The sequence below is a fragment of the Phascolarctos cinereus genome, unplaced genomic scaffold (genome assembly GCF_003287225.1).
Source record: "Phascolarctos cinereus isolate Bilbo 61053 unplaced genomic scaffold, phaCin_HiC Scaffold_2;HRSCAF=192, whole genome shotgun sequence".
Taxonomy (NCBI): domain Eukaryota; kingdom Metazoa; phylum Chordata; class Mammalia; order Diprotodontia; family Phascolarctidae; genus Phascolarctos; species Phascolarctos cinereus.
This window is the reverse complement of record NW_027555625.1, coordinates 315,690,623-315,762,711: the sequence shown is the minus strand read 5'-3', so window position 1 is coordinate 315,762,711 and position 72,089 is coordinate 315,690,623. Positions and strand designations below refer to the sequence as shown.

Genomic DNA, 72,089 nt, shown 5'->3' with positions numbered 1-72,089 from the left:
TGTAATAGCTCTTTTGAATAGCTGTACTTATTAAGTTTTGCCTTGCACAAATCCTGTATTTGACTCTCTACAACTTCAATACTTAACATCTAGTTGTGCCTTGAGGGGCCAAGCAGAATGGATGTAACCCTTCTTTCCTGTAACAACCCATAAAATCCTTGAAAATAAACATAATATTTGCCATTTAAAGTTCTTCATAACCTGTCTCCTTTTCTATCCTTCCATTCTTCTTACACGTTATTCTCCTCCATCCATTTTACAATATATTTACCCTGGCTTCCTTGCAGTTCCTGAAACATGACTCTCCATCTTTCAACTCCATGCCTTTGCACTTGTTGTCCCACAAGTTTGTAATACTCCATCTCCCTTACCTCTGTCTCTTACTTTCCTTAGCTTTCTTTAAGACTCAGTTTAAAACCCCCCTGCTGCCAGAGACCTCTCTGTCACCCCATCTGCTAATGCCTTCCCCTTTCACATTATCTTTCATTTTCTGTATATGTCTTACATGTACCCAATTATTTACATGTTGTTTACCCCATTAGAATGTGAGCTCCTTGACTGTTTGTGGCCTTTCTTTGTATCCCAGCACTTAGTTCAGATCCTGCCATATAGTGAGTATGCAATAAATGCTTGTTGACTTATTATGTTCTAGCCAGTCAAGATTTTTTGGATTCTGGTCCTATCATCCAGTAGGTTATTTATGCCTTTTAACTTTGTGTTATCTGAAAATCTAATAAATATCTTATCTGTGACTTTATCCAAGCCATTGATATGAATGTTCAACAGCAGGTGGCCAAACACAGAACCCTGGGTTATTCCGTTCAAATTCTTCTAATTTTACGTCAAACCATTAATGATCGTGCTTTGGGCTCAGTCATTCAACCAATTCTGAATCCACTTTACTAGCATCTAGCCCACACATCTCCATATTATCCATACTAATAAAATGAAAGGCTACCAAATGCTTTGCAAAAATATGGGCAAACTATAGTGGCAGCATTACCTTGATTTACTAGCCTAGAAACCATGACAATAAAGGAAATAAAATTAGCTTATAATGACCTTCTTGATAAAGCCATGCTGACTGTTTGCAATCACTACCTCCTTTTCTAGATATTCACTAACTATTCCTTCAATATACATGGTCTAGAATTTTGCTGAGAATTAAAGTCAAGGTTACTAGCCAATAGTTTATAGATTTCATTCTCTCTCCCCCCCCTCCCCCGTTATTGAATGAGAGGATGAAATTTCCTTCCTAAAACCCTTTGGATACCAATATATCCAAAGATTCCAGTCTTTAAACTATCATAGGCAATTTCTCAGCAACCAGACCTACTAAATCTTTCAGTCTTCTGCAGCGGAGGTAATTGGGGCAGGAGACGTCACGGGCAAAGAGGTGCTCTCTGTCACCTTATTTATCTTGAGTGACAAGCCTTTTGTCCTGTACTTTTCTGTTCAAGGACTATCCTTCTTGATAAAGAAAGCAAAATGCAAGAAAAGCTGCACAGTTCTTCCTTTCCTATTTTGTCCATTATCATCACTGCATTGACTCTAAACAGCGTTCTTATTCTTTATTTGCTCACGTTATTTTTTCCACTATAGCTTTAAAAAGTAACCCCTTTGTTGCTTTATTCCAACTCAGATCTTTAGTACTTTCAATTTTATGTATATATGTGTGTGGGTGTGTGTATATATATATATATATATATATATATATATATATATATATACACACACATATATGTGTATGTATATATACATATATATGTATTATATATATATGTGTATATGTATATATACATGTGTGTGTATACGTATGACTATGACATCCTTTTAAAATTATCTTCCACTATGATCCATCTCATGTATGTATCTTACTGCCATCTTACATATATGTCTTTTTTAAAACTTGAGTTTGCTTGATGGGATCCTTGTGCATCCATGTTATTCTCTTTAACCCACTCCACCTTTTCTCTTCATCACAATTATTTATCTACCTTTAAAATTTTGCATAGTAGGCACTTAGTAAGTATTTTTTGATGAGGCAATTGGGGTTAAGTGACTTGCTCAGGATCACACAGCTAGTAAGTGTCAAGTGTCTGAGGTGGGATTTGAACCGGTCTTCCTCACTCCAAGGCCAGAGCTCTATATTCACTGTGCCACCTAGCTGCCCCAAAAAGTATTTTAATTGAATTGGACTGCAATAGATAATAACAAGTGGCAAAAAAAAATAAGCTGGAAAGAAAGGGTCATAAAGGCATTATGGTGGTGTAAAGAGTCTGCATTTGAAGTTAGAGGACCTATCTTTGAGTCCTGATCCTGCCACTGGCACACTGCATGACTTTGATCAAGTTGTTGCTGCTGTTGTTGTTGCTGCTGCTGCTGCTGTAGCTGCTGCTCTCTGGACCATAGTTTCCTAAGTAATAAAATGTAGGTGGACTAAAATGTCTCTGATGGTTTCTTACACCTCTAAATCATATTATATCTCTTACCTCAACCTAGCCATGACCTGCACTGACACTTGTGATGTGATCTTTGGCCAGTTGCCAAACTCACCATTGCTGGTAAGGCTCTCTGCAGTGATTCATTCAGTATGGCACTCATCAGATTGTAGAGAAGACTGGGGAGAAGAGAAGTGAAACAGGGAAGGAACATCACCTAATTTTTGAAACCTAAGTAAAGTTATTTAGGGTTATAAGGATCATCACAGATCATTTAGTCTAACTATCTCACTTTATAAGACTCTCAGGCCACAAAATTTCAAACGCCTCGCCCATGGTCATCTAAGTGATATATGCCAATATTTAAGCCATATGTGGTGGCTCCAAATATAGTATTCCCCACCCCTACCAGCTCCAAAACAACCCAAGGGAAAACTTAGTGTGGGAAGAAAAAAAGAGCACACTGAATTCAGAGTCAGAGGATAGGTTCAAATCCTGGGGGCAGCTAGATGGCGCAGTGGATAGAGCACCAGCCCTGAGTTCAAATCCGGTCTCAGACCAGACACTTGACACTTACTAGCTATGTGACTCTGGGCAAGTCATTTCACCCCAATTGCCAAAAAAAAAAAAAATCCTAGCTGTTCTACCTCTCTGGGCATAATCTTTTTTCAATAATAAAATAAAGGGTTTGACTAAATGACCTCTACTGTGCCTGTCAGCTCTAGACCCTGTGATCTTATGAAATGGACTAAGAAACACTAAGTCTGTCAGTAGCCAAAAGTTGGTTGCTGTCCAAGGTTCTAAAGAAGAGAGTCAGGTGGTCACTGGCCATGGTCTGACTCCCCTAACTGGCTTCAAGAGGAAACTTCCTTGAAAGCAAAGCAAAACTACCTAAAAGGCCCTCTTGAAGTTGAAAATGTGGCTCTACCTATTCATCAAATATCAAAAGTATAAAAGTCTCACTATTTGTAGGTTAATTTACTCAGGCCTACTCTCAATATGATTTTTTTTTCATTCATTCAGCAAATAGGTATTAAGAAACTAATGTGTACAAGACCCTGTGCTACACCATAGAATTGTCAAGAGAAATTTCACATGGACTCTAGTATCAATAAGCTTAAATTCTAATAGAGGAGGAGGGATTGCAAGGACACGAATAACTATGATATATAGAAAAGCATGATAGGTGCAAATGACAGATCCAGGCAAAATGCTATGGGAAATTTGAGAAGTCATGGATTACTTTCACCTAAATGCTAGAATGAGAGAGGTCAGGTGATAGATGATGCCTGATCTGGCTCTTGGAGGAAAGGACTTCAGTGGGCAGAGAGGGGATGCGGTTAGACTAGCAAATGGAGCTCAAATCCCCTATACCCTTACTACTTACCCTCCCTTGATCTGGAATCTGAAGCCATTGAAGAGTGTATTGCAATTGTCGATTACCAGGGTGGACTCTCCCATTGAGTTATACCCCAGCTCAAATGGAGCCACAATGTTCACATCAATAGTGGAGCCACTAAGGAACTGAAATGCCCTGGCATGGGGAAAAAAAAATATGTGAAGGACCTTACACAGCACCGAGAGCTTCCTTTAAAGAGTGGAAGCTTTGAATACCAGGCAGAGAAGAATTTTTCAGCTGAGCCCTATTCTCATCAGCGCCCATAATATCATAGAATGTCAGAACTGAAATTATCTAGTGCTACCCCTCTTTTATTATATATCAGGAAAATGGGAGAGGCTAAATGTCTCATCTAAAGACATATAGCTCACAAGTAGCAGGGCCAATATTCAAAGCTGAGGACTGTGATTTTAAATCCATTTTTTTACTACACTGTATTGCCCAGACACTGATCTTTGTGAGTCTTATAGTGTGGCTATATAGAAGGTAGTGACCAGGAAGAAGAGCACTCTGTTGCTACTTTCCCCACTCATGTCATCCTAGTTTCTACCACTTTTTGGAAGTGGACCTGAGCTGACTACTACACTTGCCTTTCTCTAACTGCTTCCTTAGGAAAGTACTTAACACCAAAGATTTACTGCTATCAAAGAAATCAGGAACCTAGAATAGGCAGCTATAAAGAAAGGACAGTAAAGACCAAATATGCAAACAAATAAGGCCAATGGCACATTCAGGCACAGTAGGTGATTTCATGGGAAACTGAAGTCACTTGTCCTTCCCCAAAATCTATCCCATTCATAAAATGATAAGATATAGGTAAGAGAATTCAGAAACCATCTAATTCAATTCCAAGTCACTCACAACCAGAATTTAAACTTGTGTCTTATGCCTGCAAATTTGAAGTGTTTTTTTCCTATTTGACTGACAATGATTCACTGGCTAATGTCTGAAATTCATCATCAGAAAATTCATTCCTTTGGCTTAAAGCTTTGTTCCCAGTTGAAATGTTCCTTAATATGTCATAAGTCACTTATACTTTAGTATAAATTAGTTTGATTATTTTTGAGACAAGGTTTGTATGGCAGCAGGAAGGACCTTTACTCCATGTTATATAAAGACTGATGGGGGCAGCTAGGTGGCACAGTGGATAAAGTACCGGCCCTGAAGTCAGGAGGATCTGAGTTCAAATCTGGCCTCAGACCAAACACTTGACACTTACTAACTGTGACCCTGGGCAAGTCACTTAACCCCAGTTGCCTAATTTTAAAAAAAAATTAAAATAAAGACTGATGAAAGAACTTGGGGTGTTTAAGTTGAAGAAGTTAAGACTCAGAGGAACATGACAGTATAAGTGGCATTAAACTTATTCTATTTGTCTCCATGGAGCAGAACCCTGAGTAATGCGTGAAAGTTGCAGAGGCAAATTGGGGCTTAATATCAAAAGCTTCCTAACAATTAGAAGTCCAAAAGCAGAACAAATAAACTGTCTCAGGAGTTGGTGAAATTCTCATCCTTTAAGGTCTTAATGACTGGATGCAGGATGACTACTTTTTAGGTATATTATAATAGAAACTGCTTTCACTTATGAATAGGATTTGTTAGCTGTCAGCATCCCTCTCAACTAAAATTCTGTGATTCTGTAACAAGGCATAAGACACAAGTTTAAATTCTGGTTGTGAGTGACTTGGAATTGAATTAGATGGTTTCTGAATTCTCTTACCTATATCTTATCATTTATGAATGGGATAGATTTTTGGGGAAGGACAAGGACAAACTCTTATTTTCATCAGAGCTCTAATGGGAGCTCCTCAAAGGGAGGATGGAAAAAATGTGGGTAAGGAAGTAATACATTTCCTCCATCATGTTATGGAATCCCATTCTCTTTTGCTTCACCAGGACTAGTGTAGTGGCCTTCACAAAAGTAAGCTGTCCAAGAAGGCTTAAAGGAGACATTATTTGGTTAGCCAGTAATACAGGCAACACAGTGTAATGGAAAGAATTCTGGATTAGGAGTCAAAATATTTGTAATCTAGTTCAGACTTTTCCATGAATTGCCAGTGTAACCTTGGACAAGTCCCTTTCCATCTCTGAGCATCAGTTTCCTCATCCTGGCTGTAACAAGGAGTCTGTACACCCTCTCTCTATGTGTACACTCTGTGCACCCTACACATTGTAGAAACTTATAGAACCAGAGTCATGGTCACAACACATAGCATATGAGGTCTGGGAAGGGCCTTAGAACATAAAAATCGAAATTGGGAAGAGGCTTAGTCTAGAAAATTTCAGAGCTGGGTTTAAAACAGAATGCCAGAAGAGGAAGGATTCTTAGAACACAATAATAGTTCATATTTACATGGTTCCTTAAGGCTTGCAAAACATTTCATATACATTATCTCATTTAAATATAAAATTTCAGAGATATAATTCAACATATAGAATGTTAGACCTGGATACTATTTTATAGGTGAGGAGAAATCAAGATGTAGAAAATGAAAGTTACTTGCTCAAGGTCATACAGCAAGTTAGTACCCTAGTAAAGACTGGAAACCAAGTCTCCTGAGTCTCAATCCAAGGCTCGTTCCTCCCAATCAGATTAAATATTTGTAGATTTTGGTAATGCTTGAGTGATTTCTTTTTACCATATATCTAGACCAGTCAGATAGAGTGATTTGGGAGCAGTGCAGAACTTATAAATTCATTCTTTAAAGCCCTTAGCTTTGCCCAGAGAAAATTCCTGTTCCAAAACATCTCCAGCACTCTTCTATCCCACCAGAGCTTTTTTCAGTGTGTGCCATTTACCACAAGGAGAAATGAGAGCAAAAATAGATCAAAGCCTCCCATCCTTATAATAGATCAGAGAACATTAAAATATACATCTCCTGCCAATCATTAGATGGTTGGAATATCAGTGACATCTTTGAAATTTTGACATGTGTGTGTGTGTGTGTGTGTGGTGTATAGGCACACACATTATTCACTTGAAGGTTAGTGTGTATACCAGCTTCAAGAATTCCCTCTTCACCACTCTGTCATGGTGATCCACTCACCCTGCGAAAGTGACAGTGAGTCTAGTCTGAAAGTTCATTAGAAACTTGGAGAATCTGTTGATTTTCCAAGATATCCGTATTATCTCAAAATCCACAATTTTGAGCCTATAAAATTAGAATAAGAGTAGATTATTACAGGCTTCAACTATACCAAGCATTGTATTGGCCCTTCAAAAAACAAACACTGATATTTATGATAGAATCAAATTGATCCTGAGCAAACTTGTGTGGTTGAAGGAGTTTATCTTTGGTCCCTTTCACCTCCCCCTTTTCATTGCTTCCTTCCTCCAACTATTTGGTGCCCAAATCCTAACCCCTACTCAATATTTCTTTCTATATACCCATTATGGCCAATATTTGGTATGTTGTTAGGCTAGTAACTCATGTTATCTAACAATTAAGGTGTTTACTGTTAACTAAGGTATTAGTTATGAACCAAGATGTTAGCTGAAGATAGTATGGGAGAAGGAATAGAAAAGGAACTTGAGAAAGGGGTGGAGGAGGAGGAGGAAAGATGGATTGAAAAGGATAAGGATCCAAGTTGAATGACCTGAAAAAGAAGATCAGAAAAAGGACCAGAGGAGGCAGAGGAGAACTGGAGAAGAGGGGAAATTAGCACTTGAAAAGTAGAAGCAAGCTACTAAAACAAGTAAGAGGTTAGTAAGACAAAAGAAAGGAAGTTGGATGGGATATGAAGGCACCAAAAGGAAGCAAAGATACTAATGAGGTGAGGAAAGTGCTAACCCTGAAGCTAAAGATGCTGTTTGCCACAGAAGTTCTTCAAGGAATATATCAACAATTAATATTAAGGACTGACGTTCTCATTTCAAGCAAGCATGGAAGACAGAGAGAATTTTGAAGTGTATTGCACAGAAAACATGCAGTTTATAATTCTGCCATTGATGAGTGACTGTTATGGACATTCAAAATGCAGACTAATATTCATGGAAGAGAAAATAAAGGGCTTTGAGAAAAACCTGTTCAATTTGCTAATATAAAACAGCAAATGTATGTACTCCTAATAAAAATGTAAGAAAGGCTTCCACGTGAAAAAAATAAAGAAAAAAGAGCTAAAGAGACATAACAAATCTTTACCTATGTCATATTGAGGGTGAAAGAATTGAACATAGAAGAGAAAGATAATAAAAAAAAAAACCTTAAAAACTAAGAGCTAAGAGAAAGCTATGAACCTCTTTCTAAAAAGAAGAGACACTTGAGACATAAACAGCTTCTTTAGAAGATGGTGTCCAATAACAAGATCCTGATCTTTCTTCTTTATCCCGAACATTTTACATTAAAATATGAATATGGCAGTCTCCTGATCAGGGATGGAGTGCATCTAACAAAAACTAATAAGAATATATTTCCCTAGTATCTTGCACATCTAATCAAAAAGGCCTTGAACTGAATAGGAATGCATAGGAAGAGAACTACCTATGTATTTCTACCAATTTGAATATCATATATTGTACTCACAATGATGTGAAGAAAAAGTGTTGTAGAGATGTTCAGAAATCCATAGGAAACAAAATCCAAGAAGGAGCCAACAATAAAATCCATGAATTTGTGCATCTCTTCACAAATACACAAAGAATGAACTGGTCACTTAACTTTCTAATTTCCTCAACTGTAAATTAGATTATTGGGCTAAATTATCTCTAAGGTTCCTTCCAAATGTCAGTATGTGATCCTATAGATAAAAATCAAGGTAAATTAGACATTCTAGTGAAAGGAGATAAATTTGGCCTTATAGATATCACTAAGACTTGGTGTGAGACGCGTGACTGGACAATTGCTATGGAAGGGAAGAGTATGCTTTGTTTAAAGGAAATGAGAAAGAGAGACAGAGAGACAGAGAGAAAGAAATATCATATCATACTATGTTTAGAATATATCTTTGTAGGAAGAAAAAACAGAACCAGAAAGCATGGTAGAGTGCTTTGGGTAAATAAAAACAGTCAGAAATAGGAGCAATTAGAAAATACTACAGATCACTTGGACAAAAATAAGGAAAAATATGAGAAGTTGAAACATAATACAGAGTAGAGCAACTAATAATTTCCTGGAATGCTTTATGACAGTTTTGTTCCTCAAAAGGTTGAGAAACCAATAAAAGGAATTTTTATTCTGGTTCATATTTTCATCAATAAGAAGGAATTGGATCTTGGGGTAGAACAATGGAAAATGGAGGGGGAGGAGAGCAGAGTGTAAGGAAGAGAGAAAGGAGTGACCTCTCTGTCTTATAATTTGTGATAGAGTAGGCAAAAATGAGTGGGATGGTCTGACATGCACGCTAGAGTTTTAGATAGCAAATTTCAAATAACTTAAGGCAAGGATAGGAAGGATCTCATGAGCTGAGGGTCTACAGGGGAAGCCACTCAGGAGAAGCTCTCAGGAATGAAATTCTGAAGCCACAAAGAGAAATCATTTCAATAAAGAAAAAAAGAGGGAAATTGTCAAAGAGATTAATGTGGATGCACAGAGAGCTCATTAACCAATTTAAACTTTAAAATAGACTTAGGAGCAAGGGCAGACAATGCAAGGTGAATGCAAAAGTATGTATGACTCTTTAAAAAATAGTACTAGGCATACTAAAGCTCAAAATTAACTCAGACTATTAAGGAAAGCTAAAGATAAAAAAAATGGTTTTTAAGATATGGGGGAAAGGTGTGGGGAAGATTGAATCAAAGAAAGGATATGTCTACTTCGTGAGGTGGATAGGAGAATGATAGTAGAAAATACAGAGAAGACAGTGCTTTCCAACTCTCATTTTGCTTCTATTTTCTCTTGCAAAGAGAATAACCATTGGACAAAAAGAGACAGAGAAAAACTGAGTAATTCAGAATTTAGTCCTAGTGTAAGTAAAGAGCTCAAAAATGATCTCCTAAGCAGCCTGAATGAGTTCAGGTTCCCTAGTCTAGATGAAGTAAATCTTAAGCTCCTGAAATAACTGGCAAATTATCAGTGAACTTTGAAAGATCATGCATAACAGGCAAGGTACCATAAAATTGTAAAAGGGTAAATGTCCCAATTTTCCAGAAAGGGAAGAGAGTGGAACCTGGGACCACATCAGTTAGTTTAACTTCCATTTCTGACAAAATTCTAGTGTAATCTAAAGGAATAACTAGGTAAAATCTAGAATTTATTAACAAAGAACCAGGATGACTTTATCCAGAACAATATGTAGCTGACAATCCCTTGTTCCCTTTGGTGTCAAGGTTACTAAACTGAAAGGTCGGGGCAATGATATAGATATGGTTTGACTAATTTTTAGCAGAGCATTTAACAAAACCTTTCATGTTATTCTTAAGGGTAATATGGAGAAATGAGGAGTAGATGATAGTAGAGTAAATTCAGAATTAGCTGAATGCCTAAAGCAGTCATCAATGGTTTGATATCTACTTGGAAAGAGGTATCTACAATTTATAATCCCATATATCTTGAATATATCACTTTTTCTTCAGTAACACAACCACTACATTAGTTCAGGCCCTTGTTACCTCTTGCCTGGACTATTTCAGCAACTTCCTAATTGGTCTCCTTGTCTCCAATCTATTACCCCACCCCAATCTGCCAAAGTGATTTCCCTAAATCACATATTTGGCTATGATGCTTCTTCTACTCAGTTTCCTTATCAGTAAAATCAGAGGGTCAGACTAGATAGTGTCTAAGATCTCTTCAGGCTCTGATATTCTATGTCCTATGCTTTAAGGTTGATTCTAATTAAATGCTGTGATTCAAGGAATTAAGAAACCTTGACTAATGATCATGGCCCTGAATTCCCAGGGTATACCAGTGCCATACTTTTGCCATACATTCAAACTTACCAGCTCTTTTGTTTTCCATAGGGGACACTGTATAGTGTATCATCGATTGTTGCTAGGCTTCCATCACCTTCAAGACCTGCAAGAGGCCTTTTTCCTGGGAGACCTTTAAGAGCAAGAGGACCTGCCTCATTGAGAAGGAAGTCTTCCTCACGCTCTGCACTGTCCATAAGATAATATAGCAGCAACTTCCTCATCCGGGAATAGTGTTGATCATTGAGAAGGAGATCTCCAAGAAGTGCTTTCTGGTCTAGTAAGTCTTTATTGAGGAGGTCTTGGCCATGGGAAATGCCTTCTGCCTCAGTCCTTCTCGAATTAACAAGCTGAGTTGGGGTCTCTGGGATACTTCCATTGTCCACATCACTAGCTGCCTTGGGGTCACCTGACCCTGTAACACTGGATTTGCTGGGTGAGCTGGGAGTTCCAGAACTAGCCACTGTGCCAGCTCCAGGTTTACTATCATTTCTTGGGACATCCGTGGTTGAGCTGGCTCTTTTACCACCATCTGGGCTATCTGTACCAACTCTCAGGTGGGCTACATCTGGCCTGGGACGCTCAGCAATGCTGGTATCTCCCACATTGTGTTTGGCATCCTTTCCAGCTGGAGGTAGGTTCGTCTCCTCAGCTGTGCCAGCAAGGGCAGTGTCAGAGCCCATAACCAGAGTTACAGCAGAGCCAATGTCCCAGCATGGCTAAAACCAGACACAGTGCCAATACCACTATCAGAACTCCTTGCCCCAGACTGACTCTTATAGATAGAAGCCCAAGAATGGGCAGTAAGCTCCCCAGTGTCACCAGAATCTCCTCTACCATCCCTACCATCACTAGCAGAAAAAGATTTACTGGGATCAAGGGTCTGGTCCCCCAGCCTGGCCCCAGAAACCTTGGTATTATCATAACCACCTTCACTGGCTTGACCATGGCTACCAGATGTGCCTATATCCTTGATAAGAGGTTCTACTTCATCCTGACTGTTAGAATAATGTGTCTCCACATCAAAAATATCATTAGCACTAGTTTCAACAGAATAAGATGTCTCAGAACTTGCTGTGTGGGCTAGTGCCAAAGATGCCACAGTGTTCCTTTCAATCATCTCTGAATCTACGTTGTGATTTGGCCCAGAAGACCCAGACCCAGAAACATGGGTTTTGTTACCTGTTCCACCTTCTGCAGGTTGAGTCTCACCAGACATGTTGGTATTACTTAGAGGTAGAACATTACTGCCAGAGAGAATTACTTTGGCCATACCTCCTTGGCCAGACATATCTATCCCAGCCAAAGAACCAGGGCCAGAAAAACCTGATCTAGCTAATGTTTCTTTGCTAAAGGATCCTGACACAGAGAGTGTCCCTAGCATAGAAGGGTCTGACTCAGTGAAAGGCCCTCATCCAGAGAGACTTGATCCAGCTGATGTACCTTGGCTAGAAGGGCCTGACTTAGTCAGTGTCCCTTGTGTGGAAGGGACTGACCCAGCTAATGTCTCTAGTGTGGAAGGGTTTGACCTAGTCAATGTCCCTGCTATGGAAGAGCCTGACTTAACTAATGTTCCTTGTCTGGAGGGGCCTGACCCAGCCAAAGTTCCTTGTCCAGAAAGGCCTGATCCAGCTGATGTCTCTTGGCTAGAAGATCCTGACCCATCTAATGTTCCTTGCCTGGAGAGGCCTGACCCAGATAATGTACCATGCCTAGTGGGGTCTGACCTAAATAATGTTTTGTGGCTAGTGGGGTCTGATCTAGCTAATGACTGTTGTATAAAGGTGCCTAACCCACTTAATGGCCCTTGGCTGAAAGGACCTGACCCAGCTAATGTACCTTGGCTAGAGGGACCTGACCTAGGTAATGTGCCTTGTATGGAAGGGCCTGACCCAGTTTGGTTGTAAGTAATGGACCCAGCTAATGTCATTTGTCTGGAGTGACTTGACTCAGCCCAAGACCCAGAGGTATCCCCACCAATGACATTGCTTTTTATAGGTAGGGTTACATTGTGAGTACTCATTTTTACTTGTTGTGTTCTGGCCACATTGGTCTTCATGGACTGGGTGGTACTGGTCATCTTCCAAGGTCGAGCTGTGTTTATAGCAGTTTTTCCATGCTGGGCCATATTAGACACTTCAACGCTGGTATCATGGTGAATAAACTCCTCCGTTTCAGAGTCATCCAAAACAATATGCTCAAAATTTTCATTGCTGAGATGATGATTGTGTTGCCTGGTCATCCCTGGATTGCTTTGAGCTTGGTTATTGGTCTGCTGACCATCATGACTTAAAAGTCCTGTGCCCAGCAAACCCCCACTGCCAATCAGTTTGCCTTTCTTTTTGCCTGGTTGGAAAGAAATACAGCAAAAGTTTCAGACACCAAACCCACAGAACCTCAGAAAACTCCCAATGGCAGTATTGACTTTGGGCAAGATAACCCTGGTCACAGCATAGAGGTTTATGCGGCTCAGCCTCAGGAAGGAGGCTCTGAAAACTGTCGGGTATCCAAATTGGATTCACAAGACCGCTGATTTCCATTGATCCCACCCACAGTGCCCAAGATAGCCGCTACCCTCCACCCACCTCCCACTTCCTTTATGCATTTTCTCCTTCTGTTCACCTAACAATTTGGTCTGGGTCTGTAATTTCATCACTGTGGAGAGTTCCTTTTGTAGAAATTACCTTCACCAAAGCAGCTAGACGACTCAACTATAATAACTTAGAGAGTTGGCTGAGACAGAGAGGTTAAGTGATTTGCCCATGTTTCCACAACTAGTGTAATGTTAGGGGCCTTGACCCTTGATCTTTGGGATTCCAAGTCTAGGGGATCTCCTATGCACTATGCCAGACTACCTATCAGACTATCAGAGTGGTAGCAGCTTAACCTTTCTGTGTCTCATTACATCATTGTAGAATGAAGATAGTACTTACACCTACCTCGCAGGGTTGTTGTGAGGATAAAATGAATTAGCACATGTAAAGCATTTTGCAAACCATAAAGACCCATACAAACACTGGGTGGTAGTAGGAGAGTAGGAGTGGTAGGAGGAGAAGGAGGAGGAGGAGGAGGAGGAGGAAGAGAAGTGAGAGCTAAAAGGGACTTTAGAACATAGAGCGTCAAGACTAAATGGGAATTTGGGATGTCAGAGGTAAAATAAGATCCTAGAATACAAAACATTAGAACTGGAAAGAACCTGAGGACTCAGCACAATTTAACTTTGGTGAAAGTGGTCTGGGTCTTCTAAAAAGTCAGGTGGGTTTCTTGTGCTTCCTCCTATTGGTTCTAATTCTTCTTTACAACATGACTAATGTGAAAATATGTTTAATAGGCATGTATATGTACAGCCTATATCAGATTGCATGCTGTTGTGGGGAGGGAAGTAGGGAGGGAGGGGGAGAAAATTTAAAACTCGAAAGCTTATAGAAGTGAATGTTGAAAAATAAATTAATAAAAAAAATAAACAAGTGGCATTATAGCCTGCCATGCAAGTAAGACTTTAAAAAAAAAGTCAGGTGGGAAGATGGAACTCCTTTACCTAGAAAGAAAAGAACTGAAAGAAATTAGGAGCAATTGGAGGCAGACACAGTGAAGCCATGTGCTTCCAAAATAGCAATAATAGCTAACAGTTATGCAGCACTTTAAGGTTTGCAAAGTACTTTACCTCTGTTCTATCATTAGGGAGTAAAAAGAAGCTCAGAATGAGAGGAATAAGGAAGGAAAGGCAAAAGCCATGGGAGGAAAACAAGGTGTTACCCATCTGCTGGCACTTCTGGGAGAGGAGAAAAAAACCAGGCGAGGAAAGGCTGAAAAGTTGTTGAGATATTACTGCTTCAAAGACAACTTGGTTTCCTTTATAGCTTGTAGTCAAAAACTGACTGAGATTTTTCCAATCTAAAATTTTTCTACTGAACAACAAGGAAGAAGCTGAGAGTCTAGAAGTGATGACTAATGCAAGTAAACAAGTCAACCTTGCTGAATGACAGGATTGACCTCTTCTGGCACCTGTGAAGTCGAGCTTTCAGGAGACATGAGTCACTTACTTGATCCTGAACTGGAACTCACCAAAACAGCATGACACACACTGAGCAGAGAGCAGGTAACAATGAGGGACCACCATATCTTGACCATCTTCATTCTGCCTTGAGAGAGCATCCATCCTATCAGCAGATGACCCAACACCATACCAATCTACCTATGCCCAACACTGAAAGGTCAAAAGGAGTTTTGCCACCCATTATTTCGCTTGACCCTATGGATTCAAAGAACCTCAGTCCAAATTGCTCCGCCATTTACTACCAGAGTGATTTTGGACAAGCCATTTAACTTCCCTGGGCCTCAATTCCTTCATCTGTAAAAAGGGGAAGATTAAATGGCTATTGAGGTCCTTTTCAGCTCCAGCTCTAGATCTATGATCCCGTGCTCTCTCATAATCATCCTGTGAGGGAGCCAGGGAAGAATTGTTATCCCCATTTTACAGATGATAAAACTGAGGACCAATTAGAATTGCTCTATAATTCATAAAAACCCTAGAACTAAATATGATATAACATGCTTCTAGCTTTGCCAGGAACAATGTTAAAGCACATATAGCCTTCCCTACCCTTTGGTTCTCATCTATCAAATGGGGTTAATAATATCATTGACTCAATCCATTAATCAAAAGCATTTCTTCACCGCTTACACTGTGCCAGGCACTGTACCAAGCACTGAGAATGAAATTGTCCTTGCCTCCAAGGATATTCTGTCAGGGAGACCAATAGGACACTGCTGTTGTAAAGGCAGGAAACCAGGAAAGGCTTCATGAACAGTAAACATGATGCTCTAGACTTGGAGGGTCAGTGTGTAATACAATATGTAAGGTACTTGGAGAAGGCTCTTGGCCATATTCCATTCTAACCCCTTTATTTTATAGATGAGGATGCTGAGGCTCAAATAAGGGGAAAGGACTCAAAGAAGGTCCCGATCTCCCCAACCCATAGTGTGTGCCCCCTTTTCTCCCTTCAAACAGCCCCAACTCTAGTCCAGGTCTTTCTCACTTCTCTGGACTATTTCAATGGCCTCCTTATTGGTCTTTCAACTTCGTCTCTTTCCTCTCCATTCCATCCTTCATGAAACTCCTAAGTGATTTTCCTAAAGCAGTTTTGATCATGTTACTTCCCTGCTCAATAAAGTCCATTGGCTTCTCATGACCTCTAGAATCAAAAATAAACTCCTCTGTTTGTCATTTAAAGCCCTTCACAACCTGTCTTTCTGGCCTAATTATATATTTCTATCCTCTGTGGTCTCTATGTCAAAATGGCCTTCTTACTGTTCCTTAGACAAGACATTCAATCTCCTCCCTCCATGCTTTTGAACAGGTTGATTCCCCCTGCCTGGAGTGTGCTGCTTCCTCTCCTGAATCTCTTAGAATTCCTAATTTTCTTCAAAATTTGACTTACACACCACCTTCTATGTGAAGTTTTTCCTTATCTCACAGCTTCTTGCATTCTCCTTCCCCCATCCCACACATACATTATGTTGAATTTATTTAGAGGCAGCTAGGGGGTACGATGGATGGAGCACTGAAGCTGTAATCACGAAGACCTGAGTTCAAATCTGGCCTCATATACCTACCAGCTATGTGATCACGGGCAAATCAGTTAAGCCCTGTCTGCCTCAGTTTTCTTATTTGTTAAAAGGGAATTATAATAGCATCTGCCTCCCAGAGTTGTTGTGAAGATGAAATGAAATATTTCTAAGGTGCTTTGCCAACCTTAAGGTACAATATAAAAGCTAGTCATTATTATTATGTAGATATTTATGTATGTGCATATTGTTACTCCTGATAAGATGAAATCTCCTTCAGGGCAGAGACTTTAAATTTTTTTGTTTTTGTTTTTGTAACCCCAGGACGTCATACAGTGCCCGACACATAGTAGGCACCTAAGCTCTTTGAGAACAGGGATCATGTTTTTTCTTTCTTTCTTTGTATACCCAGTGATTAGCGCAGTGCCTAGAACACAGTAAGTGTTTAATAAATGCTTGCTGATTGACTGACTAATGATAGTAGAACCTAGGTCTCTTGATTTCTAGTCAGTGCTCTCTCCACTAAACCATAATGCCTCACACCTTTAAAAATTAAATCTATTTTAAATAACATTTTATTTATTTCAATTATATTTATTTATATTTTAATTTTAAATGTATTTTATAATTTATAAATTTATTTTATTATCTATTATATATAAATTATATATGTTATGTATAAATTTGTTATAAATAAATTTATAAAATTTAAATATATTTATTTCATATAAAAAGGTTTTAATATTCATTTTTTTAAAGTTTTGAACTCCAAATTTTATTTCTCCCTCCCTCCACTCCCCCCTTTCTGAGTAAGCAATCTGATATGTTATATATGTGCAGTCATATAAAACATTTCCAAGTGAAAGAAAGAAAGATAGAAAGAAGGAAGGAAGGAAGGAAGGAAGGAAGGAAGGAAGGAAGGAAGGAAGGAAGGAAGGAGGAAGGAAGGAAGGAAAGAAATGAGGAAGGGAAAAGGAGGGAGTAAGGGGAAAATGGAGAGAGGGGAGGGGAGGTAGAGAGACAGAGAGACAGAGAGAGACAGAGAGAGAGAGAGAGAGAGAGAGAGAGAGAGAGAGAGAGAGAGAGAGAGAGAGAGAGAATCCTATTACAAACAGGAAAAGTCAAGCAAAACAAATTCCTGCACTGGATATATCCAAAGTACATACATACTTACACATGCATGTATACATATATACTTGTACATACATTCATACACACATGCACACATAAGCACACACGAAGTGTTCTAAAAAGTTTTAATGCAATTTTAACCTAGTTTGAAATCACAAAGACTTTTGGACATACTCTTGGTATGTCCTAATCTTTGCTCTTATTTCATCAGCTCTTTCTAGAAGGGGAGCATGTTTCATCATGAGTAGTGACATGAAGTCAAAGCCAATCTGACCCAATGACAAGTCTGGATCAGAGACTCTGGGAGCACTCCTCAATCTAAGAATGCCTGGTTTGCAAGCATCCCAGACAGATGGTCCATATATAACCCCCCAGTGGCATTCCATTCTGCCGTCAGTTCCCCATCACTAGAGATGGTCCAATAGAGACTGGATGACCACTCACCAGGGTTAGGGCTGAGGGGCTTCCTCATCAGTTATGGATTAAAACAGGTGCCTCTAAGACCCCTTCCAGAGCTGAGAGCCCATCTACTTCTTCCATGATTCATGACTCTGAGGTCCCAAAGCCACTTCTTATCCAAGTGGGTAATCACCCCTATGGTTGTGGTTAGAGGAGAGAAGAGGAAGATGGAAGAAACATGCTCCATTCTAGAGAGTTGGAGAAGGTTCCAAGGGCCAGCCTATGAGGGAATAAATGGGAATCTGTACCATCCATCACACCCCAATCTGCACCAGTGCACCTGGCCCTGAGCTCAGCCCCTTCACACCTTCTTCTCGCCTGCTAATCAATGTAACCCTTCTAATCAGCACAGGGACTTCTGATTGCCACCCCCAGTACCTTTGCTACCTTAACACCTCAGTTTCTTCAGCCCATTCAGTCTTTTTGACTGCCTCCGAATTGTGGAATGGTGGGGAAAGCATTAGCAGTGGAGTCTGAGGACCCAGATTCAAATCCCACCTCTGAGACTTATTACCTATATGACCTTGGACAGGTCACTTACCCTCCTTGGGCCTCAGTTTCTTCATCTATAAAATGAGATCAGATTAGGTGATCTCTCCAGTCCCTTCTATCTCCAGATCTATAATCCTATGATCAGTCTCATTATTCCCCTCAGTTCCTTACCCTTTTTAATCTGCTCCCCTCCCACACCTGTTGAGGTAATATAGTGTAGAAAGACTATAAATTGAAGTGGTTGAAGTAGGTGGTCTTTAAGGTTCCCTCCAGCTCTTGATCTAAGACCCCATGAGAAAGCTAGATAGAGCAATAGATGAAGCAGGTTGGAGTCAGGATAGACCTGAGTTCAAATTCAGCCTCAGATACGCATTTGCTATGTGACCCTGGGTAAGTCATTTAACTTCTGTTTACTTCAGTATTCTAAACTGTAAATGGAGACAATGACAGCACCTACCTTGCAAGTGTGTTGAAATGATCAAATGAGGTACTATTTGTAAAGCACTTAGCAGTACCCAGTACATAGTAAGTGCTACATAAATGCTTATTCCCTTTCCTGCCCCCATGATCTCTTTGCCCCCTAAATACCTTTATTGTCTTATTCCCTTAGTCCTTTCAGCCTTCTGACCCTCTCAGTCTATTATTTCTCCTTCTTCAGTCCCCAAACCCCCTAAGTCTTTCATCTCCCTTGAAGACTATCATTCTCTTTATCTTTTCAGTCCCTTCATCCCCAAGAGTTCCTCTGTCTCAACTACTGTCCCAATTCTCTTGGTGACTGAGGCAATGACTGGGGGAGGGGGTGAGAATGAAGAGGGTCCATGCCAAGCACCATAGGAAAAAAATTGCCATGGAAATAATGTCAGCCATGGTAATTAAATTTCCAGACAGAATATAGTTGGACCCATGATGTTGAAGGCACACTTGATGTTTCAATAGGATTGTCTCCTATGAGTGTCCTTGACAAATGCACAGCATTTCAGGTAAAATATGGAGTTGGTGAGTTGACCAGGAAGCCTGAGGACTTTAATATTTGATCTCTTCTTTCTTAATCCTGTGGCTTAATTTATTATTATTATTAATTATTAATCAATTAATTAATGGGGAAGAATTCCTCATTCTCAGTAGGTGGATACTACCTACCTCCCAAGTCAACAAGAAGTTTGCATTATTACAAATAACTTAGAACTGAAAGGAACACTGAAGGCCATGTAGTTCAACACCTTCATTTTGTAAAAGAGGAAACAATTGCAGGGAGCCTAAATTACTCCTCCAAGGCCACTTGGTAGTGGTGGAGCAAGGATTCAAATTCAGGTCATAAGATTACAAGAAAATAGATTTAGAGAATTCAGAAAGTGGAAGATATCTCAGAGATCAAGGAGTCCAACTCCACCATTTTACAGATGAGGGACTGAGGCCCAAAGGAGTAAAGTGACTTACCCAAGGTTATTCAGGTGGAAAATGATTAGGGCTTGAACTCAGACTTTCCATCTTCAGATTCAGTGCTTTTCTGGTTATAACATGCTGAAGGCTGATCCAGAACACACTATGATTCTATGACTTTTTTCTTCACCTACTATCTTCTAAAGCAATTTGTGAAAAAACTTGAAGGCCCTTGGGATAAAGGCCACCTTGGGGGCCTTACCCTGGATGGGGCTCAAGGTTCATCAGCACACACAGTTTGCATATAATTATGGGGTTGGCAGCCAGGAAGAGGCTCTTATATAAGTCTGTACTCAGTGAGCTACAGGAATGAGGAACAGTGATTGGAGGGAGGTTGTCAGTGACCCTTTAGGCTGATAAATCCAGGTGAGGCACTTCCTGGTGAATGTGGTAGGGCATAAGGGATGGAGCAAAGAAAAGAGCTTGATCTCTCTTCATTTTGGTACACAGGGAGTCAGGAGAGTTAGGGAACATTCACTATAATATTCCTGTTGAAATTCTCACCATTTCAAAGAGTTTCTGAATATTCCTGTAGGACATTTCCTGACAGAATCCGTGCAATGGGAGGTAAATATGGAGACACCTTGAACTTCTGAACTGAGGCATTGCCCATGGAGTTGAGTCTGCATTCTAGTACCTTCCAAAAGTGACCTGGGTATGGGGCCCACCAAAAGGGGACAGGCTCAGCAGCATGGGAAATGCCCCAGTCCAGCAGATTCAGGGGATTCCTCTGATTACCCCCTCCTAATTACATCTGAATATTTCTGAAAAAAAAGTTACAACATTCATGAAGAAATTCTCATTTAATTGAATTTATCATTTAAGTCATGGCTACATGCCATATACTGTGCTAATATAAATATAAATACAAATACTGGGGACACAAATACAAAAATGGATTAGTTCCTGCCCTCAGGGAGCTTAAATTCTTATTGGGAAATACTCATGTGCACAAACGACTATGTATATACACACACACGTATGTATACATATATATGTATATGTATGTGTATATATATATATATTGTGTGTGTGTGTATACACACACACACACAAAGTAATAAGAAGTAATTTCAAGAGATTCCAGAGGAGCTCAGGAAGGCCTTTGTGTAAGAATTGGAAGCTGAGCTGTGTTTGGAAAGAAGATGGGGATTCTAGGAGACAGAGGTGAAAAAGATTTCATTCAGACCCAGAGATAACTGCTTGCCTATTCAAAGGCATGGTCAGGAGGCAGAAAGTTATGTACCAGAAAGAGAATTACAAGCTTCCAAGTATTCTCAGTACTCATGATGGGACTCTAAATGTGACAGGGAAGTTTTTACATTTTTAATGGTGGTGTTCGATATTCCTGAAAGGGAATCTCAGTATCCTCAATAGTGGGAGGCTAAGGAGTCAGATATTGTGAGTGGCGTGGGGATATTCAGAGAAAAGGTTATGGAAAGAACCAGGAGGTGTTGAGGGTATGTATAAGAGAGTGGAGGGAAAGTGAGGGCCTTGTAGATTTTCTGTGGGGATAGAAACATTGACTCTGAGAGGCAAAGACAAAGGTGGTAAAGAGAGTAAAGGTTAGGTCTGGCCTGGTAATAGCTATAACTCACATTTCTTTAGCTCTTTAAAGTTTGCAGAACTTTTTCCTCACAACAACAGCCTTGTAAGGTAAATATGATCAGGGTTATTATCCCCATTTTACAAATGAGGAAATTGAGGACCTGAGAAGTTAAATGACTTACCCATAATCACAAAGCTAACAAGTTTCTGGGGCAGGATTTGAACCCAGGTCTCCAGACCGCAAGTTCAGAGCACTATTGCTTATCCCACTTTGTCTGAGGAGGGCTTGTAAACCTACTCATCACTGCAGGGGTTATGTAGAAAGGATCCTGGCACTGAACAGGGTGGCCTCTGGGGTCTCTTCTGTCTCTGAAATTCTGTAATTCTAGAATGCTGTAATAGTTGACATAGAACCGAGAAAGGTCTTAGAACATCAGTCAGATCTATAAGGAATCTTAGAACATATTACCTATAACGTCAAAGCCAGGAAAGATCTTGGATCATAGGATATTAGGTTTGGAAGTAGCCTTAGCACATGGAATGTTAAAACTTAGAAGGACTTTATAACACAGAACGCCGAGGCTGGGAGGGACCTTAGAATGTAGAATGTTAGAACTAGAAGTATTTGAATATAAGAATACAGAATATCAGAACTGAGTGGGATCTTAGAATACAGAATGTCAGAGTGGAAAGGACCTTACAACCCACCATGCCAGAGGTAGGAGAGACCACTGAATATAACATGTAGAGCTAGAAGGGACCTTTGGCATGATGTGTTCAAACCCTCCCATTTGTACAGAGAAGAGACTGAGGTTCAGGGGGAATAACAGTCCAAGTCCCTTAGTCTCCTTGGAACTCACTTTTCCTGTTAGATAAACATTAATCCCATGTCTATAAAGATGTGAAAGCTCAGGAACAAAATACAAAATATGTTGGGGAAGAAAAGAAATTTCCCAAGGACTTTGGGAAATTCGGTTTTTTTGTCCCCCAAAAAAAAATCTAGAAGAAGAAAAAACCACGAACACATACACACAATACATCACCAATTTTGCCCCATTTTCCTCTGACCATTCCTAGCTCTAGCTATGTCAAGCAGGATCAATTCAGGAGTAGCCCTGGTTAGACATGACACCTTTATGTCTTAGCTAACAGAGACATTTTGTATATAGTCCAGGTGCTCAAAAGAAAAGTGATTGTTACAGACATTTTGATTTTTCCTAAAATAAACCTGATTTTTGAAAGGCTTTAAAATGTCCAGAAGATTTCTGTCTCTGATTTCATACTTCTCAGAGACATGGGATTAATGAGCCATTTGCCTTTCTGTGCTTTATCCCTTGACAATTATGTCACCATGGGCAAGTCACTTCCCTTCAGGGAACTTCCATTTAGGCCCTTCAATAACTATCTGATCAGGCTATTGTGGGAAAGCCTTTTGTAAGCCTTAGGTGCGGAAATGTGAGTTATCATCATCATTTTTAGATCCAGGGAGACAGAGTTCACAGGTGTCAGTTTATCTTCTGCCGCAGGGGCTATTTTTGGATTCCTTCCCAAGAAGAGTTGTTTCAGGTGAGTTTGGAGTCTTCGAGAGGGAGGCTGAGCCTTTTTCACAGTTCAATCAATAGGAGGAGGAAAACAAAGAACCCTCTGGACTAAGTCGGGTTTCATATCAATGAGACCACATGTCCTGATGTGATAATTTGGCATCGAAGAAGGAGGAAATAGAAGGAGCAGATTCAGGTCCTTCTCCATTCCTATAAAGAAAGCTGGAGGTGGGTCCATAAACTGCAGATCATAAGGGTACCATTTTCCTGGAATATTCTCAGAGAACTGCTACAGGATGAGTCAACCTCCATCCCAGAGCAGGTTGGAAAATCCCTAAGAGGCTATACTCTTTTAGCTGAAATTCTTGGCCTCATAAATCTAGCTCATCTTCTCTACCCTTCTCCTCTCCAACCATAGCGACCCTCCATCTCCCCTCACCCCCCACCCTATGTATTACAACCTTTTCCTTTATTTCCAGAATGAAGCTTCCATGCTGGCACAATAGGTGTCCCTACAGTCCCACACACCGCCTCCCCCAAACCCTCTAACATTTTCAGCCATTAGACTGGGCATTATGACACCTTGGTTCTCATTTACTATGTGACCTTTAGCACATAGACTTATGGATCATTTACCTGCAGCTGAAATGAATAAAGCTGAGATATCATTGAGTCCAATCTCCTCATTTTACAGAAGAAGAAATTGGGCCCAGAGACAGAAACTAACTTTCTCAAGGCCACTCAAATAGAAGTGGCAAAACAAGGACTTGAACCTGGGTCCTTTCACTCTCTCTGTAATATACTACAGACGTCTCTTTGGGCCTCAGTTTCCCCATCTGTAAAATGAGGAGTTATATGATGTCTAAAGACCTTTTAGCTTTGAAGTTCTGTGTTTTGTATTATATATCCCTCTCCTTGAGTTGGCATAATACACTACCTCTTTCCCAGTCCAGATCTCTCCCCAAGTAAATACTGACCAAGATGCCCCTTTAGCGGTTCAAAAGGTTATAAGAAGTGGGAAGTCCTTGACCTAAGAATCGGATTGGTACAATAAAAACAGTTCTAGCTCAGAAGTCCAAAGACCTGGCCTCTTGTCATGACTAGGCCATGAATCACTATATGTCCTTGAACAAATTCTCTCTAGGCCTCAATCTTCTCCTCTCTAAAATGAAGGTATTGAACTCAGTGCTCTTTGAGATTAGGTTCCATTGGTCTACTAGAAGGGAGATTTGACATTAACATTATAGAGGCTGGCCAACCTTCCTCCAATGCATAAACTTTCTTTCAAACTTCTGACACCTAAATATTTCTCCTTATGGCAGGTTGGTTAGAGAACCCCCATGTGTTACAAGTCTCTCAAAGGATATAATAGTATTTTTCCTCCTAATATCAATATAAATAATAATGACAAAATTTTTCACTCCTCTTTCTTCAAGGTCTACTCATGGAGTGGAGGGGGCAAGTGTGCCATTAGAGAAAGCACTGAATAGAATATCAAAAGCCTTGCATCTAAGTCCAGGCTGCGCTAGTTACAAGCTATGTGACCTTGGGGAAGTCATTTTAATTTTCATTGTCTCAGTTTCCCAATCTCTTAAATGAGGGGGTGGGTCAGGTGGTTTCTAAGGTTCATTCCCCTCCTGACATTCAGTGATTCCAAGAGTTCTAAAGAACCACATGCATCCCCAGTGCATGCTTTGGCCATGTCTGTTGGGATGACTAACTATCAAGATGGTGACTATGAGAAGGCAAAAAAATAATTAATCATCCCTTTTTTTTTTCAAATCCCTTTGAGTATCTGGTGGGGTGAAAACAATTGTCTGCTGCTTGTATTTTCTGTTCCTGTTTGAAGCAACACGTCAGTGATGAAGAAAAGAAAACAAATATTCAAAACTTTTATGTAAAGGAAGGGTTTTGTTCATCTGTTTTCAGTTGTGTCTGAGTCTTCATGATCCCATTTGGGGTTTTCTTGGCAAAGATACTGGAGTGGTTTGCCATTGCCTTCTCTAGCTCATTTTACAGATGAGGAACTGAGGCCAACAGGGTTAAGTGACTTGCCCATAGTCACATGGCTAGTAAGTGTCTGAGACCAGATTTGAACTTCATGATTTCAGGTCCAGCGCTCTATTCTCTGTGCCACTTAGCAGTCCAAGAAGTGGACAGAGCTATAAAATTCACCACTTAGCATAGTGAAAAGTGTTTTGAACTCAGAGTCAGGAGAATTATGTTCAAATCCTGGCTTTGATACAAGTCATTTTACCTTGTGGCCCCCAGCTTCCTCATCTATAAAATGAGGATAATAATTCTCTGTCTCAAAGAGTTGTGGAAAGGAAAGGTGTTTTGTAAATCTTGAAGCAGTATATAAATTTTACTTTATTGATTTATCTTTTTAAATTTTTTTATTTTATTCTGCACTTAAGAAATAAAACAAACATTTCCATAACATAGTAGAATAGGAAGAAAAGAATGATTACACATGAAACTGCACATCTGTTATGCACAGCTTGGTATTCCTTTTAAAGATATAATAAAGTTATCATGGAACTTTTTTTCTTTATTTCTTCCCTCCCACTTCCTACCCTAGAGATGGTTACCACTAGACACAAATATGTATGTATGTAAAACCACTCAATACATACTTCTATTTATCAGTTCTTTCTTCAGATGCATCTTTCTTCATATCCTTTATAGTTAATTTGGGTATTTATAATAGCCAAAATAACTTATTTGCTTAAAGTCATTCTTAAAGCAATATTGTTGTTACTGTCTACAATGTTCACTTGGTTCTGCTCATTTTATTTTTCATTATTTTGTGCAAGTCTATGCACGTTTTTCTAAGATCATCAAGTTCATCATATCTTATAGCACAGCAGTGTTTCCATCACAATCATATACCATTTGTTCAAGCCATTTTCCCAATTGATGGCCATCTTCACAATTTCTACTTCTTTGCCACCACAAAGAGAGCTGCTATAAATATTTTAGAACATATGAGTTCTTTTCCTTTTTCCCTAATCATCTTGGAAAACAGACTTAGTAGTGGTATAGCCGGGTCAAAGGGTATAGGCAGTTTAATAACTCTTTGGGCATAATTCCAGATTGCTCTCCAAAATGGTTGGATGAGTTCATAGTTCCACCACTAACAGTCTCCAACATTTGTCACTTTTCCCTTCAATCATTTTAGCCAATCCAATATATATAAAACATCTCAAAATCATTTAGTTTAATTTTAATTTCTCTAATCAATAATGATTTAGAGAATTTTATATGACTATAAATTGTTTTGATTTCTTCATTGGAAAACTGCCTGTTCATATCCTTTGACCATTTATCAGTTGGAGAATTTCTTGTAATGATTTGTGTAAGAATATAGATTTGACAAAATTCTTTATATATCTGAGATGAGAATTTTTATCTCAGAATCTGTTTATAAATTTTTCCCCATTTTTATGCTTTCCTTCTGATCTTGGCTACATTTATTTTATTTGTACAAAAACTTTTTAATTTAATGTAATCAAAGTTATCCATTTTACACTTCACACTGCTTTCTATCCCTTATTTATTCATAAGTTGTTCACCTGTTCATAAATCTGATAAGTAATATGTTCCATGTTCTCCAGATTTTCTTTTAATAGCTTTCTTTTTATCTAGGTCATGTATACATTTTGAATTTATCTTGGTAAATGGTGAAAGATACTGGTCTATGCCTAATTTCTGCCAGACTGCTTTCTAGTTTTCCCAACCATTGTTGTCAAATAATAAATTCTTATCCCCAAAACTTAAGTCTTTACACTTGTCAAATACAAGATTACTATATTCATTTGCTACTGTAAATTGCATGTCTGCTCTGTTCCACTGAACTACCTCTCTATTTCTTAGCCAGTATCAGATAATATGATAATCAAAGCCTTATAATATAGTTTAAGATCTGGTATTGCTAAACCTCCTTCCTTTACATTTTTAATTAGTTCCTTTGATATTCTTTGCTTTTTATTCTTCCAAATGAATTTTGTTATTATTTTTGTCTTATTCAATAAAATTATTTCTTGGTAATTTAATTGGGATGGCATTGGATATATAAATTAGTTTAGGTAAAATTGCCATTTTCAATATATTGGCCCTGCCTACTTATCAACAATTAACTTCTCCAATTATTTAAATATGATTTTACGTGTATAAAAAGGTTTGGTTTTTTTTAACAATTTTGTTCATATGGTTTCTGGGTTTGTTTTAGCAGTTGTACTCCCAGGTATTTTACACTGTCTAGAGATATTTTAAATGGAGTATCTCTTACTATCACTTCTTGTAGGGTTTTGCTTGTGATGTATAGGAATGCTGATGATTTATGTGGATTTACTCTACATCCTGATATGTTGCTAAAATTATTAATTGTTTTGGCTAACTTTTTAGTTGAGTCCTTGGGATTTTCCAAGTATATCATCATACTGTCTACAAAAAGGGAGAGTTTTGTTACCTCATTCCCTATTCTGATTCTTTCTATTTCTTTTTCCTTCTCTTTTCGCTATAGCTAGGATTTCCAATGGAATACTGAATAATATTGGTGACAGTGGGCATCCTTGTTTCCCACCTGATCTTACTGAGAAGGCTTCTAGCTTATCCCCATTACACATAATGTTTGCTGATGGTTTTAAGCAGATACTTTTTATCAATTTAAGGAAAAATCCATTTATACCTATGCTTTTAAGTGTTTTTAATAGAAATGAGTATTGCGCTTTATCAAAAGCTTTTTCTGCACCTACTGACATAATCACATGATTTTTCTTTTATTATTGATATAATCAATTATGTTAATAGTTTTCCCTATGTTAAAACATTCCTGCATTCTTCATATAAATCCCACTTAGTCATAATGTATAAGCTTTGTAATATATTATTGTAATCTTTTACCTAGTATTTTATTTATGATTTTTGAATCCATATTCATTAATGAAACTGATCTATAATTTTCTTTCCCTCTTTTCACTCCTCCTAATTTAGGTATAAGTATCATATTTGTTTCACAAAAGGAGTTTGGTAGGATCCCTTCTTTGCCTATTATTCCAAATAATTTATTTGATATTGGAATTAGTTGATATTTAAATATTTGATAAAATTCACTTGTAAATCTATCTGGTCCTGATGCTTTTTTCTTAGGATGGCCAGTTCAATTTCTTTTTCTAAAACAGGTTTGTTTAGATATTCTATTTCCTTTTCTGCTAATCTAAGCAGTTTATATTTTTGTAAATATTCTTCCATTTCATTCAAATTGTTAAATTTATTGACATATAATTGAGCAAAATAACTCTTTATAATTGCTTTAATTTCAACTTTGTTAGTGGTATATTCACCCTTTTAATTACTAGCGATTTGGTTTTCTTCTCTTTTTCTAAATCAAATTAACCAATGATTTATCTATTTTATTGGGGGGGGTTCAAAAAAACAACTCAATTTTATTTATTGATTTAATTTTTTTTTACACACAATGTTATTAATCTCACCTTTAATGTTTAGGATTTACAACTCAGTGTTTAATTGGGGATTTTTAGTTTGTTCTTTTTCTAGTTTTTTTTTAAATTGCATACCCAATTCATTACTCTGTTCTTTCCCTATTTTATTGATATAAGCATTTAGAGCTATAAATTTTCCTCTGATTATTGCTTTTGCTAAATCCCATCGGTTTTGATATGTTGTCTTATTATTGCCATTCTCTTTAATGAAATTATTGATTATTTCTATGATCTATTCTTTAACCCATTCATCAAGATTAGGTTGTTAAGTATTGTTCAATCTATGATTCTGTGGTCTCTTTTTTATTGCATTATGATTTTTTTGCATTATACAAAAATATATTTTATGCACTTTTGTTGCATTATAATCTGAAATGGATACTTTTAACACTTTTGCTTTTTTGCTTTTAGCTCTAAAATTTTTATGTCCTAATATATGTTTAATCTTTGTCTGTTTTATATTATTATTACTGGTGATTCAAGGGGTAGCCCCCACATCCTGACACGGATCCAAAGTACAGGTCAACTGTAAAGGCCACGGGACAAACACCCAACTGCCAATTGTAGATATGGGCCCCATGGACACACCAGGTGACCCTCTTCCCCTGCCCCAGAGGAAAAGATCATTGGCAGAAATGGTTAATGAAGCATGGTGCCTTGGAGTGCCAAGCCACAGCAAAGAACGACAGGCTCTCAGATTTCAGCTGCACCAACTGCCCTCGGGCCACCCAGGTGCCTTGCTCAACCTCACACTGTAGCTTTTGTATTAACCTAATCCCTGTGGTGGGGTGCGTGTGTGTATGTGAGGACACTAGTGATGAATACCAGTGCACACTGGCAATGGGACCAGGTCCCACAACTGGGTAATATAGGATACTATCAGAGTCCTAGAGACCTGTTACCTTTTCACAGGGGAAAGACAAGATTGTTGTAAGACCTAAAAAGGACCAGAGAGACCATCTAGTCAAATTCCTTCATTTTACTAAAGCCCAGAGAGGGAAGAGACTGTCCCAAGATCACTCAGCAGGTATTTGTCAAAGCAGGGACTCACATGTAAGTTTCCTGACTCCTCAATTTAGTATATTTTTTTTGCTATAACTGGCACCACATTCTAGGCTTTGAACCTAGGGTTTGGGGTATTTCATAGGCTTATAAGGCATAGAGTTGGAAGGGAACTTAGGAATTCTAGGATCATAAATGTAGCACTGGAATAACCCTAGAGGGCATCTCATCTATCCCATTGGAGTCCCAGAAAGGGAAAGGGACTGACCAAAGGTCATACAAGTAGTAAGAAGCCTGGAGGGAATATTCACAGCAGTAAGATCAAAGATCCACTGGGGTTGTAATCTTGGAGGACTTATATATAGAAAGGATTTAAGAGATTGTCTAGTGCAACTGCCTTCTTTTACAAAGGAGAAAACTGAGTTCAGAGAGGTGAAATCACATTGTAAGTATCAGAGCCAGGATTTGAAACCCAGGTCTTCTATTGCCTAATCCATCACTCTTTCGACTACATCACACTGCCTCTTGTCCTAAGAGGCCCAGGAAATTTTGGAATAGAAGCAACTTGGACTGCTAGATTGTCAATGTTTCCAGCATGGAAATTTGAGGCATCTATGGACTAGCTCTGAGGCCCCCCTCTCCTAAAGTAATACCCAGGACCACTAGAAACTGGGAATCCCAGCTCTCCAAGAAACTGGCATCATACCATGAGGCAACATAGGGTTGTGGAAAGAGCACTGGTGGTGCCATTATGGAAACATCCCCATCTGAAATGCAGAGAAAGGGGAATCTTTTATTGAAAGAACAACACGAACAACAAACAATGTTCAAAACATCCTCCTCTCCACAGCCCCTGAACATGTCCCTCTGACTGGTCTTGATCTCAGTTCAGCAAACTTGGAAATTCAATTGCTTTGGAGCAAACCATGGGTGCAGAGCCCCTTAAGTCTATTTCAGTCGTCAGCTTTTGTTAACAGGTGTATTGAGGGAGGAGGTTCGGCTCAGGCACTATCTTCCTGAGATAACGGTGAAGAAGAATATGGTGCTGCCTTCTTCAAGGCTGTGATTATGGTATTATGGAGTACCAACTTGTAGATGGAGAGAGGGGGCTTAGAGCTCCATGCCTTGGTCTTCTTAAACTCACGCACTCAATACGAGGAGGTCCTAAAGGAACAAATCACAGAAGTTCAGGTCACATTTGTCCATTGAAGGGCAGAGCTTTGTAGCCAGTGAGAATTTGGTGGGGAAAATTACAAAAGGAGAGATTCTACAGGGTGTCCCCTGTAGTACTATCCTCAGGGTATATGCATTGGCCAGCCTTGGAGGAAAGATTACCTTTAAATGAAACCCTACTGAAGTAACCAAAGGCAGAGGCTTCAGTACTCACACCCTTTGGATGGGGTCCGAGGTAGAGAAGCCTCATATCAAGTTCCTCAGATTCAAGCAGACCTGTGCTCCCTGACCAGAACACATTCCCTTCTTGTTCCCACCTATTGAAGGCTCAGATTAGCTTCTGCCTTCTCAGAGTTTTCCCTGTAGCTCTCTACCCCACATCTGAAAGTATTCTCCAACTCTCCAAATTTTCCTAAAACAATTTGGATCTCCCCTCCAGCCCTATTACATTCTATTTTTATTAAGCCTATCCACGTGCATGCTGTATACCCCTTAAACCCTTTGATGGCAGAATCTGTGTTGTTTTTCGTCTTTATATTTCCAGCACTGAACATTGTGCTAAATAAGAATTGATTCGATTTGGAATTCTGTTCCAGAAGAAACAGTGCCACAGAACAGATTTCTGGTGTGGGTTTCAAAAGTCATCAAGTCAACACTGATTCCATTTAGTTCCCTGTCCCCAGTCATGTTCCCTAAAGCCCCCTTCTGGTTCATCCCCAGACCCTGCTCCAGTGCCCCAAGCCTCTTGGCTGCAAATATACTTGCATCTTCCATCACTGAACATGTGGAAAGGCTTGCTGGACCAGATTCCCAGACAAGCCAGAAAAACAGCTCAGGTATAATAGAAATCATATTGGACTTAGAAAGTCTAGGTTCTTATCCTCCCCCCGCCCTGCCACATGAAGGATGTAACCCTGGAAAAATCACCTGTCCTCCCTTTGCTTCAACTTCCTCATATGTAAGATGAAGATAACAGGGCTATGGTGGTGATCAGATGAAATGTAGACAATAGTACTTTGTAACCAGGAAAGGCTATGGAAATGAACTATTATGATGATAGAAATCAAACCCACAAAGGACTCCTATGGCTGATTGCTTTGGGGCCCTGGATCTTATCTCTTGGTAAATGGGCTAAATGGAAAAAAGGATAGAGGGGAAACCAACAGGAAAACAAAGACACTGCACAGGAGAAAGTGCACCCATCATGCCAAACACCCTCACCTCCAAGACATCAATATCGGCATTGCTGAAGTCAATGTTCAATATTTTGGGGAGCGGAACTCCAGAGCCTAGCACAGCTGTGAAGAGAAGCAGGCAGGTATGATCAGTGTAGCTCAAGGGAGGGCAGCTACCTCATGTGGAAGCCTTCTATTTACTCCATATGAAAGTAATCCAGGTTTCAAACATGAAGCATTTCATAGAAAATTTTCCTAATTGGTGAAACAATGATGGCTCAGTGCTTCATGCACTGAGGACAAGATACAAGAGATTTGAAAAGGAGAAACCCATTTGATTTATTCTTCAAGAGACACACTTTGTTCTGGACTTGATTCAGGGAAAGACCAATACAGTAAAGGAACCTCAACATGTCCCTGATTTCTAGCTTGCCTGCCTAGAGACATCAGGGAATTTATCCTTGGGTGAGATCAGGGCCATCTCAGAGATTTCAGCTCACTCTCATCTAAAGAATTCATTTACTCATTTATATTTTGGTATCGGAGGCAATCAGAGGAATTCTCCAATTTTTGTTTTCTATTTGCTGGGATAAATGGCTTACTCACTCTTCACTATTTGTGGTTGTCTTCTGTATAATTAGCTTTTGGTGAGGAGTCAAGCCTGCAGATGTAAACTTGGTGTACACTCCCCATTTAAAGGAAATCGACCAGAGAATCTACTGGCTTTGTTGCTTTGGAACCTAGAAAAACAGTGCCCCTAGATCAGTGATGTTTGGGGGGGGGGCAGAGAGATACAATCCTAGTCTGGGACCTCTCTCAGAGAAGAACAGAATGGCCAGCCTCATGGCCCCTTCTCCTACTCCAATCCAGAGAGGCATCAAAGTCTCCCTTTGAGAAGGATGGGCAATATCTAGAGATTTTTACCCATACTTCCTCATAATCTTAGAGTACTTAGACAACCCATATGGGCATACACAATTTACATGGGCAACACAAACCCTACATGTAGGGGCTCCATACATATCTTGAAGGTACTTAGTTATTCTCATATATTCTTCACTGGAATCTAAATTCCTTGAGAGCAGGGACTCTTTGTTTTTCTTTGTATCCCTAGTACATATGCCTAACACATAGTATGTAATTAATGAATACTTGTTGACCAGCTAACTTAACGCAGGCAGAATTGGCCCATGTTGTAGCAGGTGCAATAAAAATTCTTCTCATTACATTGTCTGAGAAGTTGACTGTGATAGAGAGTACTGAAGTTCATTCTGAGGTATATAGAGAGTATAGGATAGAGGGAATACAGAGCTTTCAATGGAAGGTAAAGAGAGACAGAAATTGGCACTAGAAGGGCACTTGGATTTTGGCCCCACCTCTGCTACCAGTTTCATATGTGACCTTAGCCAACTCACTTCCCCTTCTCTGGGACTCAGTTTCCTCCTCTGAAAAAATAAAGTGGTTGAGGTAGAGAGGCTCTAAGGTCCATCCCAGCTCTAATATTCTGGGGTCCAGGTCTAGCTCTGATGTTCTGTATTCAATGTTTTAAAATCCTTTGATTTAAAAAAAAAATCAGAGCCACCCCAGAAGTAAACAACTTTAGGTTTCTACACACCAACAAGTCCAGAGAGTATCATGGTCCATTTAAGCAGCAAACTCAGAATAATGGCCCTGAGTCTTTGAAGGTTTCCATTTTGTTTTGTGGACTCTCCTTAAAAAGGAAGAAGTATGTCATATGTTTTAAGAAGATTTGCATCTAAAATTGTTAAAGTAAAAAAAATGCATCTTAAAAGGCAAAGGGTGATCTTCAATTATTTGGAAAATCCAATTACATGGATCAGAGGGCCTTGACAATGCCAGAAAAATGATGTATTATGCTATTATAGGAATGACATTATAGCATATTCAATAACTACCTCAAATTCGAACTCAATTGATTTGAAATTAGCTACTGTGCTCGTAAGTGTGAAATTAGAGTGCATGAAACACATGACAATCTCTCTCCAAGGAATTGGTAGCTGTCATTACCATTCATCGCCGGCAAGAAAGCAAGGTCAAAAATCTTGCCAACCAGCACTTCCATCAAGCCGACCTATCAGGGAGAAGAAAATGATTTTAAGAAGCTTAAAAATGGGAACAATTTCTTAGCTGTAACCCAGAGATCTTCCCCACTTCCTTTTTCTGGGCCTCAGTTTCCCTGTCTATTAAATGAGGGACCAGAACTAGATGATCTCTAAGACCTCTCCATGCTGTGACCCTTTATGTTCTATGCTCTAAAATCCCTTCTAGCTCTGACGTCCCGTGATGTTGTTGCAATAGTTTCCCTTTTCCTCCTCCCAGAATTTGGCACTTACATCAAAATTGCCCACATTTGAAGTTCTCAAGTTAAGTGTTGTCCTAAGAAAAAGAAAGCATACAGTTAAGGTAATGAATGTTTATCACTGGTGATGGGTTGGGTATAGAATATGATCAGATGAGTTAGTGTCTGAACTAGAACCTCTCATCCCAGATGTGAGCCTTACCCATTATGGGGCAAAGAAAGCAGATAGACTCAATGAGTTGCTTACTTGTCCAGCTTGGCATCAATCATAAGCTTGTCATCTTCCACAGAAAATAAGGCCAAGAGTTCAGTATCCTGAAAACAGAAAGTGTTTGGGAGGTGTGTGAGGGACAGAAGCAGCACACAACCTCATGTCAACAGAAGAAATATAACTTCTAAGAAGTACCTTGACATAATAGGAAAAGGGCATAGCTGCAAGCTCAAGGAATAAGACTTGGTTCTATTACTAATTAACTGTGTGCCATTGCACAAATCATTTCATTTCTCCAGATCTCCATTTTATCCTACACCAATGCTGACAGTAATCCCTGGATTAGTGTACTCAGAAGACTGTTGTGAGGATTCATTGAGATTAGGTCCGTAAAGCCCTTTGAAAATGGGAAAGCATTATGAAATGTCAAAGGCTGTTGTTGTCATTGTAATTATGAATTATCACGTTGCTAATGAGAACAAGGTCATGAACATTATCTCTCCATGAATGGCTTATTTCCTGACAACACTGTCACTCTTTGTGTCTCTCTGAGGAGGGACATGTGAGTGGTTTGTCACTTCTTACAACAGGTATCTAGCTATAGATAAAGGAACTTCCATCAATTCCAGTGTTACTTTCATTCACTTCTCATAAGAGGTTGCTCTTCCCATCTTGTTCCTAACTCCAGCCACCCACTAGTCACAAGGAGGACAGAATGGAGCTTGGATGACTCAGGGAAAACTCATCTCCACTACTGGAGAAAGAGACTAATATCTGATTGATAGACGATGAGTCTCATCAGTTCAGAGTTGGAAAAGACCTCAGCCATTTCTACCTGAAGTGGGAATCCCATCCACAACATGACAGAGAAGTGGGCATCCAAGCTCTGCTTGAAAAACCTCCAGTGACAGAAAGCTCACTACTTCTGGACCACTGTGAGTATCAGAAACATCTTCCTTATATTGAATCAAAATCTGCCTCCTCCTAACTTTCAACTGTTGTTCCTAATTCTCTCCTCTGGGGCCAGGCAGAAAGGTAAACACTCTTCCCTATGACAACACTTTGAGATATTTGAAAATAGGTAAAGAGGATTCATTTATCAGAGAAGGATAGATTAAACGACCCCGAAGATACCTTCCAATGCTGAGATTGAATGATTCTGTGAACATATGTGTTCCCTAAGTGTTTCCTTCTCCAAACTAAACATCCTTCATTTCCTTTGAATAATTCTGTCTATGAATCACTAGCCCATATTAGGGGAAACAATGTTCCCTGCCCATGATTGGAAGGCTGTGCCCAGCTGAGATAGGCAAAAAATAACTTTTCATCATGGTCACTGATTGAGAGCCTATAATGAGGACATTAGAAATCGCTGTTCTATACCATCAAAGATGGAAGCCACTCATCCTTAGTACACATAGAATGGCTTTCTAATCCCCCAGAGAAACTTTAGAGATATTCTATCCATGCATTTATTCATTAAGGAATTTTTCACTCAGGCACAGCAACACTCTTTTTCTAAGAACTTACCACATCGAGAAGACAGATAGTAGTTTCCACATCATTTGGCTGGGACACCATGATTTCTGCAGTGGCAAAGACCTTCACCACAGCTTCATCTTTTCGTAAAGAGACATCAGGAGGATTGGGGACCTGAATTCTTATGGTCAATGGTCGTGACTCAGGATACTGCTGGAAAACCTGGAGAATCACAGGCAATGAAAAAACAAGACCATTTGACTCTGAAGCCTTCACCAGGAAATCATGCAGGAAAATGGAGGGCAGTTAGCTGTCCTGGAATTGGCAAGGGTTTTCCTACAGTTTTTCTGGGGGTCCTGATGTTTGGACACAGAATTCTTCTACAAATTTATAAAGTGAGGGGGTTGATCTAGATCATCTTTCAAATCTCTTCTAGATCTTTGATCAAAGGCCCCTTCTAACTCTAATATTCTAAAGTCCCTTCTGGCTCTGACATTCTATGCCCTTTGTTTTAAGGACCCTTCCAACTCTGAGATGGGTAAAAATAAGTCTGACTTCTGAGGTATCTTCCATCTCCAACAGTCAATGAGTTGGTGATTCCATGCCTACAACGTAAAGTAAGATAAACCTGCAGCTTACTAGCTCGGGTCCCGCTGATTTAGAAAGAATCTCTAATTGTTATATTTCCTTTGAGAAGATAGATTCCTAATTATTTAGCCAAATCCCCCTTTGATCATCTACAGTCAGAGTCAGAAGTCCTGTGATGAAGTCTTAGCCTCACCATTCACTAGCCACACTACCTTAGGTAGGTCACTTCTTATTGCCCCAGTTTTCTCCTCTTTAAAATGGAGGTAATAATATTTAGGCTGCCTCCTTCATTAAGTTGTTATGAGACCCAAATGAGGTCATGTATATAAAGGACTATGTAGCTTAAAATGCTTTATGATAGTGACCTATTGTCTCTGCTGTTATCATGCCATGGAACTCAATCCCTATCTCATTCTTTCTTCTCTCCCTTAGGACTTAGTCTCAGAAACCCTACCTAATACCCCATGAAAAGCCTCAGCACAACCAAAGGAGAACACTGCAGATTGCCAGGCATCTTTTCTTCCAATCTAATCCCACCTTTACTAGCTATGTTATCTTGAACAAGTCACTAACCTCCTTCAGCCTCAGTTTCTTACTCTTTAAATTGAAAGTAGTAACACTTGAACTGCCTTCTTCCTAGAGCTGTTCCTAGACCTTCTTAAAATCGATGAGGACCCCACAGGGATTCAGGATAAAGCAGAACCCTAGGGACCAACCGCCAGATCACACCAACCTCACTCACCTTAGGGATCAGTGCCCCCAGAGTGGACGTGGTTAGAGGAGGGAGCTCAGGAAACTGTAAGGAGGAATAAAGAAGATTTCGGTGAACCTCCCTACAACAGAAGTTAGAAATGAATCCCTAGGGATTCAAATATTCTGTATCAAGGCAAAAAAAAATAATAATAATTCAGTCCCATGAAAAAAGTCAAACTACTTTTCACTTAGAGGATTTACAAAGCCAACCCTAGAAAGGCTAGTTCAGGCTTTTGCCACACTGTACTTGCAATTCCATTTAGGTGGTGCCTATTTTATATGGACTGGAGGCAGTGGATAAAGTGCCAGTCCTGGAGTCAGGAAGACCTGATTTCAAATCTAGCCTCAGACACTTACTAGCTTTGTGACCCTGGGCAAGTCACTTAACTCTATTTGCCACAGATTCCTTATCTATATAATGAGCTAGAGAAGAAAATGGCAAACCACTCCAGTATCTCTGCCAAGAAAACCCCAAACAGGGTCATGAAGATCAGATATCACTGAAATGACTGAACAGCTTCATCACAAGAATGGATAACAGGAGCAGCACACAGAGAAAATAACAATGGCGCTTTTCCCATTGTGTATACAGATATATGTACATATAACATGCATGTATACACACCTGTGTTATTATACACATGTGTATACATACGTGTGTGCACGCACGCATGTGTCTCTGTATAGTGTGCACACATGTGTATATAATATATACATATATGCTTGTGTGCATATGTTTGTGTATGTTGAATACATATATATATATATATATATATATATTTCAGTAGTTCAAAACATCTATTATTTCATCTATGTGCAGACTTCCTCCACCAATGAAGATCATGGTCTGTTAGTAGTCATCATGAATTGTGGCATTAATGCTAACAATAGTAACAATAATCCCCTTCTGGTTAACTTTATGGAGATGCACTAAATTGGTTCTCACATAGCAGGTATATAACCAGTCTCAAGGCCCATATTCAGGCCCATCCATCTTACCTTGACAGAGCTTTCCATCCATTGGCACAGTCTAAAAGAATATAAGATCACCCCCTCACTACAATAAGGTATCAGTAGAACTTCAGTAATGGTTAAAAATAATACTCTATTAAAATAGCAGAAATATTGACTAATAGGCATTTGCCTAATTTACACAAGCTATAGGGGCCAAATAGTCCAAAAAATGGTAGGTTGGCTAAGTTTTTCACACATCACATGATATAGCAGTGTAATAGAAAACCAACTTTTGCATAGAAGAATGGAAGTTTGATGTATGCAGTGGGAAGAACATTGGAATTGGAATTAAGAAACCTGAAATTGAATCCTGGCTTTGATTCTTGCTAACTGTATGACCCAGGGTAATTTACTTCCCCTCTCTGGACCTATGTCCATAAAATAGGCATCATATATGCCCAACCATAAAATAAAGAGCTTGGACTAGATCAGAGCTTCCTAACCTTCTCTGTGTCCCAGAACTCTTGGGCAAACTATTGAACCTATACCTCCCTCTCAAAATAATTATTTTAAATGCTTTAAATAAAATACATAGAATTACAAAGGAAAACAATTATACTGAAATACAGTTATCATAATATTTTTAAAAATATCTACGGACCACGTTAAGAACTCCTGGGAGAGGATCCCTGCAGTACCATGCCCTTCCAAATTCTGTGATCTATGTAGATATTTGCCTCCCTGCCTGGACTGCCCCAAGCTCAGCTAGAAAAGGTTCCAGACTAAATGAGTCAAAGTGAGATTACTTACCATGCCATCAGTGATGTCTATATCCAGTGCCCCTTGCTTCTGAAGGAGAGCCAACACCGAGCCCAGGAAGTTGGCAGAAATTGCAAGCTGGGAATTGGTTGAGTCACCCATGGGTGGCAAGTCTGGCATCTGGGGCCTTGGCCTGGTGGCTGGTCGGCCCAATGGATAGTCAATCAGACCACCCCCAGCCTCTCCAACAAGAGTCTGTCAGGAATAGGGAAGAAAGCTCTGATGATGAAGAGACTTATAAGAAGCTACATGACTTCCAGAATGGATCTCATCGGTCAATCAATAAGTATTCGCTAGGCACTTAATATCAGTGAGGTACCACTGACATTCACTCCTCTTCCCTAAGAGATCCTGGAAAGTTGATAACTAGTAAGCATAGCCTCTGCAGCAGACACACACGCATACAAAAAGGTACACGAGGGAAAGAGTTTGCAAAACCCAATAGAATGGAGAAGGCACAAGTGGAATGTTATGATGGGAAGAGAAGCAGTGGTAGTCACACAGCTGAAAAGGGCTGTCTTCATCGGCTTATTTTCCCCTCCTAGGTAAGTCAGTGGAGGCAGCTGAATTATGCAGTGGATGGAGCTCTGGACCTGGGAGTCAAGATCTTAATTCAAATCCAGCCTCAGACACTTTCTAGCTCTACAAACCTGGTCAAGTCACTTAACCTCTGTTCGCCTCAGTTTTCTCATTTACAAAGAGGGATAATAATAGCACCTACTTCCCAGGGTTGTTGTAAGGATCAAATTGCATATTTGTAAAGTGCTTTGCAAACATCAAAGTGTTGTATAAATGCTAGCTATTAGTATTTGCTTATACGAATCCTATCATTATTACTCATTCATCCTTTGTTTCTGGAGAACAATGGCATCATGAGGGAGATGCCTTGACTTGCAAGTAAGTTGGATTTAAGTGAGGCAGGGCTACACAAAGTCATCAGCCTCACTCTCTCTTGCAGAGTCATTGAAGTCCAGCAGCAGGATGAAAATCAAGATGACTGGCAATGGACGGGAACACAGTAGATGACCTTGGAGTAATAATAATATTGACCTATTGGCTCCTTATTCTCTAATCATCATTGACCAGTACAGCCTAATGCTGGTTATTTCTGCTAGCCACTTGCCTCTGTACCATTGAAGCAAGTTATTGTTGAGAAGGGGTGGTGGGTTCCACAAATGGAATTCTTTCAGAACACATACAAATGAGAGAACGTACAGTGCACATAGAGTGCTGTGAGGTCTCTCCCTATCACGTAAGTTAGTGGTAGAAAATACAGGATTTGGAGTCCAAGAATCCTAGCCTTTTAGAACTGGAAGAGATCTTAAAGATCATCTAATCCAATTCCCACATTTTACAGATGAGGAAAGTGAGGTTCAGAAAAACAACGTGACCTGCTCAAAGTCACACAGGACCTATGTTCAAATCCCATTCTGCTACTTCCTAGCTGCAGGACAATGAACAAGTCATTCCCCCTCTCCAGCTCTCAGTTCTCTCATCTGTAAAATAAGGGAGTTGTACTTTAAAATCAGACTTATGGGCCTGCTATTTGGATCTTGAACTCCAAAACAGTATCTCCTTTCTGTATTTCCAAAGAGAAAAGGGATCCTAGGGAAGGGACCCGTTTGCCTTTGTGTCTCTGTAGAGTCAGCAAAAGGAAGCTGTGGTGCTAAATTCAGATTAGGAAGAGGACCAGGTATTATTGATATTGCCTGATTTCAGGTTAAACTGATTCAGCTCTGATCCCTCTGGAAGAGTGGAAAGAGGTCTGGACTTTGGGTCAAGAAAATAAAGTTCTATCAGATGCCCAATAGGGGTACTTATGTGCTGTTTAATCATGGACAAATCACTTATTTAGCCCCTCAGAGACTCATTTTCCCAATCTGTAAAATGAGGATGATAAAATCTGCACTACCTAGCAAACAGGGTTTTAAAGAAAATGCTATGAAAACCTTAAAATGCCACATAAATGTGAGTTGTTGCCTGGGAGTACAGCTCTGAAGCATCCACCATTCCCATAGACAATGCCCAAGGGCGCTGTCTTTATGACAGCCAATTCTAAAGGAACCCATAGATAGCTCCACTAAAGAGGATTCCTGAGCCCAGGAATGGACCCCAGTCATTCCATATTAAAGGAAGCTTCCAACTCAACCTCAATGAAACACTTAGACTTACATTTAGGTCCAGCTCCAGGAATTCACCAGTCACCAATGGAAGACTTGAAAAGGTATATTGAACACTTCCTAATATACCAAGTGGTATCAGAGCTGCAGGGAAACAGGTCAGAGATCAGAAAAAGGTGGATACACTTCTACCAACCTCAGTTTATCCATTCATTCATTCATTCATTTAACAAGTATTTATTAAGAACATACGAGGGGGAATTAAATATAAATAAACAAGTTTAAAAGAACCTACTGTGTACAGAGCATTGTATTAAGTATTAGAAGAGATACAAATGAGGTCATGTGGGTAAAGGACTTTGAGATAAGATACCATTCCTGCCCTCATGAAGCACACAGTCTAGTACAGAGATAAGAGAGCAACCTAGTTTATTGTGATATATAATATTAAACAAATACAAGAGAGGTATGAAATGAAATGTTATTTGTGGTCTAAGGGGTAAAATCCTCACCATTTCAAAGGTGAGAGTCAGTGAAGGCTTCCTGGAGGAGGTGGCATTTGACTTGGTAAAGAGGAGGAGCGAGGACATTCCAGGACCAGGAAACAGGTCAAGCAGAAATACAGAGATGGGAGAATGAATAGTTCAAAGTATGAAGAATAGCAAATTGTCCACTGTGTCGAGTAGTGGAAAGGAAAAGTGTGAAATAGGACTGAAAAGGAAAGATAGTACCAGATTGTAGAGGCCTTTGAAAGCCAGGCAGAGATTTTTCAACTTGACTAAATAGGCAAGAGGGAGACAGATTCCTCCTTGCAATCTGGGCAGACCGACAGCCTTCCCCAGCCAACCTGGACATCCCTAACAGGCCAGGCTTTGGGGCACAGTGTTTGAGGAACCCAGGCAATAGAGCATAGGATCACGTATTTAAATCTGACCCCCAGAGGGACCCCAGAGGACATCAAGTTCAACTCTCTCATTTTAAAGATGGGGAAACTGAGGTCTAGAGAGATTGAGTATCTTGCCTAAGGTTACATAGTATGGGAGAGGGGCAGGATTCAAATCCAAGTTCCCTGATCCAAATCCAGTGCTCTTTTTGCTGTACCATATACCTCCCTTCCTTTTCCCATCCTTCACCCTCCCCGCTAAAAGTGTACACTAGCAAAGGTCCTCAGAGCAGTCACCTGAGGGACCTGGGTATGAAGGACAAGATAGGAAGATTGATTCACAACCAAAGTTCCTTTTGATAATCATAAAATAAAACCAATGGCCCCATAAGTTCCTAAATATACTTGGTGCTTCCTTCTTGCTCAGGAACCCCTTGATTTCCTATACCCACCTATCAACCTAGGAAAGTTAGACTGCCAACCCACCAGGGTCTCCACCCCTCCCCCAATGCAAAAATGGAAGGAATTTCCTCCTAGAAATGGAAGAACCTCATAGAAGCTCAGTCAAAGATCCCACACTGATGACTTGGGTTGGCCCTCAAGATGCTCATGCCTATTTGGAATGCAGAAGACTTCAACCCTCCTCAGAATTAGAAAACACCTAAGAGAGCATGTAGCCCAACCCAAACCTGAGCATAAAAATCCCAGTAGGCCATCCAACCTCATTTGAAGATATCAAGTGATGGGGAACTCTTCACCTCTTAAGACATCCCATTCCTCCTATGCTAAGCTCTAATTATTAGGAAGTTATTTTCCCTTATATTGACCCAAAATCTGCCCCTCTCTGCTACTTCCGTCCTTTGCTCTTAGTTCTTCCCTCTGAGGCCAAGCAGAGCAGACCCTAATCCCTTTTCTACATATCTTCTCCAGTCTAAACATCTCCAATTCCTTCAGTCAATCCTCTTTTAGTATGGTCTTCCAACCTCTCACCATTCTGGTCATCCTTCTCTGGATTCCTCTGAACTTATCAATGCCTTTCTTAAAACATGTTACCCACAACAGGATACAATACTACAAATGTGGCCTAACCAGGATCAAGGACCATGAATCTATCTCTTCCCTCATTCCAGACCCAGCCTCAATGTCTCCCTGAGTTTTCCCCTCTGGAATGGTTTGGGGAGGAGGCATAGAGCTTCAACTCACAGATCTCATAGGTGTCCTGTCCTTCCACAGAGATCAGATGTAGCAGCCTAGAAGGAAAGGGCTTGGAAGGATTGAGAAGGGCAGAATCTTGAGGCAGGAGAAAACATGAGACAATTCAAAGGACTTACAATCCACAAGACCCAGTTGGTCATTGACGAGGCCCAGCGCAACATCCACAATTGGACAGAGCTGAAAGGAGATACAGCAGCAATATCACAAGGAGGCATACCAAAACCCAGCCCACAGGAATCCTCGAGGGCTAGTAAGCTCTGCAAGATTCTTAAGTCTTCCAGTCTCAGAACAGGTGGGGGGATTTTTGTAAAGCACCTAAGGATATTCACTTTGCAAACTCCTTCTGGAAGAGGATGACCTCCTTTCAGGAGGCTGGTCTGGTCAGAAGAAAGCCTAGTCTCAAGGGTAAGAATTCAAGGAGACACACCTTAATTCCCACTGAGAAACAGCCAACAGGGTCCATCTCCAATAGGCTCCAAGAATATCCTTTATGGGTCTTCGATAGAGTTTCCTCCCTTACCATGGGCCTCTTTATATGTTCCCATCATCCCTCTTCCCAGTGGGAAAAAATTATTATTGCCCATTCCATTGAAAGTGATTCCAATAAAATAAATGCTGTTCTCTTCTTCCCCTTCCCACGGAAAGATAAAAAGCTGATTTAAGAGAATTTCAGAACATTTGTTGCTTGAATTCTTCCAGGAAGAAGAATCTTTCTAAACCCAAAATAGCCAGTTCCACTACGGGAGAGCTCAAGGACCAAAAACAACAAACATAACACCCTTGGGGTTTCTCCCCCACTTACCAGGTCAGGAAGAACATTGGCCAGGACTCTGTTCACTAAGTTATCGACAAGATTAGGGAGCAATCTGGAAAAGCCAGAAGGGAAAAATGAGTGAGTAGAAGTTGGTCAGTATTAACCTGGGTTTTTATCAGGGAAAGAAGAATCTTTTCTCCCCGTAGTGGGATATAAGTTTCTAGAAGGCAGAAACTGTCTCTTTTTTTGTCAAATACTCAACTCCTACACAAGTGCCTGGCACATAACAGGTGCTTAATAAATGTTTGTCAACTGATTCATTGAGTAGCATGCCATCAATGAGTTGGTATATGGTGTGGTTTAGCATGTCTTGTTATGGCAAGAGTATCACAGTGTATCACAGTGGGAAGAGTGGTAATCCTGGAAATCTTGGAATCAGAAGAGAACTAAGTTCATATTCCACACCAAACACTGACTAGTCACATGGCCAGGAGCAAGTAACTTATCCTCTCTGAACTTGAGGCTCCTCATCTATCAAATGGATATAATAGCACCTGTAGCACCTACCTCACTAGCTTATTGTAAGAAACAAATGAAATACCACACATAAAGCACTTTGTAAACCAGAAAACACTATTGTGGGAAAAAAGCAAGAAGCAGAACCAAGAGAATAGTACAATATAATAACTACAACAATGCAAATGAAAACATCACTCAAAGGAAATTAAACTCTGAGTAATAGGAAACCAACAAAGGTCCTGGAAAAGAGATAACACCACATATTTACTCCCTCATGTCAGAGAGGTGGGGGACTTCTAGGAAAGAATATTTTATACACTGTCAGACAAGGTTGAAGAGTCTGACATAGAGATAGAAGACATCAATAAAACTTTCAAAAAAAACCCTATTTAAAAAAAAAAAAGACAATGGTGTTCCCTGGAGTTTCCTCACACTTATTCTTCACAGAGAGTGCTAATAACAATATCTCACATTTCTCTAGTGCTGTATAGTATGCAAAATGCTCGCCTTACAATTTGGCAGTGCAAATATTAGCCTCATGTTACAGATAAAAACGCTGAGTTGAAAGAAATGGGTCAATATTGCACAGCTAGTAAATTGGAAAGTTGGGAGGACAATTCAGGTCACCTGACTCCAAATTTGGGCTCTTCTTCCTATATTCTACCCAAATATGAGGAATGGTGATCATCCATGTGGGGAACTGCCTCCAACACTGCTTGGAACTTACCTGTGATATAGCAGATAAGACCTGGGGAGTTGCCTATAGCAATACAGTCTAAGTATTTAAACTTAAGTAAGCCAGAATCACACAGCTAGCAAGCCTCAGGGACAGGGTTGGAATCCAGGTCTTAGTCCATCACTCTCACCACAGCCCAAGGCTGCCTCTACATCACAATATCTCTCACTAATTGAGGGGCAATTAGAAGATGTTCTGTTCCTCAGGTAGATCTCCTGTCATCCATACAACTCATCTGTCACAATAGGGATCAGTGAGAGAAGTGGGAATGGCTTATTGAAGACCGTTTCTGACTATACAGAAAACAAATCAATGTGTCTATCCAGTGGTCAGTGTCTTTTTTATGTAAAGGGCAATATATAATGAAGGAAGATGCCCAGACCCAGCTGTCACTCACCCCCGAAGGAGTTTGACCTTGATGCCTCCCAAAAGGGTGTCACATCTCTCAATGACCAGCCGGGGATAGCCTGTCCGATCCATGGTCAGCCGGACTTTGGCAGTGATATTCACTTCTACAGCAATGTCCAGGAAGCCAATGAGACTAGAAAGAACAAGAAAGAGACAGTCATCAGCTCAAGGGCATGGACCAAGTCTAGGATACCACAGCTAGACATAGCTGAGACACAGCCTAGGTCTTCTGGTGACAAGACCTTAGACCAGTATACTGCAGCTTTGTTGCTAATCCATGTGAATGGCCCTGGTGCCCAGCCCCATAGTGAAGGAGACTCACCTCTTACCGTTGATGGCCACTCGAGTGTACAAGCTCAGGTAGACTCCCACACCGGGCAGGAGCCTCACAGACACTCTGGGGAGCGTCAGTTCCACAATTCTTAACCTGCATATCAGGAAGGGCAGAGAAAAGGACAAGAAGTGTTTCATCTTGTTGGGCTGATAAACATGCCCCCAAATGGAGAGTAAGGCACCTTATAAAAGGAGGGAAAGAGATAAAAAGGAATTCAGTCCTCACAGACCATGAAAGGGTCATAGATCTTAGAGCTGGAAGGGAATTTAGATAACAATCAAATCTAACTCCTTCACTTCATGGAAGAGAAAAGTGAAGCTCAGAAAAGTCAAGTGATTTGCCCAGGGTCATACAACTTGTGAATATCTGAAGCAAGCTTCAAATAACAGACACTTCATAAATGCTCTTTGACTGACTGACTGACTGACTGACTGACTGACTGATTCCAAGCCCAACACTCCAGCCCCTAGGCCACCTAGCAACAAGATCATGAACTCCCCATCTCTAATCTCAACCCAAATCACAGCAAACATGATAGGGCTGGTTCATAGAGTATTCCTAGTCTTGAATCCTAAGCCTGAAATATATGGCAATGGGGTGAGTCACTGAGTGTACATACAAGGATGCTCTGGCTGGTACTTATTCAGGCACTGGGCCACAAATCTTATTTCTGGATGATCTTTATTGTTGGGACCGCTCTGGGTAATCTTGACTGTGAACACCTTTCCCTGCATACCCCTTACTTTCCAGAACTACTACTTGCTAAGGATCAGAATATGACTGCAGGTGAGATGTCATGAGTTAATCACATTTAATTACTTGCGATTTTACAATAAAACCTTTAACCAACAGTACTGTGCTTTCAAGGCCACTTCAGCCTCCAATGACTCTCTGAGAAGGAACACAGCCAATTCTCTAATAATAATAATAATTTCCTTTTCATATCATTTTAAGACTTACTTGGTTTCCTCACTCGACAATTCTGTGAAGTAGAGAGTATTATCCTCATTTCATAGATGAAGAAACCAAAGATCAGAGAAATTAGTTCACTTGCCCAAAACCACACAGCTAGCAAGTGTCAAGGCCAAGACCCAAACCCTGGTCTCCTCACTGTAAGATAAGGGATCTTCGCATCTCATTGTCTCCAAGTCATTAAGAAAATGAGATCCAAGGGGAAAATCCTCCTGAAAATTGTCTTCTAAAGGAGGAATGGCTTAGGGTAGGATTGCCATGTGTCTTTGGAGTATTTCTCAGATTTCCTTCCTAAGCACTCTGACATTTGGGAAGACCTGAGCCTTTACCACACACATCACATTCACAAGAGTCACAGTACCATAATATCATAGGGTCATAAATTTAAAGCTGGGCATCCAGTCCAAGGATTCTTGAACTTTTCTTTTGTCGGATGTTCCCTTTGACCATCTGGTGAAGCCTATGGGCCCCTTCTCAGAATAGTGGCTTTTAAATGCATAAACCAAAGTATATAGAATTACAAAGGAAACCAATGATATTGAAATAGTTATCATTTTTTTAATTCACAGGCCTGAGATTAAGAACACTTGATCTTAGCTCAACCCTCTCATTGTACAGATGAGGAAACTGAGATTTAGAGAAGTCAAGTGATTTGGCCAAGGACACACAAAAAACAAACGACAGAGAAAGAACTTGAATCCAGGATCTCATAAGGTCCAAGGCTTTAGAGCTGAAAGGAGACTTTAGAAATCAGGTAGTCTAACACTCACTGGGCATCTAGGTGGCTCAGCGGATAGTTTATAGGGGCTGGAGTCAGGAAGATTCCTCTTTGTGAGTTCAAATCTGGCCTCAGACACTTAGTAGCTGTGTGACCCTGGGCAAGTCATTGAACCCTGTTTGCCTCAGTGTTATCATCTGTGAAATGAACTGGAGAAAAAAATGGCAAACCTCTCCAATACTTTTGCCAAGAAAACCACAAATGGTGCTTCCAGGAGCCAAGGTGGCAGAGTAAAAAGGTAGTCACTCTCAAACTCCCCTATCAGCCTCTGAAAGCCCAGAAAATATCACCCCAGAAAAAGACCCTGGAACAGCTGAACTAGAAGAAAGACTGGGAGCAGCAGTGCATCAACCCAGCAAACGAGTCTCCCAGTGCTTCAGCAAAAATAAGGGAAGCAGAACTACAAAGGGCCCCAGGTGGATAAGTACACTGCACCATCATCTGAAAGGAGCTGAAGAAAGCAACTAAAGTCTTCCTAAAGCCCCGGCCTTACTGGTTCCAGCCCAACACCAGGTGAGCTGTCGGAGCCCTGCAGCCTCCAATTCTGAAGAAATCCTGAAGCCCAGGTGGTAGAGCAGGCAAACACCAACACCTGGACCTCCCAGTGCCTCAGTAAGGGGTGGGGGTGGGGGGGACCGGTGGAGGCCAGCTCCTAAAACCACCAGGTGCCTCAGCAGTCTACCACAAAGGAATCTCCCAGTGCATTAGCAGAAACAGGGAGGCAGCACAGCAGGGGGCCCCAGGCAGATAAATACCTTGCAGCACCCATCTGAAAGGAGCTGAAGAAGACTAAAGGAAAGGAAAAGCAGGCAACCTAGAATTGCCTGAAAGTTCCAGCCTTGCTGATTCCAGCCCAACACAAGGTAAGCTGCCAGAACTCTACAGCCTCTAATTACCAACATAAGAGGCCCCAGCACACAAAGCCAGTACCAAGACCTAGGCTCCCAACACAAGAAGCTTGGGTCAGTACTCTCTGTTCCCCAGCAGGAGAGCTCAATCTCTTTAAAGGCCAGGGAATAAAGAAACACCATGAGTAAAAAGAAATGTACCATACATTCATATTATGAGAAGAGTGAAGATCAAGACAGAAATTCTGAAGAGGACAACATTGTCAACAAACCCACATCTGCAACATCAAAAGGAAATGTGAACTGCTGAGAAGCCCAAAAAGCCTTCTTAGAAGAGCTCAAGGATTTTAAAAGTCAAATGAGAGAGGTAGAACAGTCCTTAAAAAATACAATTGGCCAATTGGAAAAAAAGTACACTGAAGAAAACAAGTCCCTAAAAAACACAATTGGCCAATGGAAGAAGGAAGTACAAAAACTAACAGAAGAAAACAATTTGTTAAAACCTAGAATTGGACAAATGGAAACTAATGACTCTATGAGAGAGCAAGAATCAGTCAAACAGAAACAAAAAATGAAAAACTTGATGAAAATGTGAAATACCTCATCAACAAAACAACCGACCTGGAAAATTGATTCAGGAGAGACAATTTAAAAATTATTGGACTACCTGAAAATCATGATGAAAAAAAAAAAAAAGAAAAGAAAAGAAAACCCCAAATGGGGTCAGCAATAACCCTCTCCCTTTATAGAGAAGAGAAATGAGACACAGAAAAGAGTCTAAAGGCCTGCAGATAACAAGTAACATGGCTAGGATTTGATCCCAAGTTCTCTGATTCCAAATTCAGTACTCTTTTCAGCCCCCATTAGACTCTACCATGAACATACAGTACATGAGATTCAAAGTTTTCCTTACCCTGTGATTCCCTGGACAGTGCTGAGGATGCCACCTTCGCCAAGGACACCGAGGACCCCTCCTCCTCCAAGAAGGCCTCCATCTCCCAGAAGACCACCACCACCAAGCAAGCCCCCTTGTCCAGCCAGGATGCCATCTGTAGCCAGCATCCCTCCCGTGCCCAGCAGCCCTCCTGGGCCCAATGCCCCAGTGGCCACCCCAGGAGGGATCTCTCCAGGGAGCAGTTCACGACGCTGATTTCTGGCAGTCACAACTTCAACAGACCTGTAATTACGACCACTACGGCCTCTACTACCTCCATATGCATTGTTGACGTTTCGAAGATCCCTGATACTCCCGTCTGTTTCTAATATTTCACCATATCTGTATTTGCCACCAAGACGAGCGGTGTTTTCACTGGGGTCAATGACGCCATATTTGTAATTCCCTCCAAGTTGCTTGCCATTGGTGTATTTTTGGCGGGGTTCCCGAACGTGGAAGTCATCATAGGAAACACCACCAGCACCTCGAGGAATTTCAACTTTTCTGTAGTCATCATAACGGTGTCGGCCACCACCCAACAGCCCACCACCACCACCACCTAATAACCCACCACCACTACCACCACCTAGGAGCCCACCACCACTACCCCCACCCAAGAGCCCACCACCACTACCACCACCTAAGAGCCCACCACCACTACCACCACCCAAGAGCCCACCACCACTACCACCACCTAAGAGCCCACCACCCCTGCCACCCAACAACCCACCACCACTACCACCCAACAGCCCACCACCACTGCTACCACCACTACCCAGCAGATTTCCTCCAACTCCGCCCAAGAGATCATCATTGTTCCCACCACCCCCACCACCAAGCAGGCCTCCCAAAAGGCCACCTCCACCCCCTCCACCTCCTCCTCCACCAAGAAGGCCCCCCAGCAGAGGGCCCCCACCGTCACCACGAGCTTTACCAAGGGGAACCTCTCTCAGGGCTGATCGTAGAGCATCTCCTTGCTGCAGGGTACCAGAAATGGCTGAAAATAATTCAAAGGAACTCTATGAATCAGTATATCCTTCCTTCATACCAACATAATATCAAGAACTTTAGAGTAAGAAGGGATCTCAGAAATCATTTGGCTTAAACCTCTCTTCTTATAGGGATAAAGATAGGGGGGTTAAACCTGTGATTTCACTGATACAGGGAGCTTCCCAATAAGAAAATTCCCTCTACTGATGCAGGTGGCCACCTTCTTTGCAACTTATCATCTTAGTTAGTGGCATACAGTATCTTAGTTAGTGGCATACAGTATCTTAGTTAGTGGCATACAGTACCAAAAAGTTAAGTGACTTGCCCAGGGTTATGCAGCCAGTATCTGTCAGTTGCAAGGCTTACACCCAGATCTTCCTGGCTCCAAATCTAGCTCTCTTTCCACCATACCATAATGTCCTTGCTGAGTTTCAGAAATGGAAGGATATTTACCTTGGGTGATACAACTAGCAAGGGGGCAGCTAGTGGATAGAATGCTTGGCCTGGAGTGAGAAAGACTTGGGTTCCAATCCAGCCTAAAACACTTATTGGCTGTGTGACTCTGAGCAAGTCTCAACCTCTGTTTGCCTCATTTTCCTCATCTATAAAATGGGGATGACAGCACCCATCTCCCAGGGTTGTTTTGAGGATCAAATGAGGTAATAGTTATAAAGCACTTGGAATATTATTTGGCACATATTAAAGGTTATGTTGGAGGCGGAGCCAAGATGGTGAAGTAAAAGCAGTGACTTGCTTGAGCTCTCCTCCAAACCCCTCCAAATACTCATAAAAAATGGCTCTAAACAAATTCTGAAGCAGCAGAACCCACAAAAAGACAGAGTGAAACAAATTTCCAGCCCAAGACAACCTGGATGATTGATTAGAAAGGTGTATCCGGTCTGGGAGTGCAGCACAGCGTGGGTGGGCAGGCTGCAGCAAACCTGGAGCAGGCCTCAGAGGACTGAATCCCAGGCTGTGGAGGTTTCCAGACTCCTCAATCCACAAATGTCAAAGACAACTTAGAAGGTCAGTGGGAAAAGTCTGTTTCTGTTGGTGCTGAGAAAGGAAGGTGCAGTCTCAGCTCCATTCCCCAAGAGCGTGGCCCTGGGGGGCGCAGCTGCTTCCCAAGCTTCCAGCCCATAGACTGAGAAGGAATCCAGTGGCTGATCAGAGAAGGATTGCAGGTATCTCTTTGCCAGGGCTAAGGCAGCAATCTCTTGCTTTGCCCATGTTTGGATCTGGGTCACAGTTCTGGGAGGCGGTGCTGGGGTGAGGAGGAGCACTGGCTTGGTGGAGCTTATAGTGGCTGTGCAGAGGAACCCCTCCTCACAGTTACAGGACAGAAAGGAGTACTTGTGGTCACAGGCCAGGAAAGGAGTAAACACCTCCCTCCTTATCATACCACCTTGGAAGAACTGAAAATTTACAGGTCCCTACAAGTATCTCTGAAAACAGCTGTATAAACCCCCCAAAGCTTGGGACAGTACATTCTCCACATTGGAAGCAGACCCTTACCTTAACAAAGAGTTTAAAACTCAAGTAATTGGCTGGGATCATGAGCAAGCAGCGCAAAAAGAGTCAGACTATATTATCTTACTTTGGTGAAAAAGAAGATCAAATATACAACCAGAAGAAGACAACAAAGTCAAAGCTCCTACATCCAAAGCCTCCAAGAAAAATATGAATCAGTCCCAGGCCTTGGAAGAGCTCAAAAGGGATTTTGAGAAGCAAGTAAGGAAGTAGAGGAAAAACTGGAAAAGAAATGAGAGTGATGCAAGAAAATCATGAAAAACAACAGCTTGCTAAAGGAGACCCAAAAAAATACTGAAGAAAATAACACCTTAAAAAATAGCCTAACCCAAATGGCAAAAGAGGTCCAAAAAGCCAATGAGGAGAAAAATGCCCTAAAAAGAAAAATTGGCCAAATGGAAAAGGAAGTCCAAAAGATTACTGAAGAAAATACTTCCTTAAAAATTAGAATAGAGCAATTGGAAGACAGTGACTTTATGAGAAATCAAGACACTGTAAAACAAATCCAAAAGAATGAAAAATTAGAAAACAATGTGAAATATCTCATTGGAAAAACAACTGACCTGGAAAATAGATCCAGGAGAGAGAATTTAAAAATTATTGGACTATCTGAAAGCCATGATCAAAAAAAGAGCCTAGACATCATCTTTCAAGAAATTATCAAGGAAAACTGCCCTGATATAGTAGAACCAGAGGGCAAAATAGAAATTGAAAGAATCCACAGATCTCCTCCTGAAAGAGATCCCCAAAGGAAAACTCCTAGGAATATTATAGCCAAATTCCAGAGTTCCCAGGTCAAGGAGAAAATATTACAAGCTGCCAGAAGGAAACAATTCAAGTACTGTGGAAACACAATCAGGATAACACAAGATTTAGCAGCTTCTACATTAAAGGACCACAGGGCATGGAATATAATATTCCGGAGGGCAAAGGAGATAGGATTACAACCAAGAATCACCTACCCAGCAAAACTGAGTATAATCCTTCAGGGGAAAAAATGGTCATTCAGTGAAATAGAGGACTTTCAAGCATTCTGATGAAAAGACCAGAGCTGAATAGAAAATTTGACTTTCAAATACAGGACTCAAGTGGAACATGAAGAGGTAAACAGGAAAGAGAAATCATAAGAGACTTATTAAGATTGAACTGTTTACATTCCTGCATGGAAAGATGATATTTATAACTCATGAGACCTTTGTCAGTATTAGGGTAGTTGGAGGAAAAAATTATGTATAGATAGATAGATAGATAGATAGATAGATAGATAGATAGATAGATAGAGGCACAGGGTGAGTTGAAGATTAAGGGGTCATATCTGGAGAATAAAATTAAGGGATGAGGGAGGATTATACTTGGAGAAGAAGAAAGGGAGAGGTAGAATGGGGTAAATTATCTCAAAAAAAACAGAAAAGTCTCTTACAGTAGGGGAAAGGGGAAGGTGAGAGGGAATGAGTGAATCTTATTCTCATAGGATTTGGCTTAAGGAGGGAATAACATACACATTCAATTGGGTATGGAAATCTGTCTTACCCTACAGGAAAATAGGGAGAAGGGGACAAGAGAGCAGGGGGATGATAGAGAGGAGGGCAGATTGGAAAGGGGTAATCAGAAGTAAATACTTCTGAGGAGGGACAGGGTCAAAAGAAAGAATAGAATAAATGGGAGGGCAGGATAGGATTAAGGGAAATAGAGTTAGTTTTTCACAACATGTCTACTATGGAAGTGTTTTGCATAGCTGCACATGTACAACCTATATTGAGTTACTTGCCTTTTCAATGAGGGTGGGTGGGGAGGGAGGAAGAGAGAAAATTTGAAACCTAAAGTTTTAAAAACATATGTTTAATAAAAGTTTTCACATGATACCGGGAAATAAGAAATACAGGAAATGGGGCACAGAAGTCTATCTTGCCCTACAGGAAAATAGAAGGGGAAGGGGATAAGAGAAGGGAGGAGAGAAAGAAAAGAGGACAGACTAGGGAAGGGATATTCAGAATGCATGCCATCTTGGGGTGGGGGAAGGGTGAGATGGGGTGAAAATTTGGAACTCAAAAACTTGTGGAAATGAACGTTGAAAACTACAAATAAATAAATTTATATTAAAAAACAAATCTAAAAAAATTTTTTAAAAAAAAGGTTATGTAAATGTTAGTTGTTGTTGTTTTTTAGAAGAGTCAGGATTTCAACCCATCCTCTGACTCCAAATCCAGGTTTGTTTGTTTTTCTTGCTACAACATGCCTCCTCTTCTTCCTGCACTAAAGTCCCCTTAAATATTTAATTTTATGATAAATTTTGTCTGACTTCCCATAGATTTTTTTGCCTTGGCAGAACAAACCCCAATTATCCAGAATTCCCTTTACTGGAGGCCTTCGATTAGCCAGAATGCTTTTGCTACATCTGATGTAAAAAGAAAAAATAATGAATAAGAAAACAAGCCAGTAATTCCTGGGGGGTATCTTGGGCTCAATCCACTATCAGCCCCATTTCACAGAGTTGCAAGAAAAATAGCAGGGACTGACTAAGAAGCATTGAGTTCTGGGCCTACTTCTGCCACTTCCTAGTTTTGTTGTGTTGTGTTGTGTTGTGTTGTGTTGTTTTGTTGTTGTTTTTTTTCCAGACAGGTCGGTGATTTTATTATTAGAGAGAACTCCCAGCAGATAAACTCCCTGCCCTAGTACAGACTGGCACCCTCTCTGCAATTCAGCTTCTGAGTCTGAGACATTGCACCAGGCCAGACACAGAGGGTGCATCACCATTAAGACTTAACACCCCGTCAAGTCCTTTTTTTTCCTTCCATAATCACCAAAGGATCTTTTATTGACCAGAGTAGGATCACTGAATATTTATATACATATACACACATATACACATACACACACACAAGAGTGTGTGTGTGTGTGTGTGTGTGTGTGTGTAAACAAACAAGCAAAGTTTGATGGCATGGCATACAGGAATCCCTTAACTCACCATCCCACCACCCTGCCCTCCCCCACACAAAAAAAAAACACCAAGTTCCATGAATGTGGAAGAGGAAGAACTCATCACTCCCTCTTACCACACTCCTTTCAGGACGGAGGAAGGAAAAGGGGTTCCCAGTGCCCATCCTACCCGCTATAAATCAATAGAGATTCTTAAAAAAAAAAAAAAAAACAGAAACCAAGGGCCAGGTCTTTAAGGCCAGGTCTCTATCCACTATCCTATACTGCCTTTCTTACTTTCTAGCTTTTTTTTTTAATCTGGAAAATGTATTTACTCCCTCTGAACCTTAGTTTTTATCCTCTATAAAAATGGAGGTGATAAGTCCTGCTCTATTTCCATCCCAGAGCTTACATAAACACCTGGTGAGTTGATGTGTGTCAGAAAACTCTGTCCATGTAGGCACAATTGGGAAGGAAGGGAACAAGTATTTATAAAGTGCCTACTATGTGTTAGGCAGGTAGGTGGTGTAGTAGATAGAGTGCCAGGCCTGGAATCAGGAAAATTCATCTTCCTGAGTTCAAATCCGGCCTCAGAAACTTACTAGCCATGTGACCCTGGGTAAGTCACTTAACCTCTGCTTGCCTTAATCCACTAGAGAAGGAAACGGCAAACCACTCCCGTATCTTTGCCAAGAATACCTCAAGGACAGTATTGGTGTGCAGTGGTCCATAGCATCACAAAGAGTCAGACATGATTGAACAACTGAATAAGAAAGAAAAAAACCTGAGGCAAAGAGTGGTTGAGGTGAATTGCCTAAGATGACAAAGCTAATATGTGGCAGAAATGAGATAGGAAGTGGGGATCTGACCCCATATCCAGAACTTGTTTCACTACATCATGTTCTGTCAGAGCAGGAATGGACCTTGGAGACCATTTATTTCAAAGCACTCACCCCCCTCACTTTTTGCAAAGAAGGAAACTGAAGCCCAGGGAGAGAAAGTAACTTGCCCTGTTCTAAGTTAATGGCGGGCCTAGGATTAGAACGCAGGCCTCCTGACTCTCGCCAGTCATTTCCATTGCACTTCCCCTCCTCCAACGGCATCTTTTTATTTCTTCCCAAACGCCTCTCTTACAGCACAGTGCTTAGCACAGTACCTGGCACATAGCAGGCACTTAATAAATGTTGATTGACTGATATTGACGCAAGCTCCTCAAGGGATCCACTTACCATTACTAAGGACTTCTTTGCTCACTCTGAGGACTGTATTTGTTTCTGACCGAGTGCCAGTGAACACCATGGCGCCACACAGAGCTGCCAGGCACCACGTCTTCAGCATCTTGCCTGCGTTTCCCTAAGAAGAAAATTTCTCAGTCATTAAGGGTAATGAAATGGAATTTGATCAACATTCCTTAAGCACCTGCTATAGGCAGAGTCCTCCTTTGGCATGAGGGGAACACGCATAGTTTAGATATTATCATCTCTGTCCTCACAGAACTCACAATCTCATTGGGAGATGAAATGTAAACTGGGGCAGCTAAATGGAGTAGTGGATAGAGTGCTAGGCTTGGAGTCAGGGAGATCTGAGTTCAGATCCAGCCCCAGACATTTACTAGCTTTGTGACCGCAAGCAAGTCACTCAACCCTGTTTGCCTCAGTTTCCTCATCTATAAAATGAGCTAGAGAAGGAAACGGCAAAGCACTCTGATTTGTTTGCCGGAAAAACCCCAAACAGGGTCACATATGGTTGGATATGACTGAATGTGACTTGAAACACCTGAACAACAGCATAAGGTACAAAAAGATAATCGAAATACTGTGTATATTTTATGCTAATTGCATCAGAGCCAGGAAAACACAATTCTATGTGAGCTATGAAGGGAAACTAATTACTGATAGGGGGGACCAGGGAAAGCCTCCTGTAGGAGGTGGCATCTGATTAGGGCTTTAAAGGATGGATGGGAATTCAGTGGATGAAGAAGAAAAAGAAGGATATTCCATGTCTAGGGAACAATCTGAGCAAAGAATGAAGGTAGGAAATTACAAAACATGTTGGGATGGGTGTGGGGAGAGAACACAGCCTAATTTAACTGTAACATAGAGAATATGGAAGGGAGTAATATAAGACGAGGCTGGAAAGGTAGGGTGGTGCGGAGGCAACTAAGTGGCACAGTGGATAGGGTTTTCCAGACTTGGACTCAGAAAGACTTGAGTTCAAATCCTGCCTTGGATACTTACTAGCTGGCTGACCCCAGGCAAGTCACAACCTCTGTCTGCCTGTTTCCTCATCTATAAAATGGGAATAATATAAATCTACCTTCCAGAGTTGTTGTGAGGATCAAATGAGATAATATCTCTACTTTGCGAACCTCAAAGTGCTATTTGTATGCTTGCTATTATTATTACCAGATTGTAAAGAGCTTCAGATATCCAGCAAAGGATTATGAACTTTACTCAATAAGAAACAAGGAGCTATTAAAGTTTTTATAGCAAGGAGTAGTGGATAGAGTATTAGACATGGAGTCAGAAAGACCTGGGTTGAATTCTGCCTCAGACATTGTGACTTTGAAGGTGTACTAGGATAATATAAAGTTGGGTGTGATAGCTTGTGTGGATGCATTGGAGGAGGGAAAGATGACCAGAGGATGCCTTGAAGGATGCATCAGAAGTGGGAGAGGATGGAGGCCATGACACCAGTTAGGAGGCTACTGCAATAATCTAGGCATGGAGCATGAGAGTCTCTACTTGAGTGGGAGCCATGGGAGAAAAGATGGAAGGTAAAGAAAGAAAACGGCAAAGGCCCTACCAGAGTAAGATGTGGTCACAACAGGGGCAGCTAGGTGGCGCAGTGGTTAGAGCACCGGCCCTGAAGTCAGGAGGACCTGAGTTCAAATACAACCTCAGACCAAATGCTTGACGCTTACTAGTTGTGTGACCCTGGGCAAGTCACTTAACCCCAGTTGCCTAAAAAAAAAATGTGGTCACAAGCCCCATGAGGGGGTTGTAGTCAACACAATAGTCATGTTGAAGGCATATGGTTTAGACGCTTGTAGACAAAGATCTCTGTGGTCCTCTCCAGCTTTGAAATGTTCTCTGGATCCTATGGTAATAGACTTATATCTGGAGGGACCCTTCTAGTTCAATTCCATCATTCTACAGAGGTAGAAATTGAAACCCAGAGAGAAGTGACTTACCCAAGGGCACACACTTAATATGGATCAGAGACGGGATTTAAACCCAGGTCCTCTGCCTCCAAATCTGGAACTTGCCTTTCTATCAAGGTGCCTCTGGCAATCTCCAAATCTGTAATCCCGACACACTCGGAGAGACAACTTGGCATCCTAGGTTAGCCCAAGGCTGAACAGAGAACCATCCCCAAAGAGCCTGAGGCATCACTTTACCTGTCCAGGCACTGGGTTAAGCAGGGTCTGGAAGTGCCTCTTCTCCAAGTGTTTTTCAGTCCAGGGAGGTCCCGTCCCCTGGACCTCTGGATGTGGGTGCCTTGAAGCAAGGTTCTCCCTTTTATAGCATGTGGGTGCTAGTAGGGGAGATAAGGGGAAATCTGGTAATTGAGAGAGGTCAGAATTAGGATTTCCTCAGTAGGAAAAGAAAAGCAAAAACAAAAACAACCCAGAACTCTAAACCACGGTGCTTTGTGGTTTGTGACTAAGTCCGATGGAAATGATTAACCACAACCTTGGATTTCTCAGAGGATATCACATAGACCTGTATTCATTCAGCTGGGGCTGTTATCAGGCATGCCTGAGCATGAGAGACGGCCCCTGAGACTGTGGCTGACTGGCCCAGGTCGCTGGCTGATCCAGTCTCTTTCCTACTCAACAAAGAGATGGTGGTCCCCCTTCCCAGAGGAATCCAATTAGGACCCTCACCACAGTTCTATCTAGCTCTGGTCGAGGCTGGGAAAAACATGGGGAATGGCCATGAAGGGGTGAGAGCCAGGGCCCAGCAGTGCAAAGTACACTGATTTGTTGTCAAGAGAGCTGGGTTCAAATCCAGGACCTGGCACTTATCACCTCTGTGACCCTGCACAAGTCACTTCTCTGAGGCTCAGTTTTCCTTATCTGCAAAATAGTAATAATTACATGTGTAATACCTACTCCCACAAAGTAGTTGTGAGAAGAGCATTTTGTAAACTTTAACATTGCCATTGAATGTGATGCTATATTTAAGGAAACATAATTTGAGTGGTGCTGGCCCTACATTCATTAGGTAGGTAGTAGCCCACCTAACATTGCAGGTGCTCACTTACCGTGGGGAATGTGAGGGCCCCTCACTCATCCTAAAATATTCTCTCTCTGATTGGCAAAATGTTTGAAATTTAGAAATGTATTTCTTCAGGCTAAGAAATGTCCCTTTTAATTCAATTAAATGAATTAAATAGTTACAGTGAGCAATTTAATTTAACAAATTGCTATTAAGCAACCATTATGTACTACTGGGCTCAGCCCTGGGTTTTCATCAATGAAAAATGACAAAGTCCCTGCCCTCAAGGAGCTTACAGCCTAACAACAGAGAGGATGTAACACGTACAGAAAGAGGTATAAGACAGACAGAACTGGGGCAAAGAGGAGATCCAGGCAGTGTTCTACAAATAATCATAGTTTAACATTTATGTACTATGTGTCAGGCATTGAGCTAAGTGCTTTACAATGCTTATCTCATTTGATCCTCACAGTAACCCTGGGAGGTAGGTACTATTACTATCCCCATTTTACTGATGAGAAAACTGAGGAAGGCAGTGTTTAAGTGACTTACCCAGAGTCACACAGGTAATAAGTACGTAAGGTCTATCCTCCTGCCTAGAGACTCAGTGCTCCACCCACCATGCCACTGAGTTGCCTCTAGCTGTCCAGAGACATCAGAACTCAGATCAATGAGCCTTTTGACTCCAGAGGACTGATAATGAAACATTCCTCTCACGCCTCTTGGTAGAGAGGTGGTGGTTTGCAGGTATGGAATAAGGCACGCCCTGTCACACATGTGCAACATATTGGTTTGTTTTGCTACATGGTTGTGCTGGGGGATGGGAGTGGCATTTGGAAAATGAGAGTGTCATTTTTAAAAAAACATCAATAAAAGCCAGGCTTTGAAGCTTAGGAGGAGGGGCATTGTTTGGTTTATCTTTTATTCCTTTTGTGGTAGCAAAGACCCAGAGATATCAACGGAGAACTGGGCTGGAATCGGAGAACCTGAGCTCAAATCATACCTAAGACGCTCACTAACTAAATGACCTCTGTTTGCCTCAGTTTACTCAATTGTGAAATGAGGATAATAACAGCACCTTCCTCACGGGGTTGTTGTGAGGATCAAATGTGATAATGTTTGAAAAGTACTTAACATAGCACCTCTCATATAGTAGGGTGTATGGAGCGTTCAGGAGGACTAGCACATCTAGTGTGAGGGCTTGCTGAGCCCTTCTGAGGGCTGCCCATATGCCTTTGCTGTCCATCTGACTCACCCAACTCTCACCCGTGACTCCTAGAAGATGTAGCATGCACAGTGGCCACATCACAGTAAACTGTCTCAGCAGACAGGCTGAACCAGGTTGAGGGTAACTGATAGGCTTCAAACCCATCACTGAGTTAGGGGGATGTCTACCCCAAGCATGTGAACACTTTCCCCAATGGAATGAGTGCATAAGAACAATTTGTTCCAATAGCCATGAAGGTGACTGAAGCAGATGCTGTAGAGAATTAAGAACTTGGTCAGACATTGAAGATGCCAAGGTCATCCACTGCATCCTGGACCTTCACCAGTTATCTTGACTTTTTTCCTGCCACTGGATTTTGATAATTCAGGAAGATTTTGTGCCACTCTGCCTCACTTAAATCCAATTCATGGAGCAAGTTAAAACATCACCTATCATTGGTCCTCTTCAAAAACGAAGGACAAACAACAGAACACAGTAGGTGCTTAATAAATGCTTATCCTCATTTTTGTTTCCCCTTCATTACAAATGTGGAAGACTATAGATATAGAATAGAATATAGATCTAGAACACTCTCACTGTCAGGCATATTTGACATGTTGGCTATATTTAGGAAAGTGGTTCCCCCCCCTTTTTTTTTCTTTTTTAGTCTTTTTTATAAGGGATGGCTTGCTGATTGGGTACAGGAAAGGTATACACTCAGAAAAGAAGCCAATAAAAACTAAATGGCAACAATAAAAATAAGGTGAAGAATAGTTTAATGACCTAGCAAAACCGGGTGAGGGAGAAATTGCTTTCACCTGGGAGAACCCGGGGACGCTTCGAGAGAAGGCTGCACCTAATCTGGTCCTTGAAAGAAGAGAAGGACTTTTTCCAGTAGAGATGAGGAAGGAGTGCATCTCAGGCACAGGGAGAGCTTACATAAATAATACATGGAACTAGATAGAAGACTATGAGAATGTGTGGAAGTGAGAGAGGGGAGGGTGAGATTAAGAAATACCTATTGGTCTAGTTCAGTTGGGAAGCAGAAAGAGTGAAAGGAAACGGCATGAAATAAGTTTGAGAATGTAAATTAGAGCCAGATTACAGATGGGTATAAATTGCTGGTTAAGAAGTTCACAATTTATCCTACTGCAAAGTGAGACAGAGATGAATAAGACATAATCCTGTCGTCAGGGATTATCTTTGAGCTAGTAGGTGAGATGAGATAGAAACACAGTGAAGTATGTCACAACATAGCAGGTGTTAAATGCCAAAAGAGAGGTGCAAATACAATGCTAAGGAAAGGATTAAAGAAGGCTTCCTAGAAGAGGCAGCATTTGAAGAGTGTACAATTTCAACAGGTTTCAGTCAGGGTTTGGGGTGGGGAATTCCGGGAATAGGGAACAGTATGAGAAGAAGCACGGAGACTCGAAAGCAAGGAATGTGTTTAGGGAATAGCGAATGGATGGGTCTGAATCAATGAGATAGGTGTTTGTTTTCCAGTCATTTCAGCCATGTCAAACTCTTCATGACCCCATTGGGGGTTTTCTTGGCAAAGATACTAGAATGGTTTGCCATTTCCTTCTCCAGCTCATTTTACAGATGAGAAAACTGAAGCAAGCCAAGTTAAGTGACTTGCCCAGGGTCACACAGCTGAGTATGTGTCCAAGGCCTCAGGGAAGATTTAGTCTTCATGACTCCAGGCCTGGCACTCTATCCACTGCCCCACCATATAGGAAGCAGTTAACAAATAAGACTGGAGACATAGGGTAAAGTCAGAATGTGGAGGACTTTTCGAAAGTTACTTTGGTCCTATTGAAGGTTTTGAGAAGAGGAGGGTGAAATTATCAGAACTATGAATTGAGAAGATTAACCTGGCAGCACCTACCGGATTGTAGATAGGAGAGAGTGGAAGCAGGAAATCCAGCTGATAGGTTATCAAAGTATTCTAAATGAGAATGGGCCTCAGCTAGGGTGGTAGAATTGAGAGTGGAAAGGAAAGTATAGATACAACATGCAGATGTAATTAACAGGGCATGGCAATGAATTGGTTATGGGGAGTGAGGGAGAAGAAGGAATCAGAAATAATTCAGAGGACTTAAGCCTGAAAGACTGAAAGGATGAAAATGTCCTTAAAAGGGAAGGCAGATGAGGTAGAATCAAGAGACTCGTCAATGTCAGATGCCTCTGGGAGAGTGACGCATCTGACTTTTTGGTATTTTAAACCTTTGTATGAATTATTGTCTCCTCTCCATTTCCTCACTGAAAAAGGGAGACAAACTTTCCTGACTTTTCTCATTTACCAGTTAGGTAGCACAATAGATGCAGTAGTCAGGAAGACCTGAGTGCAAAATCCTACCTCAAACATTTACTAGCTCTGTGACCCTGGGCAAGTCACTTAACCCTCATCTCCCTCAGTTTCTTCATCTGTCAAATAAGGACAATAATGCACACTGCCTGTGTTAAAATTGTGTCTTGTTCTGGTTTCCTTGACCATCACCCCTCTTCTTGTCAGTATAAGTTTAAAAGCAGCCAGTACAAAGGGGAAAGAGGAGGAAATAAGATTGTGAAGGGGAACCTAGAAATCACAAACAAACAGTCCCAAAGATCAAAGGAGCATAATTTACAAACTGTATCATATGTTAACCAAAATTCACATCCTGGTAATATGTGATACATCAGCAGAAGTCATCTGGGTGCTTCTGTCAGAGTTCTAGTCCTATGGTACGTAAATTCCAGACAAATTCCAGACCTCCATAGCTCTAGACCAGCAGAACATAAAAAAGGTACTGATAACAACTTTGAAGTTTAATTGATAACTTTGAGATAATTTGGATGCCAAGGTGGCACAGATAAATGTTGGTCTATTTTTTTAAATCCTGTAAAAATGAGATCTCAAACAAACTCTCCCATCTCCATCAGGTCATGTTGTCTAGTGCTCCCAACTCTAAGCCATGGTTACATGAGTGATACTCTCTGCTGCTCCCCCTTCCCAGGCTGCCTGCCTCTCTTCATCATCCCATTCCTCCATCCTCCTGTCTGGCTCTGTACCATTTTTGTTGTTTGTCCCTGTACCCTCTGTAGTTTTTAAAGTGTGATTGCTGCCCCATTTCCCACTGGCAGTTATAGACTTTCCCAGCGAGTACCCAAAGAACCAGGGGTGTCTACCCCTATTTCATAATTTCGTAAATTAATTACCCATTCACCTACCTCTCAGGGTTGTTGTGAGGATCAAATAAAATAATATTTCTAAAGCATTTTATAAACCTTAAAATGATATAGAAATACTAACTTTTATTTTTATGTGTAATGTCTATAAAAGAAACACAGCCCAACTATTGGGTAACTCAAATACAGCTGAATTCCCCTTACAACTGAATCAGTTCTTGGGTAAGCCAGTCTTAAAATCTACTGACACCATTGTGACACAAAAATAACATACCTCAGCTAAAAATTCCCAAAATTGAATTAAGGACAATTCAGCTCAAGAAAATTGTTTCTATATTTATTTGTCAAGAATCAGGCTAGGCTCCACCTTTAAGTAAATGCAAATTTGGAAGAGGATTTATCTCACCACCAGAGTCAAAATCCCAGAATATCAGAGCTGGAAGCAACCTTACAACATAGGATGTAGAATGTCAAAGATGTCTCCTAATTGATATGTTCAGAGAATGTGAACAGTCTTCAGAAGAAGAAAAGCAAACAATCAATGACCATATGAAAGATCATCCCAAATCACTAATAACGAAAGAAATGCATATTATACAGTTCTAAAGTTTGACCTCACACCCATCAAATCAACAAAGCTCATAAAAAAAAGTCAACAATTAATTTGGAAAGGCTGTGGATAATGGGGTCCTTTTGACACACTGTCAGTGGAGCTATTGATTAATGCAACTGTTCTGAAAATGAATTTGGAATTAAGTGGAAAAAATAGTCATTGAATTATTCATCTTCTTGAACTAATGATCTCTCTACTGGGTGTGTCCCTCAATGAGGTCAGTGACAGAAAGAAAGGTCCCATATATAACAAAATATTCATAGCAGTGCTCTATAGGGTGGTGAAAAATTGGAAACAAATTGGGCATCTAACACTTGGTGAATGGCAGAACAAACTGTGACACATGCATGTAACTGAATACCATTGAGCTTTAAGAAATGATGTATATAAAGAATTCAGAGAAATGGGGAAAATGTATGAAATGACACAGAGCAAAAAAAGCAGAATAGTATCCATAATGTCTACCATGATGTATAATGATAACACAAAAAGCAGTCAAACTCTGATGAAATGTAATGGATGATATTGATCCCAGAGAACCAATGAGGGAACACAGCATCCTCCTTTCAGTAATGAGGTGGGGACCATGAATGTGGAATGCAGTATACGCTATCAGACACTGTTGTGTCAATCATCTTGTATTTATAAATATGTCTTCGTATAAAAAAGCGTTAAATGGGAAAGGATGTTAAAGAGAAACTCTTGTAGTGTAAAAACAAAGAACAGCAACAATAAAATTTTTAAAAGAACAATGTCAGTCAGAAGAAATCTTTGAACATTAGAATGATTAGGTTGGAAGAATGAAACTGTGTCTCTACTAGGTACCACTTTCTTTTCTTTCTAAGTGTATAACATTCAACATGTAACTTTCAAAGCCATCCTACTTGTCGGGCTTTCCTTCTGGCCTTCCTTCTGTTCTCTTTGGTCTAAACATTGTTCTTGATTGGTTTCTTCCCTCTAGCCACACCTACCCCCTGTGGGGGTCCAGCACTTTTCCTGAGCCATCCAGCCCCTTGCCCTAGTGGATTATCCAGTCCTTTACCCTAGTACAACCTCTGCAGGCCCACAACTCTTAGTTGTAGGTTTCAGGTTCCCGAAACACACTCTGTTTTGCCATCATCAGTCAATGGGTCAGAAGTTCTCCTAGGAAAGGTAAATGTAGGAGTCAGCGGAGTTGGTTCTAGTGGCATCCAAAGGTAATAATATGCATAATTACATGGGATATTTGGTCATCTCACCTTGTAATATTTATATGAAGCACTTACCCAAAAAATCATGAAAATAATCGTGAATCATATGCCTACATCTGTTGCAAAGAATGAGGAGGTAGAGAAATTCTATCCAAACTTCTTCCTCCTGAAAAAAAAAAATTAACATGCATTTAAATACATGGTAACTTCAGCACCAAGGTACACCTGGAAAAGAGGGTAAGAATATGTTAGAAAATGTGATTTGGGAGTAAGAAATGACAGTGGCTGACGGTTCACAGCCTATACAGAAGGTTCATATCTCTGTATCATGAATAATTTATTTAAGAAAGTTGGGAAATGCTAAACATGACAAGCCCTAAGGAGTATCTCCCCCCAAAAGTGAAACTGATTATATTCCAATAGGAAACAACTTGCTACCAACTTGTCACTTTCAGTTTTATTCATGTGTTTTGTTTTTACATTACATACATTAACAAGCCACTCCCACTTTGTAAGAGGTCTTTTGTAATAGAACAGTTAAATAAAACTAATAATTCAATGATCTCATCTAAAAGTGCATGCAACATTTCACATCTCTACCACCTCCCTACCTCTATATTTTTTTTTAATGAGTAGGAATCTATTTTCTCTCCCTTCCACCCCCTGGGGAAAAAAAGAAAAGAAAAAAATAAACTTCATCTAGCAAAGATGTATGGTGAAGCCAAAAACAAAACAAAACAAAAAAACCTTGTTGGCTTCCCCATTGTCTAGCCAAAAAAGAAAAAAAGATTAATATACCTATTCTCTCAGTTGATGGAAGTGGAGCCAACAGTTTCAACTCCAACATCAGAACCTCCTATGTATTACATGAGTAAAAGAAATAGCAATTAAGGAAATAGAAATACATTCATTCCTTCCCATTGAGCATCTGGACCAGACCAAAGTACACTTAGACAAGGGCCATGCTGGAGGTAGCAAGATTTGATAAGACTGACTGTGACATATGACTTCCCTTACCAGAGAAGTGATGGGCTGGAGGTACAGAATTTGACATGTTTCCAGGTATTCCCAATGGATTCATTTGTTTTGTTTAGCTATAGTTACATGTAACAAGGGAACATTCTATTGGGGGAAGTGGGAGTGAGTGGTGGTAACAATATGTAAAACATACAATATATAAAATGCAATCTATAAAAGTGACAATGACATATAAAAAAGAAAAGAACATCAATAAAACATTTAAAAGATGGGGCTGATAATAATTGTTCATAATGTTCCTTATTATGATGATTATTCTTTTAAGGGAGATGGTCATATTAATTGTGATGACATCATTAATGATTATAATAGTGGTAGTGATGATGCTGTTACTGATTACTGTTACTAATGATGGTCTTTTTAGAAGATTTGAACAAAGTATTCCTGACTCTAATTCCAGTACTCTATCCACTAAGCCACCTAGCTACCTCTAAAGCTAGAGAAAACCTTAGAGATGATCCAGTCTAACACCCTCATTTTACAAATGAGGAAACTGAGGCTCAGAGAGGTCAAAGTCACAGTCCTGGTGAGTGACAAAATCAGGACAAGAGAAAAGTGTCTGTAATCACACAGCAAACATCAGACTCAGATCACCTAACTACAAGACAAGGGCTCTCTCAGGGTGCCCATGCTGACCAGATCACCTAAATGAGGCAAATTAATATCAAGTAATGTCAACTGTGCAGATAGCACAAACAAGTGGGTAGAAAATCAGCCCCTACCAATTCATTGATTCAGCCCCAGTCATAATTAATAATAATAATAACAACAATAACTAACATTTATATAGAGCTTACTATGTGTCAGGCATTGTATATTATCTCATTTGATCCTCACAACAACCCTGGGAGGTAGATTTTACTACTATTTACTACTATTCCCATTTTACAGTTGAAAAAACTAGGGCAGAGGTTAAATGACTTTCCCAAGGTCACACAGCTAGTACGTGTATAAGGCTGGATTTGAACTCAGGTCTTCCTGACTCAAGGCCTGGCACTCTATGTCTCTGTTAATCATCCATTCATCTATTTATTTTGTCTCTCTGAATACTAGTCCTTCTAGCATATTATCCAAGAAAACTCTAAAATCCTGATTCCTAATTAGAAAAATTTCTTCTCCTCTCTGCAAATCCAAGGCTACTTCTCCAGAGATTATATGAAATTAAGCAGTACACTAGGCAGTAGGAAAGTATAGCTGGTGAGGAGTTAGATCAGTCAATGATGCTAATCACCATGTGACCTTGGCAAGTCATTTCCCTTCTCTGAACCTCAGTTTCTTCAGCTGTCAAACGCATAATCTTTGCCCCTCTTTTAAGGATGTAGAAAAGATCAGACAAATATGACAACACATTGCTGTGGTGGTGATGATGATGAAGATGATGATGATGATGATGGTTCCTCAAAGCTATATTGTTGTTTTCAAATCTACAAAGTGCTCCACTTGCAGCCTTCTGGGTTAGTGGCAATTAGGAATAGAAACTGTAAGATAGTAATGCAAGCATTGTTATCTCCATCTTACAGATGAGGAAACTGAAGCTCAAAAAAGCGAAATCACTTGCCCCAGGGTGACCTAAGACAAGTATTATTTATTAAGAGCTATGACTACTCCTCCTTTTGTCCCCTGAAAATTTCTCCTGCCTGCATCCTCTCTGGAGAAGATCTATCAAAATTGAAGCACCAAGGTGATCTTGAATCTCCAGGGTCTTATGTAGCTCTTTAATTCCACCATGCTTGTTAAATGTAACAAGGTGGCAATATCTGGTGGGTGTCACTCTGTCCTTTTACATAACAGTGACCACTGCAGATTGCTACAGTGAGAATCAACCCAGATTCCATCACAGTACACACCGTCGGGACTGCTGGGGCTTCTGGTGGCCCTTGATAAGAACAAGCTTGCGTTTGGAGTTACATCCTCCAGGCTTATACCTAAAATGACTTTCCTGAAGATTAGCTTGGATAAAGGCGCCAGCCCCACTCCCAGCACAACCTCAATCAAGCCACTTAGGCTGCTAGAGGTTGCAATCTGCAATCTGCAGCTTAGGTGGCCTAGCGTCAGAACGGCTCCTTTGTCCAAGCAGTTTTTGCAAAATCGGATTTGGTTTTCAGCCCCTGAGAGAGAGACTCACCGGCGCTGCCTTCCAACAGAAGTGACTGCAGAGCTCCTATCTGAATCCTCACATTTCTTCAGCATCATTTTTGCATCTAGAGAGAATTTTAAGCCATCATTGTCTTCATCAGCATTATTAGGTGGCATGGTGTTGGGAAAAGAGAAACAGATTTAGAGTCAGAGAAAGTGACTTCAAGTCTAAACTCCACCATTTACTCCTTGTATAGCCTTGGGCAAGTTACTTCACAGTAACACAGGATTTAGAGCTGGGAGGGATTTTAGAGCCTATTGAGTCCAACAGATGGAAGAAACTGAAGCTGAGAAAGTTTAAATGACTTGGCCAAGGTCACACAGGAACGAAGTGTCAGAGGCAGAGTTTCATATTTAAATAATACATAGCTTGCTTTTTGTATATTTACTTACATGTACCCCTCCCTCTTAGATTATGCCCTCCTTGAGGGCAGGGAGGGTCTTTTGTTTCTTTTTGTGTCCCCAGTGTATAACACAGCAGCTGGCACACAGTAGGCACTTAATAAATGTTTATTGATTGATCAATTCATACTGAGGGTTTCCTGACTCCAAGCTTGGTACTCTACCCACTCTACCATCTAACTGCTTCTCTGCCCTGTTTTTTGCTCTATAAGATGAGGGGATTGGGTTACATGGTCTCTAAGGTCTGAAACCTAGAAATCATCATAATCATGGTGGGATTCAGAAAAGGAAAACTGAAGGGGAATGCAATATAGTTTGGGAGGGAAATCTCTGAAATGGAAAACTTTAGAATCAGAAAACATAACAGATAGAAAAGAGGGTTATTAAAGAATTTCGACTGTACAGATGACAATAAAAAGGAAGTTCAGAAGGAAATACAGACAAATAAGGCAGCTTTGAAAGTAATGTGTTGAATTTGTTATATATTTTTTGCATGATAGAGCTGATAGAATGTGGATCTCTCATCCAAAGTATCTGTAAGAGAGATTAATCCTTTCAGATATAATCCTCAATTTCTTTTCTATATTGTATGTGGAAATGATCTCTCATTTCCTTTTCTCACTTTCTTTCTGTCTCTGATCTCTATCTCTCTTATCTCTTATCTATTTTGTTACTCTGTCTCTATTTATCTGTCTCTCTCTGGTGTTTATTAAATTTTTTTTTAATTAAAGAATCAGAGAATATGAGATCTCCAGCAGACCTCAGAACACAGACTGCCAATGCAGGAAGGATGTTGAACATAAACTTTTAAAGCTGGAAGGGATCTTAGAACATAGAATTCTTCCTTGGGTAGCTCACAGCTAAAGTAATGTGTTCAGTCCTGGGTACCACATGTGAGGAGGAACACAGGCAACCTAGAGTACATCCCAAGAAGGAAGACCAGGATGGTAAAAGCATTCATGGAGGACACTGGGAAGGGTTACAATTGAAGGGTGACAATATTGAAAAAAGTCTTAGCAGGGACTTGCTTTCAAGTTTGGACTCTCCGTCCCCAGGAAAAGTAGGGTTGTACTTGTTCTCCTTGGCCCAATATGGACAGAACTAGGGGCAACGTGTGGAGGTAGGACAGGGGCCAATTTAGGCTCGATGTAAGGAAAGACTTAGTCCCAGTGAGAACTTGGAATGGATTGCCTTGGGAGGCCATGAGTTCCCCTTCACTAGAAGGGGAGGAGTCAGGAAAGCCTTGTCTGAGATGTTGTAGATAGCCAAGGAACCAGTAAGGCCAGGATGCACAGAAAGCCAATCTGAACCCCAGCAGCTTACGCAGTCTGACTCATTTCCTCTGAGCCTCCCACCCAGGAACCCCCTAGATCCTTGGACAACAATGGTATCCTGTGTAGGAAAAAATAAAGGATTCAGAGACATTCTCCTTGGTGCTATAAAAGTCCCTGAAGGAAAGAAAATTACTTGCCCAAGATCACAAAGCCAAGCCCCAGTTTCTTCATCTGTAAAATGGGTATGACAACACCTATTCTATTTTCCCTTACAGGGATTAAATGAAGAAATGGGTGAAAAAGTGTTTTATACTCATAAAACACTACAGACTACAGAGAGTTTTTAAAGAACATGAGAGGGGAGGAGATACATGGGGGCCAGATACAGGATAGGTGGAGCTGCACAAAAGTCTCCTCTCTCGGCAACCAAGCCCCCAATCTGCCCAGGCATCACTCTCTCCCTGAATTTGTTTGTCTGCTTTCACTTGGAAGTGGGGGGGTTATCTCTTTTTTTCTAACTTGTTTGGTTTTTTTGGAGGCTGGGGAATGAAGCACCCAGCCGAGGGGCAAGAGCGGGAGAGAGAGCACAGTACCATACAGTAAACTTAACTAACATGGGTGTTTTTTGTGAGGTGCAGATTTCTTTCAGAATTCTTTATGTAAAGTTGAATTTGTGTAATGCAAATGTATGTAAGGTGAGAATTGTGTTATAGAGGCAGGCTGCACGGTCTAGTGGGCTGTGTCATTGTGCTCAACTCAATTACAAATAAGTGCAACAAATGCTAGCCTGATGAAGAAGTTCATGGTAAGGGCCTCTACTATCAGATGGAGTAGGGGTATATACATCAAACATACAATGGAAATTAGAATTCAGAATGAGGTCTTGGGAAAAATATAATAAGAAGCAATTGTGTATCTTTATTATGTACAAGGCACCATAACATTTCTTTGTGACCTATTTTACAATTGAATTGTATATATGTATTTATTTGTGTGTATACATGTATATATGTATTATTTAACCATGTAAAATGTAATATGTGATCAAAAAATTTCCTGTAAGTCTCTTCACTTAAACATGCTGGTCTTGGAGTTTGCAAGACAAGGTTCAAGACCTTCCCTGGTACCAGCAAGTGACTTACAGTCTCTGGGTTTCAATGTTCTCATCTTGAAAATGGAGACAATTCTATCTATGGAATCTGCCTCATACGGTTATCATGAGTCTTAAAGGAAACTGTATAAAGCTCTTGGCAACTTTTGAAATGCTAGATCAGCGCCAGCCCTTTATTAGAAACACAGTGTTCGTGTCCTCAGTCCCATGATCATTCCTGCTGCTAAAATTGTCTTCTAATTCTTGTGGAGGGTCTGAAGGGTACTCCCCAAGGCGGTGACAGTGAAACATAAGTTCTACCAGATCCCTCCAATCTGGGAAGACTCTGAGTATGGGCCCAGTGACAGAAGGCAGGTCAACTGTCCCACACCTTCAGCTACATTCAGGAAGACTCATCACTATTTGCACCTTGACAACACAGTGATGATTTTGTTTTGTAAGGGTCTGGTTTTGTTTTGTGTTTTCTTTTGTTTTCTTTTGTCTTACTTTTTGACACAGCCTCTCATAAACAATGATCTACCTGGGGTGGAAGAGTTGTGTCAGTAGGAGGGTGTGTCCATGCTGATGAAATTACAAATGCTGTAAGGACTAAAGTATGACCTCCCAAGAGAACTCAGTTACATTAATAGCCATCCTTTGTCTCCATGGTGAATACCCATTCTCTTCAAGAAAAGTAAATCTACTTCCCTGCCCCCCAATACACACACACACACACACACACACACACACACACACACACACACACACACTGCCCAAACTAAATATGAATGACTTTGAGATAATCAGTTTTATTGTTGTTATTATTATTATTAACCAAGGCTAATAATCTCAGTAGTTTCAGTCATGTCTGACTCTTTGTGACCCCATTTAGGGTTTTCTTGACAAAGATGCTGGAATGGTTTGCCATTTCCTTCTCCAGATCCTTTTATAGATGAGGAAACTGAGGTAA

The 72,089-nt window shown here is 40.6% G+C and overlaps 1 protein-coding gene across 1 annotated transcript; it reads right to left on the bottom strand.

Moving 5' to 3' along the window:
* Nucleotides 1-30,509: 30,509 nt before the first annotated feature.
* Nucleotides 30,510-56,116, bottom strand: BPIFB4 (BPI fold containing family B member 4). Its single transcript, XM_020990602.1, has 16 exons — nucleotides 56,008-56,116; nucleotides 50,277-50,339; nucleotides 49,322-49,826; nucleotides 45,799-45,903; nucleotides 45,466-45,609; nucleotides 43,862-43,925; nucleotides 43,176-43,236; nucleotides 41,014-41,105; nucleotides 38,833-39,036; nucleotides 37,058-37,111; nucleotides 35,779-35,949; nucleotides 34,285-34,352; nucleotides 34,072-34,114; nucleotides 33,746-33,809; nucleotides 31,764-31,840; nucleotides 30,510-30,533 (listed from the first exon to the last, which is right to left on the bottom strand). Exons 1-16 carry the CDS (start codon nucleotides 56,114-56,116, stop codon nucleotides 30,510-30,512), a joined length of 1,848 nt encoding a protein of 615 aa, XP_020846261.1.
* Nucleotides 56,117-72,089: the final 15,973 nt, after the last annotated feature.

Bases quoted from the DNA above. Each gene is read 5' to 3' on its own strand.
- BPIFB4 (XM_020990602.1), bottom strand. From the start codon at position 56,116: ATGCTGAAGACGTGGTGCCTGGCAGCTCTGTGTGGCGCCATGGTGTTC. The intron at 39,037-41,013 runs GTAAGTCTAAGT...TATTCCTGACAG, and splicing joins TCCTGGAGCTGGACCTAAAT to ACTCTTGTTGGAGAGGCTGG. The intron at 30,534-31,763 runs GTGAGGGTGTTT...TTGTTCCTTTAG, and splicing joins CCGATATTGATGTCTTGGAG to GACCTCCTCGTATTGAGTGC.